Here is a 72,089-nt window from a genome sequence, read left to right on the forward strand (position 1 = left end):
GGAACATCCTATTAGCTGACGTGGCACTGATGTGGCACTAATGTGGCGATTAAAATATTATTAAAAAAATATTATTTGTCATTTTTATATGCCACGTCAGCATTTTAATTTTTTTATAAAAAGCCATGTCAGAAAATTTAAACCAAAAAAAAATAAATAAATAAAAAACAAAACTTAAAATTATTTTCTTAATAAGAAAATAAGAACTTGTTCTTCATGTTCTTCCTAAATCCAAGAAATAAACCCAACACCCAAACCAATATATGACAAACCCCGAATCTAAATCCAGCAACCAAATTGTTTTAAAAAAAAAATCCAGCAACCAAATCTAATCTCTATCAAATCCAGAAAAACAAGAAACATATCAAAGAAACCAACAGTGCATGTCGAAGAGAACAAGAGCAAACCCAGAATCAAACTTCACCTTCTCACAATCAAACCCAGAACAAGAGCAAGAATACCCAGCAAACTTCATGTTCTCACAATCAAACCCACCACCACCATCAATTAAGAGCAAGTCAAACCCAACCAAACAAACCCATCTCTTAGCAACCAAACACAGCAACAAGTAACAAAAAACTCAAAGAAATATTCTATGGTTTTTGGGTTTGGAGTAGATCTGAGTTTTTGGGTTTGGAGCAGATCCAACGGCATCATTTCTGCCTCCTCAAATCCAACGAAATCGTTTTACACCACCAACCTTAAATCCACCAAAATGATGCTCAAACCCTACTGTTTCTACCTCCTCAGCCACTCCGTCAAACGACGTTTTCTTGACAAACGACTACCTCGTCATCGTCATTGTCCTCATTAATCGAAGAAAGAGTTTGGCCTCGTCGCATCGTTCTCTCTCATGCAGGTCGAGTTCATTTTTTCCGACAAAATCCATTGTTCCCATCGTTTTTACCGCATCAAGAGAGAAGTACAATCTGCTCGTTGTTGGTATGCTTGTGAGCTTCGATGCGTAGTGGAGAAGAAGGTTGAGTGAGCTTTGACGATGGACCTACAGTGGTGAGTGAGAGATTCTATCCATGGACGGTGAAGAGAGAGAGAGAGAATTTGAGATTAATCTTTGATGAGATTATCTCAAAGCGAGAATTTGATCTATTTGGATATTTGGTGGAGGACCATCGAGGTTAGTCTTTTTGAGATTATCTCAAAGAAAAAAAAAAGATAATCTCAAAAGATAAAGCTGCTATAGTTTTTGAAGCTGTTGAGGTTAAAGAAAAACAAAAACAAAAATAATTAAAAAGATAAGGATTTTTTATTCTTTTAAGAAATGATTTTAGTTTAAATTAGATTTAAGGTTTAAAAAAAAATTAATTTACTTTTTGTTAAATGATTTTGTTTTTAATTTATTTTCTTTTTTGGTTTAAATTGTCTGACATGGCTTTTTATAAAAAAATTAAAATGCTGACGTGGCATATAAAATTGTCAAATAATATTTTTTTAATAATATTTTAATCACCACATCAGTGCCACATCGACTAATAGGGTGTTCTGTCTGCCACCTCAGCTTTTCTCGTTAGTTGGTTGACGGTAAGGACTTAAATGTCACGCGTTAATTGGTTTAGGGACTAAAAGTGGTAAAAATAAAATTTAGGGACCAAAATGGAAAAAGTGCAAAATATAGGGACTAAAAGTGCATTTACGTTTTTTGTTTTTTTTTTTTTAGAAACAAACTAACTATTAAACACACACACACACACACACACACACTTAATTACACTTTCTCACTAAACTTAAATACATTACTTAACCCAAAGTACCACTACAAAAGGGCCTAAGTCCACACTAATTAATTGTATCATTAAATTGTCTCATTTGTTGATGAGGTTGAGACCAACTCCCCTCCTTTTTAGATGTGCCCAACAACACATTGAATCCCCTATTGCAAGCCACAACAATTAAGAGGTCCCCCAAAAAGACTTAAGTAACCACTACAACTTTTCCCTCTTTAAAGTTTCTGGATTACCATAGTGTAGACACCTCATTTCGTTCCAACCTATATCCAAGCCCCTCGGTCTTAATGATGAGAAATCAAAATCGCTACAAAAATGATTAGCACCGTGTTTGGAGCCCAGTGACTTAATAGAGCCCAAAATGTGATCCAAGAAACCAAGTCTGAAGCCCAAAATCTATTTTAAGCCTAAACCCCATTTTTAAGTCCAATTTCTAGAAGGCTTACAAAAAGTCTGTACACAAATTTTGTAAGCTAATTTTTTAAAAGGCCTACAAAGAGTGCATACATGTGTGTATGAACATGTATGCACTTAATTTAATGTGTACACAATCTTTTGGTCAAAAGCCTAAAAAATGGCCTTTTTCCTTTTTGGTGGGATTTTTGGTCAATCGATCTGGTCTGTTGATTGATTAAAATGTCCCATCATAAAAAAAAAAAAAAAAAAAAAACCCTAACCTCCACAAAACCCTAGCCTTCACTAAGCCTATAAATGCCCCCACTTTCCACCACCAAAGGGATCCCAACTTTCATAGTAGCGGAAGCTCTGTCAAAATGACTCCAAAATACTTAGTGAGTTTCTAAAAGTGTGAGGAAAATTTTTAAGAGTACTTGATTGAGTTTTCTATCATTTGGTTATTGTAAAACTAATCTTTTTCTCATGATATCTCAATCACACTAATTATTTTTGTGATCCTATAGCCATCTTTTCCACTAGTCTTAGGTTTCTTCATCAAAACCTCAAAAGAACCTTTATCCAAGTTGTTAATTCACACACAAAGCTGTAGTAGTCGATTTCAACCGATGAATTGGTCAACCAATATCACTGTAAGGTGCTAAAAGGGTAAGATATGAGTCTTTCCCATGACTCATATTCTCCCCCTTGATTTTCTTTATTTATTTCATTGTTGTTCTTTTCTCTTTATTTGTTTTATTATTATTATTTTAGGTTGATATATTATTTTGTTGTTTTTATCAATATGATGCATGATGTGTTTGATGATACTATGATAACAAACCATTTACATGTGCTTCATTGTTATTTTCTATGTACAATCTGCATCTAGAATTGGGTTAAAGCCCTAGGTGCGTATGCTAGCATAATGACGTGAACGCATCCATTATGCTGCGTACACACTTCTAGGGCAAAACTCATTCTTCGTTCTTCATTTTATTTTTGTTTATTTATTTGTTTTATTTTACTAATGTTATTTTTATTTATTTTTCATGTAGTTTAATCTGTTATTTGAATGTATATATCTTTTTTGTTTGTTTTTTTGCAATATATTCAAAATACCAAAAATATCTATTTTTTTTAATTAGCTTTCTTTCCTTTTTAATGATTAGGGTTAGTTAAGGGTCCTAAAATCTGAAAGGTTAATCATGGAAGGTAATTTGGCATTGATGTATTATTTCCTAAAAGATAATGGTCTTAAATGCATGAAAGACTAAAAGATTTCCCATAAAAGATGATAGTTAATTAGATTTAAATGTTCATATTTAAATCTGATACTCTTTTGTAAGGACAATCTTAAAAGTCTAATTCAAGATTAAAATCTTTCCAAGTTGAGGTAATCAAGCTTTAATGATAAAAGATGGCTAATTTGAATTTAAATCTAAAAGTCAATTAAGGAAAAGACAAGTGATTAATGAGGTATTAATTGACAAATATTAATGGTTGACAATCAAGAGATTTTGGAGATGGTTGAATTTAAATTCAAAGGTTACTTAGGAAAGAGCAAAGCAATCAATGACTTATTTATTTGGTGATCCTTCCTAAAAGACTTTAATATTTGCATTCAAACTAATTTGATATCTAAGGCCATAAATTTTAACTAATTGAAGCACATTTGAAGATCAAAAACACTTTTAATAATTGATGTTGGGTTTATTAAAGGAAAGATATTCAAGACTTAATGAAGACTTGATGCAGATTGGTTAAGGAAGAATAAAATATTTTAATATTTTATATTGTTTTTTCTTTCCTAGTGGAATTAGGATTTATTTGCTTTTACAAGTTCAATTAAATTCCTTTTTCTAGTTGAATTAGGATTTTAATTTTTTTCTTTTTCTAGTTAAATTGTTTTCCCTTTCTTAAGTAGAAGTAGGTTTATTATTTATTTTCCTAAAAGGAGTAGGAGAAATTTTATTCCTATAAATACTTTTTATAGAGAGGTTGATTAATGTTATGTGATGATTAATAAAAATTTGTTAGAGAGGTTTTCTCTATTATTTTGCCTACTAGCCTAGTTGTGAGAGACCGCAAAAGTGTCTCTCAAAAAAGAAATTTTTGGGTGCTTTGAAAGACACTTCTCTTTTTGGGTAAGTGGTGTGGAGTCGCCACTTTTTTTTTTTTTTACAAAAAAATAAGAAAAAAAACTAAATACAAAATACAAGACTGAATTGTTCCATTCTCATTGATTGAATAAAAAAGAATACATGTTTGATAAATTGAGTATTACATGGTTTTAGGTTCTAGTTACAAACTACCAAATAATTACATGGCTTTTTGTCCTAGTTACAATCTACCCAAAATAAAAAAAAACAAAGATAAAGCCTAGGTCTACCTATCCAAAGACACTAAATTCGGAGGTTAGGTTACAGAATGGGAAGGTGTTAAGCACCCATTCCGTCCAGACAGAGTCTGGTCTTCTAGACTCTTGTGACCAATATACCCTTTATGCATGATAGGGATGATATGTTGCATACATGACAAGCTAAATCACATAAGTTTATTTATGAATGCAACCTCTTCTTTATTAAAAATTCAGATTTGTGTTGGGATAAAAATTGATTTTGTTTTAGAAAAATCAGATCTGTTTTTTTATGTGTAGAAAAAACAGTTTTTGGAGAGAAAAATTCAGATTTGTGTTTATTAAATAAATCAAATTCTTTTGGTTTAAAAAAAATATCAGATCTACTTTTTTAGAACTAAAAAAAATTGGTTTTTCGGTGAAAGAAAAAAAATTAGATTTGTCTTATAATAATAAAAAATCAGATTTGTATATTGAAAAAAAAATAGATTTGTTTTTATATGTGTAAAGAAAAACAAGAAAAAGATTTTTTGAGAAGAGGACTATTCATGAAATAAATCTATGCCACATGCACTAAACAAAACAAACATAACTATTCATGATCCCTTTTTTTTATTTCAAAATCTGTTATGCTAAAAAATCAGATTTACATCTAAAGAAAACGTAGATAAGTTTTTTTAAATAAGAAATATTCAGATTTGTATCTAAGGAAGATACAAATCGGTTTTTAATTGAGAAAAATTCAGATCTACATTTAAGGAAGATGCAAATCAATTTTTGATTTGAGAAAAATTCAGATTTGCATCTAAGGAAGATGCAAATCAGTTTTTTGATTAAGAAAAGATATGATAACAAGCAGATTTTTGAAAAAAAAAAAAAAAAAAGATCTCAACAATAAAAGCATCATAAACATGTTCTAATAAAGAGAATATTGACAACATATGAGATGAACATTGGAAAATCAAACTAAACACATATTTATTCATGCACCACAAAATTAAAAGAAATAAAAGAAGAAGTAAAGAAAAGCTACCTCTTGCATGGATGTACTCTTTTTTCTCAAGAGATTATTTTAGGGTTCAAAGAAATTTATGCAATTGTCTTTGAAACCTAAAAATCCTTGCTTACAAAAAAGAAATTCTTAAGACTAAAGCCTTTAGAATCTCTTTAATGTAAGAGAGAGAATATCAGAAAGGGGAGTTAGAAAAATATGAGAAATTTGGGAGCGTGAAAAAGTGTCTTGAATTTTGAGAGGCAGTCTCTATTTATAGAGGCTGGAAGACTAAAAAAAATAGCTTAGATGATTAGAATACGAATCAAGACGTGTCCTTCCACTAAAAAGTTGAAAAGGATGTGTTTTAACATCACCCGAAGACCGTCAGGCCAAACCCCTAATGTGTGCCATTCGCCACTTTGAAAGTGCTGATCGGCACTCCAAAAGTGCCATCCGAATCGCGCTTTCGTGTTTAGGTGCGTTTTGGACTCTTTTTTTAGGTTTTTTTGAGCTGGGACTTGCACTTAGACGTGTTTTTTAATCCATATTCTAAATTTTTAACTCTTTTTTGGATAATTTTAAATCTTGATAAAGTTTAGATTATCCACAATTTTATTGTTATCCAACTATCCCCTTTATTCCCATGCAAGTAATCCTATTTTAGACACTAACTATCAACCAATCACAAAATTATTTAATTAATTTTAATTGTTCAGCCAATCAAAATTAATTTAAATTAATCATGCGTGGTCGACTCTACCTAGACACAATGCATGCTGATCGTGCAAACTTGATAATGCGATATCTTTCGATCCGACGGTCCAATTTGGAAACCGAGCATACAGTCGTGACCGTTAGAACCTCAAGATCATTTTTATGATATGCAATGAAAAAAATTAATGCATGTAATGCAATCATGATTTTTGGGTACATGGATGGTCATTCCAGTCATTCTCTACGATTAAATCATGGGTGCAAAATCGAGTGTCTACACTAGTGTTTTTGTGAAACTTAGGTTTCATGCAAGAGTTGTAATAATTGTGTGTTACAGATTTCACTTCTACACATTCGTTGCATCAAGACTATTCTAATTAAGTGTCACTCCTTCATAAGACTTAAGCTACGTTTGGATTGGGCTGATTGCGTCTGCGTCTGCGTCTGCGTCTGCGTCTGCGTCTGCGTCTGCGTCTGCGTTTTGTTTGTTTGTTTTTTTTGTTTTTTATTTTTCACGCGTTTTTCAGATTGCAGCTACTGTTCATGTACTGTTCAATGAACAGTAGCCGCAAACTTTGACTTTTCAAACTTTTTTGGACCAATCAGTGCACATCGTGTACTGTTCACGGACCCACAAATTTCACTTTTCAGCAACTTTTTTATTACAAATGGGTCCCACGGTACTATTTACACATTTAAAAATTATTTCGCTACAGTGTTTTTCAGTTTTCAGTTTTCAGTTGTATCCAAACGGACCCTTAATCATTAATTCTCATTAAACATCAACCTTTTGTTTGTTTCCATAAGTGCACACAGTTGGATGATGATATGTCTATATGTTTGGAGGCTTGAGTGATTATGTAGTTGGACGTCCATATGCTCGTGTGCTTTGATGATGGTGCTTGAATGCTGAGGTGATTGGGTTGTAAAAGGTACACGTTTAGATGCTCATATCCTCACATGTTTTGTATGCCCACATGTCTACATGCTCTCATGCTCACATGGTTGTATGCTCCCATATTCATGGTTAGATGTCATATGCTCATACCTTTTGTTGACCTTCACATGTTTGATTGCTTCCACATGTCTACTATGCTTTCCATATTTGTTCACATGACCCATAGACAAACTCTAGGGCTTTAATGCATGCGCGCGTTCACATAGGCTCATTAGATAAACATCATTTATCCACTATCCAGTAACAATATATGAAGATCAATTATGACTGGGTAGGCATAGGGTGCCTAACCTCTTCCCATGCTGTACCTTAACTCTGTAACTTGTTTGGTAGAAAGAACTTCATGGAGTTATTTTTTGGTTCTTGGACCCATAACCAGGTGGTGACTTCTTTTGCTTCTTTTTAAGAGGCACCTCATACTCCCAGGCTCACGTCGATTTAAGTCTAAGACACTTCTAGGGGGATTGAGTACCATTCACCCCGCCTTCGTGAAAAGGAATCGGCATGCTAATATGTCATCTAAAAGAGGGTATGGATCACAAAACTTACACATAGAAACTAGTAAAATGCCACCATCCAATTGATTCTTTACCCTCAACTAAAGCATCCATATGCCATAACTAGGGATGAAAATTTTTCCCAAACCCTACCTTGACCCGCCCCAAATAGGTTTTCCTTGCCCTGCAAAGGTGGGGGGGGGGGGGGGGGATGGGGGGGGGATGGGGCAAGATTTTTCGTTGCACTTCGGGGTGGGTAGAGAAGAGTTTAGACTTCTTAGCCTCGACCCATCCCTTTCCTACTTTGCTCTATTAGTGTTAAAAACTTCTTTTGTATTATTAAGTATTTAAATGCATGAATATTAAGACATTTTATTTTATTGTGATATTTCTTGTTAAACACTTTGGATAATATTATTCAATCCTTACAAAAATCAGTTTGATTTGATGTGATAAATTTAATTGTAATTTCAAGTATATTTATAGTAATGAAACATATTTTTATATTAAAAAAAAATTGTAATAGGTGTGGAGCAGGGTGTGTCAGATTAACATGAAGTAAAGTTTTGTTGGATAAGGTGGGGCCCCATGAAGCCCAAAGGGGTGAGAATGGGTCAAGGAAGTTTGCCCAACCATGCGAGCCAAGGTCGAGGCAGGGTATGGCAAAACCATCCAAGACAAGGGTGAAGATCACATCTTTTGGGTTTGCCTCGCCCTATTGCCATCACTTGCCATAAAAAATATTTTTGTACATATACCACTGTATCACTTTTCCAAAAAAGAGTTAGACCTCCACTTTTACTCTTGAAACCACAACACCATTTTTGTAACTGATCATGAACTATCATTATCCAATCCTTGTTTGACTTAGTCTTCATCATGAAGACTATTATAGGATCTTTTGCCTTAATCATCTAGTTCAAGGCATTAACTGTTCAAGGATTCCCAAGCCCTTGATAGTTCCAACTTAAGATACTCATTGAACTTGTTGGGGCTGCAAAGTAACCTCCGCCAATCCTATGTGTGTGGCCAAGACTACACTCAGCCATTTTGTTTCCTTATAAATCTTCAGTTTCTTTCCAGTCTCAAAATCGATGCTATCCCACTTAGTTGAAGAAACTTCTTTACATTTTGGACCCTCATACTTCACCCTTTCTGCAGGGCCATTTAAAACCAAAAGCTTGGTAAGTGTACGAGCCTAAGTTTCGTTCCTTGTTTCACCTTGGGCTAGGCTAGCCAAATCATCAGAGCTTTAGGGCAAAGTTACTCCAGCTAAGTCCACTTGGTCCGCATGTATATTGCCTTTTTAAACTTTACCTTTCCCATTACGTTTCAAAGATCTCTATCTCTTGTAGGTGTAGAGCTAAGCCAGCTCAAATTAAACAAAGTCTCACTTGGAACAAATTAGTGAGATCCCTCGCAATCGGGTTTCCATGCATGACAATGTTCCAATTAATATTTTCCTTATCCTAATCTATTTCCAAAACTAGAATTAAAGCCTTTTCTCCAGTTCAGGACTTACCATTTTGAATCACTACCCCAGCTAGCGAGGCTAATTTTAAATTTGAAATGGCAAAATCCATGAAAATATCATCCGCCAATCTCCTTAAGCATTGCCACAAATTCCACTGAAGATTGTTTCAACTTTAAAACTCTTGAGGAATGTGCAACATCCATATTCTTGTCAGAGGCCCCATGGTTATCTGCCTTCATGAGTTCTCCTAATGCCACAGCTAATGGTGGAGTTCCATTTGGGACTCCACTGATTCCCTCACCACCTACCTTACCATAATGAAGGGACAAAACATTCCTTGAAACAGTCCCCTTGGTAAAAAGGGAGTTTCGAGGAATAGGTGGGCTGTTACTTCTTCCCCCCTCATTAAAACCTTGAATCGACACGATAGCCCTACATGAAGCATTAAACTGAGATGCTTGTAACCATGGTCCAAAATGTTGTTGTTCCACTATGAGTACCCTTTCTTTGTATCCATAGCTCACAATCCTTATCATCATAGGAAACCCTCTAGCACTAATAGTAGATATAAGGTAAATGCTTGTACATGAAGGAGACCTAACCATTAGAGTCCTTGTCAAGAGAGACATCTTACCATGCATAGAGGTTTAGTAATATTTACCGACACCTTTATATGCATAAAGGTGCCATGATGCATCTCCTACTCATCCTCCAACCTTTTTATCGCATCTAAAGTCTCCTCGATGCTTTTAGCCACATACACCGACAAACACCAAATAGGAAAATTATGTAATTGAACCCAAAATTTAACAAAACGAAACTCCATATTAGATAAGGAAACCGATCTATCATACCTTTTGAACAGGACTAAATGATGATCAAAAGACCATGGTTCGCCCATCAAAACCTTCTCCACATCATGTTATAAATCAAAAACAAATAACATGCTCGCCATTTCCCTTACTTGAAAGCCAGTGTCAGAAAGTCCATGCTACATCCTCAATATTCAAAGCTCATTTGGTAAAAAATTTCACTGTTAGAACAAACTCATTAGGGGGTTTGTTCTAGAACAAATCTATATTTTTAGCTTCCTTCTCAGACAGTGACATCTTGCCACAATTCCTAGTGAGATCCTCCATACTATAACACCACTTTTTCCCTAAAACCTCGAAGAAAAGGCCACAAAATGAAGGATAACATACTACTACAACAAAGGGAGATAGGAAATCCTATTCGCTGAGCAGAGAACTTCATAAAGCTCATTTTATTTTTGGGTTCCAATTAAGGTTCTCTTTTAAATTATGTTGCACTACAAAACATGCAGGTCTTAGGCCACGTTTTTTTAGGCCACATTTGTAAAAACGCGGCTACAAACAGGATAAAGCCTCGTTTTCTAAAAACACGGCTTAAAGTGGGCAAAAGAAGCTGCGTTTTAAACATGCGGCTATAGACATAGTCTATAGCCGCGCTTTTAGTGTTTATGGCCGCATTTTCGGGGGTGGAGCTATTGCCGCGTTTAAAAAATGCGGCTATAGGAGCTTCCTATTTCAATTTTTTTTTTGAAATATATATATATATATATATTTTTTTTTTTAACTATGGTCGCATTTATAAAATGTGGCTCTAGCTTGCCTAAAGCTACGTTTTATAGACGCAGCTTTAAATTTGGTTTGAAGCCACGCATTTAAAACGCGGCTTTAAATTTGGTTTGAAGCCACGCATTTAAAACGCGGCTTTAAATTTGGTCTGAAGCCTCGTGTTTAAAACACGGATTTAGTTTGGGATGTGGCTGCATTTCTTAAACACGGCGTAAAATTTTTTCCTATAGTCGTAGGTTAAAAATGCATCTTCAATCTTTGTATAAATAGGAAACTAAAAACATTTTCAACCTTAGCCTCTCCCATTGCACATCAACCTCCATCTCTCAAGCCTGATCTCAACCCTCACCCTCCAAGCCTCCATCTCTCAAGCCCGATCTCTACCTTCTAATCGTCCACCTTTAATCACTCCTCCTCACCTGTCTCTCGCTTCAAAAGACATTACTGTGGATTCCAAAATGGCCCCGATCTGATACACCCATTCCCGTTGCACTCTTCTTCAACACCACCATCCAACCCCCCCCCCAAAACCAATGGAGCCAGACGTGAGCATCGAGACCTCCTCAGTGATCCGAATCGCTGTCCTAACGATTGGCATGGTCCCTCTAGGTCTATTGTGGGTCTCTCTCCTCAGTGGGTCTATTTGGTAGTTAAATTTTATTTATTGTTTTTTATGAAAAAAGCAAACTCTTTTTTGGTGTCGTTCAATTCCATTTTGTCTATAAAGCTTTCATCTTTCATTTGCACACATCAAAAACTCAATCAATGTTTGAGAAAATTTTTACAACTCATATTCAGGTGATCTGATACTCTTTCTTTTTCGTTTTTGTTTATTCTGGCTAATTTTACAACATGGCTATAGCATATCACTGCCACCACCACCACAAATCACAGTCTGACACGAAGCTGTTTAGGCTTTGTCCGTTTTGGCAGTAGGGCAATACGTCGTCGTCTTCATCTTCTACATAGAATCTTACTCATAGTAACATTGGGAGTCTGAGCGGCCGACACGTGGAGGGGCCGTCCAATCCAAAGCTGCCACCCAAAACGGTGTCATCCGTTGCTCGATCGCTACTCCCACCTCGCCGAAGGCTCCGCCTTGACCCTTCCAGCAACCTCTACTTCCTAAATGAGCCAAGTAAACAGGTTAAGAGCACGATCAGATTGAAGAACACTAGTAGGTCCCATGTGGCTTTTAAGGTATTGGTTTCTTTTTATTTTGGCTCATCTATTTTTTAATGTTGTTTCGTGTGATTCACTACATTGGTGTTGATAGTTTGTAGCATTTTAGATTTTATCTACTTTAAATACTGATTGACCGAATTTTGGAGAGGTATTATAATCATATAATGTGTCGGTCGACCTGATTCGTCTTTTGCAAATCCTTAGCGGATTTCAAAATCTTTTTTCTTAATTAAACTAAATTTTTGAAAAAAAAAAAGATTTTTTTTTCTTCTGGGTTTTGATTACGGTGTAGGTATAAATCTATAGGGTGTGGATTGGTAATAGAATTTGACTGTGTGGGTTGGTTTGACTAGAATTGAATGAGTTATATAATTTGCGGGTTTTTGTGGATTTGATCGTAAATTCAGAGTTTTGAATTTTTGGGGTCTCAGGCATTCAAGAAAGTTTCAAGACACAAGTGTTCTATAAGGTAGCTTCATGTGTTTCATTGTCATCATTTTTGTTTAGCTTGTCCATTTTCATATTCTGTGTACCAATGCAGGCTCAACTGCTTTTGTCTTAGTGTAACTAAGAAAGTGTGCCACCAAAAACGTGGCACACTTTCAACCTAGAAGTAGCCAACAAAAACTGTTGATTGTGGCTCACATTGTACAAAGCTCACATGGTCATTACAGCTTAGGAATAGATGAATTACAGCCTAGGAATAGATGAATTTGCATCATCTTCACATATTTATCTTTGTGTTAGCTGTTGTGCATATGACAAAGGTTAGTTTCCCCTATTCTTATAATTTTCTGTCTATTGTTTCCTTTTTTTAATTATAACCAAGAATTTTTATTCTTTAACCTTGGATTCAATTTTTTCCTATAATATGTTTTAATGGTGTAGATACGTTAATAGAAACATTGGGAGGATTCTGTCTTTAGAAGGTAATGCCCAATTTCTCATTAAAAGTTTAAGTCTACCACTATACCCTTCAACCTATTTCAACCTATTTGCCAAAATCTGAATTATGCATTTGTACACTATGTTGTAGCAAAATATATGCCTAACATCTGCCATGTAGGATGGATTAGATACCAATCAAGAAACTTGAATTAAGAAACTTGGCATGTCAAATTTTATAGTCATCACCACAAATTTTATCTCAAGTGCACTGTGAGTTAATTGCCCTCCTCTCTTGCATTTTATCTTTGCAAGAGATATTACTATGTATGTACTTCCAGAGTTTTTACAGTAAATGTGAGACTAATGCAAGATTAAAACTGTATAATAAGGGCTTGGTTTGTGGTAATTGTACTAGTATAATGGATTTTCCACATAATAGTCTCTTATGTAGAAAACAGAGCTAAAGCTCGCTTAACTTAAACTTAGGTGTGGAGGTCCTTCTTAAGCCATTTGGCCTAGGGAAAAAAAAAGAAAAAAAGAGCTATAGCCATGTTTTTAAACGCGGCTAAAAATATGTCCTATAGCCACATTAAAAAAACGCGGCTATAGTTGTCACCTATAGCCACGTTTTAAACGCGGCTATAGCTTTCACCTATAGCCACGTTTTAAACACGGCTATAGCTTTCACCTATAGCCACATTTTAAATGTGGCCATTGGTCCAATCCTATAGCCATGTTTTAAACGTGGCCATTGGTCCGATCCTATAGCCACGTTTTAAACACGGCTATAGCTTTCACTTATAGCCACATTTTAAACGCAACCATTGGTCCTGGCCTATAGCCACGGGGTTTAGGCCACTTTTGAAACTGCGGCCTAAAAAAACGCGACTATAGGCCAAATCGTCCTATAGTCATGTTTTTATGAGCTATAGCCGTGTTTTTAAAACGTGGCTATAGATTTTTTTTTTATTTTATTTATTTATTTATTTATTTTTTTTGTAGTGTTGTCGCTAGAAGTGTAACACTATATTATTTAAATAGAAACATATCAATATGTTCCACCAAATTATGAAAGAAAAAGAAGAAGAACCACCAAATCTTTATCGGATTTGAGTTAAAACAACCATATTGTTCCATACTCTAAATGGTTCTTTTAAAGGTTTATCAGTCAGATCATGTGGATTGGTTTTTGGAGGAGACTTGCCACTTGACTCGCCAGAGTTGATTGTTAAAGCTTGAGACCCGCAGCCGATCGCCTCTTTGCTTAGATTGAGCCGGTTCTCGTTCGAGGGCTTCAAGTCAGACAGTTCCTGTTGGTTGTCAGCTGGGTTTGGAGAACCCTACTCTCAAGAAGTGCCTTGTTTTAATAAGTCCCATTCATAGCTACTATACACAAAAGGTAGACATTGATCATACTCCGTTAAGCTGCATTATTGTTCTTTTACCATCTTGCAGGCCCATCCACCATGCCACTATGGTATACTTGATGTGGAAGAATGGTCCATTCTTGAGCAAGGAGGATCCTACAATCAAATATCAAAATAGCAATAGCCGGTGCCAACACTCCGCATGTTGTTATTAACCAATTAATTAATCACAAGCTCTGAATCAATATCTAGATTTATATATTTAAAATCCAATTCCCAAGCCAAATTCAAACCATGCCTTACTTCCCATATTTCTTTAATATTATTTGTAGTAGTGCCTATATGGATTGAATACCCTTTTGTCCATTGCCTCTTACAATACCCCCCTCCTCCTGCAAGGCTGCGATACCATGATTACCTATAGTCCTATCATTAGAATTAATCGTGACAAAAGGATAATTAGGAGGCTTCTAGGTAATCATTTTTGTTATTCATATAGGTTTTTATTTTTATTATTAACTGTAGTATAGGGTTTTTCTTAATTGGGTGTACTAAGTGAAAATCTTATATCGCAAGATGTACAGATTTATGAAGGAGTTGGTTAAGGGATCCAGTTGGGGGTTCATATATATATATATATATATATATATATATTCGTTCATTCCTGGACAACTTGCAGATTCCAAATGCTAAAACCATATTCCATGGAAGATTCAAATCCAAAATAGGTTTAGAGTTAGTTAGATTATGGTGTAACCAATCTGTTAATGGATTTTCTCCAGTCTCTTGTAGCATGGGATTATCAAAGAGTTTTGCATGGGTATATGATGAATATACTATGTTATATCACAATCACTTGGACTTAAAATTTCGAATCTCTTTTTTAGAACTTATGATAAGCTTTAGTGACTCGGAGTCTCATACAATTACCATGTTAATTTTAATACCATTTGTTACAATTGAAAAAAAAAAGAAAAAGAAAAAAAAGCACTAACACATCTACATCTACACTAAAAGGACCGTTCAAGTTATATTTAAATGTCCTCATGGTTACTTATATATCCCAAATCTACTTACTACAAGCTTGATATGAGCTAGACTCAACACATATTCATACAATCCAATTTAATCTGATTCACACAATCTAAGGTATCATAAAGATAGGCAAGATCTTAGAATCAATAAAATAATTATGGGCTATTAGTGATAGCTATAGCATAATAATTACCTAATTGTTATAACCCATATCACTTATATGTCATAAACAACAATAAAAGAAAATGTTTGGGATCAGGGCCGGCCTAGGATAATTTGAGGCGTAGGATTATAACATGAATAACCCATTTGTTCGAGACCATATCCAAGGAAGCAACAATGTTAAGAGTGACGTTATAGTTTAGTGTGCTCATGGGACTGGAGAGAAACAAAGTTGATATACCCAAGTTCTCAAAGGCGACACCTTATATTAAAGTCTCGAAGTGCCCCTCATAGTGTTTGACTTGTACTCTTTAAATTTTGATGACAAGTTGTAGACCCAATTAAGATTACATTGTCATGAAATTTGTCAATCTAAAACCTTATAAGGATTCATTTTACATGTGTGTCACATGCTGTGTTTGTTATCACCGCAAATAATCACATTAATTTATAGGTAAAATGTTAGCAAAAATTGTACTAATACACCTAACATCATCGCATCACTTTAAAAATAAATGAAAAAATCTATAAACACAAATTATATACCACAATTCTTATCACGACAGACAATTGCAATTGTGAAAGTAATGAGTGTTTTGTGAATAAGAAAGTCTATAGAAAAAAAGGATGGATTCGTATAAAAGTAATAGTTTATCAATTATAATTTCACATATTATCAAATTGTGATAAAATATGTGATCCTAAAAAAATGTAATTAAAAATATCATTTGACTTTGACTAGTGTGGATGGTTTGTAGTTTGTACTCTCTTTTTTTGAAAGGGGTTTGTACTGTCTTCAGAGTCAAGAGACTCAGAAAGAGACTTCAGTTTCACACCTCCGACCTCAACAACCATTTTGAGCATAATTTGATTCCCCCATCAAATCAAACGACTGTTTGGTAAATGCCATTTATTGGTATAGTTTCTTCTTTTTAGTTGTTGCTAAGATATAGACTTTTTTTATAATTAGTTAGCCACTCGCCACCTTTTTTATGGCAAAGTTGGGGTTCGATGTGTCCTGAGTCTCCTAACCTCATATAAAATATTTTTCACGTGGAGGAGTTTATTTTATATATATTATTTGGAAAAAGTTAATAAATACTTTAAAAGTATTAGTTTAAGATATATTTTTAGAAACTTTTTATGAAAAAAAATAAAAAATTATTTTTATTTTTATGACTTTTTATATTTTTCATAAAAGTAATATCAAAATTTTTTCAAAAATAATTTATTAATAATTATTCTAAAAACATCTGGACCCACGATAATCGTGTTTTTTTTTTTTTTTTGGTAATCTAAAGAAATATTAAAAATATTTAAACGTTTTTAGCAAGGTTCGAACCTCGGCCAAGTATAGTCACACGCGTGTCTTACCACTAGACTAGTGGTACAAATAATCGATAATCGTTATTCATGCATATGCTGAAGTAGGAAGCAGCAATAAACTATAAACTTAACTGAGTGCATGCCCAAGTATCAGAATTCATAATACCGGCCTACCCCACTTGTAATCAGTTCCACTTTGAATATGTGGGGAAGCATCAATGTGCTTCTGACTTGTCAGTGTGTGATTGGATCACTTTCTTGGCTTAAATTTCTTTTCACCTTCCATGTCCAATAATTTCAAAAGAAAGAATGTCTGTCATTTCTATAGTTTTGTGATTGGAAAGCCTTTCTTGGTCTCTAGCAAGTTTGGTTAATTAAATTGAATTTCTTGATCTTTAACAAGTTTGGTGAGTGGGAAACGAAAATTCGAGCGAACCACCCCATATTTCTGTTTGGTTTGTCTCTTATATGGTACATGACAAAGTTTAGTTATAAATTTGGTTGAATTTACTACTATAAGCTTACAATTTTTTCTAAAAAAATTAATATGATTACATATTTTGAAATTGAATTACATATTCTTTATGTTCTTAACATACATATTAAATTTCTTGTCAATCAAATTTTATTTACTATTCAATTCATAAACATATTTGTAATTCATAATTTTAGAATACAAAAATTTTTAATTTAAACATTTGATTAATAACATAATTATTGATCTTACAAAAATTTCATGAACGTGAGGGATATAAGAAAATTAAAAATGTAATATAATGGTGGATTTGTTATAATTCACTTTCAATAAAAAGATATTGAGTGAAGTTGTAACCTTAAATTACAACCAAGTTTTTGGAAAATGAGTTATGAACAACATTTTCTAAAAAAATGGAAATTAAATGAATAATTAAAAAAAAAGATTTTCTAGAAAACTATTTCACTTTTTTATGTTTAGTAACAACTTTAAAATGAGTTGAAAAATTATATTTTGACTTCTTTTATTTAGCTTGGCATGAGATAGAGTTGTTTTCTATATATTATTATTTTTTTTTAGAAAAAAAGAAAGTCTATCTCATGCTAAGCTAAATAAAGGAAATCAAGAGATAATTTTCCTTAATTAATTCACTTTTTTTCTTTTGATACTACCAAATATAGAAAAACATTGAAAACTATCTTTACTTAAAGTGTTCCATCGAAACAAATGGATAATTCTACAAATTCACACCCATATATCATACAAATAGAATTATTCAATATTTTTCCAATTATAGTCCCATTTCTCATATTTGATTGGAGATCTATCAATTTGTTCTTTTTATTATTATTATTTACAAAGACATTGCCTATTGAATCTAAAATACTGCAATATATACATTTTCAGATTAAGGAGGTATGCTAATTATTAAAAAAAAAAGATTTTGTTAATAGGTACCTTAAGCACTGGAGAAGAAGGTTTTAAAGGAACCCTACCTACATTGAAAAATTGCATAAGTAAATAAAAATATAATTAATTGAGTTGAAAGTGACTTAACTTTAAATCAAAAAAATTTACTGCCTTGTGAAATTCTACCTTGGACACCAATTATAGTGAATACAATACTCTATCCCAATTTTTGTGTTCTATTTATACTTCATCAATCACAAATTTTCATGTATTCATTTGACTTTTTTTCACATCAAATTATGTAAAAATATCATAAAAGCTAAAAAAATTTCAATCAATCTCAAAAAATAGCCACATTAACTTATGCCTATTGTGCAAAATGCATTTTTGTTATGGTCCTTGTGCAAATATACACAAGTATTGTTGTTGTACATTTCATTTTTTTTTTCTTTTTTGCGTCTTGAAAATAAAGGAAGAGAGTGGATGATATGTACTACAAAGTTGTGGTGTGTGAAAAGATTGAAACAATTAAAAGAATAAACAAAAATTAGTATTTTAATGAGACAGAGTTTAGAATAGATAATCTTTTTTTTTTTTGAAAGAGAGTTTCAACTTATGGCGTTCGCTCCTGATGATAGCTCTTTATCATCAGACCAAGACACCAATCAGTTTTTGGTGTAGGCGGGGATTGAACCCTAAATCTCTTATACAACCATTAGAGACTTTACCAGTTGAGCTAACTAGAACCTACTTTAGAATAGATAATCCGATGTAGGTGTTTTGATAAGTAGTTTGATTAAAAAAAAAAAGTAAGTTTTTATGCTAAAATAGACTTTTTTTTTTTTTCTTTATGAGCTGATTTTTATTTTATTTTGAGAAGTACCCTATTATGTTTTTGTTTTTATTTTTATTTTATATAGAGTTTCAACTTATAACGTTCGCTTCTGATGATTGAATCTTAGATTTTTTATTCAACCATTAGAAACTTTACCAATTAAACTAATTAGAACTAATTAGAACTCACTACATGAACTGATTTGAATTCTTAAAATAACTTAAAGTTAAAATGAAAAAAAAAAAATCATATATATACACACACTAAGGACCTAAATTTTTGTATATATAGACCTAAAATCATATATATCTAAAAAATTTGTATTCCACTATGGCCAATAATATACTACATGCAAGGGAGCAGAAAAAAAGTAACGTGTCCCCTTACTCCTTGTCTATAGGCTACTGGAGAAATTTTCTCAGACACACATGTCAGTAAGGAGAAAACACATGTGACAGGATGCATATTTCTGGGGGCAGTTTGAGTCCATTGCTTCCGATGCACTAAACCTGTTGGGATTGTAATATGTGTCGAAAAATGAACATGTGTCACAATCCCAATGGCTTTAATGTCACTGCATACTGGACAGTTTGGACTTAATCCAGATCCCATATTTCCTCCCTTTCACATGAAGATGGGACCTACTTTCATGCGTGAAGGAAGAAACATACATATATATATATATATATATATATGATATATCACCTCGTCTGTAAGATTATGTGTTAGTGAGATAAATGTTCTAATTTATTTATTTAACTCTTTGCTGAAATTTTTGTATTGAAATTATGCCGAAGTATAAAATGTGGGCTTTAAAAACCTATACATTAAATAAATAAATAAATAAAAAAACACCGTCCCAAGACTTGCCTGTGTGTGATTGGATCACTATCTTGGTTTGAATTTCTCTTTCTTTTCACTTTCCAAGTTCCAATAATAGTTAATAGTTCTATCCAAAAAGTCCATTAATAGTAAAAGAAAGAAAAATGCCTTTCATTTACTGGGTCAATTAAATTTCTTGGTCTTTTTTTAAAAGTTTGGTTAGTGGGAAACGAAATTTCAGTGAACTATCCCATATTCCTCTCCGTCTCTTTTACTATAAATGCCCACTTTGCTATATAAATGTTTCTCTCGTTCCACATCTTGTATTGTGACTCTGAAGTATATATAGAGATATAGATTATAGAACAGTACTACCGCTGTTCGTTTTTTGGAGGAGAAAGAAATGGAGAAAGTGATCAATAGACAGAAAGTTCTGCTCCAACATTTACAACCCATTTCTAATTCTTCATCTTCTCCTGAAACAACACATGAATCTGCTGATCTCTCTGTAAGTTTATTTCTATTCTATTCACAACCAGCTTCTCTTCTGTTTGTTTCATTTGTTTTTGAAGGCTGTGATTAATTAAATAACGCTTCTGTTGTGTATGTGGGTCTTAACTCTTAATCTTTTTTAGTTTGGTTATGTAAAGGGTGCATTTATACAAGCTGTTGTGAAACTCAGTTTTGCGTTTAAAATGAATGTTTTTATAAAAAAATTATGGCCTGTACGTTGTATTTTTTGAAAATACATATGGGTTAAAAAGTGTATAAAAATATATATAATATTGTTTAAATATTGAAAACTGTTATTTAAACAACAGTAACATTCGCGCCTTGCACAAAATAGTGTTTTAGGCTCCCAAATTGCTTTACCAAACAGACTCTAATTGTACTTTGTTTTTAACTTTTGATTCATGATTCTATACAAAGTTATATTGTGTGTGTGTGTGTTTTAGTCCTATTTCTATTTGTCTTTTTTTCATTCTTTCTCTCTTTTATTTTAAGGCCTCAATTTGTGCGGCTGGGGACAGTGCTGCATATCAGCGAAAAGCTGCTTTTGGAGATGATGTTGTGATTGTGGCGTAAGTAGTTACTTTAATGGAACAGATTATGCTAAAATTTACGGAAAAATATACTCTCACACTGCTTCACATCAACTATTTCACACACATGTATCCACAATTGATACATGAATGTCCACATTATAAAAATGACCACATGATGACTTCTTGTTATATTTTTCTCTATTATTTTTTTTTTTTTTTTTTTTTTTTTTGGATTTATAAACCATTTCAAATAATAGGGCATACCGTACTCCGCTTTGCAAAGCAAAACGTGGAGGTTTCAAGGATACTCTTCCTGACGATCTACTTGCCACAGTTTTGAAGGTTTGCTGCTTTTTACTAAATTGCAATAGAAATTACTTTCTTTGTAGCTTTGGCAAAAACTGAAGAACATGCTGCTTTTACATAACATAAAAATACCTGGTATAAGTTTGTGTTGATGTCTCTTACGTTTTCACCTTTTAATATGCAATCTAGGCAGTGATAGATAAAACAAACCTGAACCCAAGTGAAGTGGGGGATATAGTTGTTGGTACAGTTTTGGCACCTGGCTCAGACAGAGCAATTGAGTGCAGGATGGGGGCATTCTATGCTGGTTTTCCAGGTAAGGTTTTCAAATTATTTTTCTCTTCAATGCACAGGTTGTAAGTTTAATTTATCTGGGTGATGTAATGTGTGACACTGAAATGTATATTTGCTTGTTCAAATTCAATGTTATGGGACCTGAAGTCAGTCACCAGAATTACAATGTCATAATGAAAATTTTAAAATATATTGTAAGATCAATATTTGAAATCCTAAATTGAGTCTTTTTGTTATCTAGAAAAATGAATGTAAATGTCAGTGTCCAAGGGCTCCGCTTTAGAATTTATTTTGCCTATTTGTGAGTACTTATGTATAATTAATCTGTTTCATCCAGAAACGGTGCCCCTCAGAACTGTTAATCGGCAATGCTCATCTGGCCTCCAGGCAGTCTCTGATGTAGCTGCTTACATTAAAGCAGGATTTTATGACATAGGTATGATTGCATCTGGAGTATGTGTGGCTGTCTTAGTACGACTTCCATTGTTGGCCCTAACTTTCTTTTATTTTCAAAACAGGCATTGGGGCTGGAGTTGAGAGCATGTCAGTTGATACGGTTAACAAGCTTCGCCATATTAACCCAAAAGTATACTCTAACTCTCTTTTTTAAAAATATGTTTGAACCAAGAAATAGTTTCTTCAATTTAATTCTGAAGTACTAACAGGTAGATATCTTTAAACAAGCCAAAGATTGTCTTCTTCCTATGGGTATTACTTCTGAAAATGTTGCAGAAAATTATGGAGTAACACGGCAAGAGCAAGACCTTGCTGCTGTGAGTTCCTAAATTCCATCAATATTTATTAGCCGTTGATGCACTCATCATACTCATTACACAGAATATTTGTAATTCCTTTTATATGTGTGAATAGGTTGAATCTCATAGGCGTGCTGCTGCTGCTTCTGCATCTGGTAAATTCAAAGATGAAATTATCCCTGTCTCTACCAAGGTAAATGCGGAAAATCTATCTTCATGGGTAATTTCAATATTAAATGTTTGTTACTGATGGTTCTTCTGTAAAGATTGTAAATCCAAAAACAGGAGAGGAGATGCCTGTTACAATTTCTGTGGATGATGGTATCCGGCCAAACACAAACATGGCAGACTTGGCAAAGCTGAAGCCTGCATTCAAAAAGAATGGGACCACAACTGCAGGTATCATATGATTCTGTGCTTCTAAACTTTGGTAGTCAGTGTTTTTATATGATTTCTTGCATTGAGAATGTGAATTTTTCTTCATGTCTGTTTTAGGGAATTCTAGCCAGTTGACTGATGGTGCTGGAGCTGTCCTTCTTATGAAGAGAAGTTTGGCAATGCAGAAGGGACTTCCTATTCTTGGTGTTTTCAGGTACATGATTTTCTTCAGAAATTAATAATCTGGATCTAGATAAATAATACATATTTGACGCAACTTGACAATTTTGGCTTTATTATAAACCATGAATTTAGAGATTAGGTCAGTTGAGTTAAATCACAAAAATTAATTTTCCTTCCTAAAACAACTGGAAATAATTTTCCCTGGGACTGTTGAAATTTTCTGTCTGTTGTGAGTGTTTTTTATTTTTATCTTTCCTTTAAAAAAAGTTAAATGACAAATGGAAAAAGACGGAGAGCTTTAAGGAAACAACTTATCCTTTGTTGACTTTTGGACCCATGATGACATGCTGAAGAATCTGGCAAGAAGAAAATTCTATATCAATTAGCAATAACCTTTAGCTTTTAATTGTTGACAAGATGATTCTGTGAAGGAATTTTTAATGTCATATAGGTTTGAAGCACAGTTTTTATGTGGTTTCCTATTACTTCTAGTTAATAGCAACTCGCTAAATGAGCAAATTAAAATAATTTAGAAAGATTAGTTTTTAATTGAAACCTTTTCAAATCTAAGAGTATAATTTGAAACTACTACTATGGTGGAACTAGTAATTTACCCAGTTATTTATTACTTGTCAACGAAATTTAATGTCTTCTGAATGCTCATAAAAGCTTTGCATATGTGAATATTTTGATTTATAGAACTTGAACAAAAATTGTGGTATAATGGATTTTTCTATGAGTAAAGCTTGAAGAATTCCTGCCTTGGATTTGAAGAACTGACGACATAACACATTAAAAATTTTAATGACAAAACTGGCATGTCTGAGTAAAATAATGAGAGTCTTGAGCAAAAATTTTACAGTCTAGGTTGTGAAATTGTTTTCTGGAAACGTTTTTGTCAAAGTAGAAAAATAAAAAGCTTTCTCTACATGTGATCTCATTTCCACTTAAATGTGTCTTCCATAGAATGATAATTTGCTTTGAGCTTTATTGGCTAATTTCTTGATTTCCAAAGTGCTTCCTTTCCTGATTTTGCAATGACCAACTAGCAAAACCAATGAGAATTACAACATACATGTATATTTATTTGGAACTAATAATGCAATTTAATGCTCTGGTTGAAAAAGTAATTAAGGTCCAGAGAACAGAAAGAAAAGAGAAGAAATGCAACTATTGTAGTTATAATAGTAAGTGAATGTGCAAAGTACAATTAATCACAAGACTTGGATTTAGGAAGGGGCAAGTTCTACTTAAAATTGTTAGGTCGATATGCAAAATTTTATTCTGAAAGTATTATTGTATGCATATATATATATATTGAATGTAACATTATTAACATATATATGATTCTAAAAATAATTCTAGATAGGAGTGGAATGAGAAATCCTTATTCTACGATTGATTGTAATTTTCTTTGCAGAATAAGGATGATTCATTCTGCTTTTGTTTCAGGAGTTATGTTGCTGTTGGTGTGGATCCTGCTGTCATGGGCATAGGCCCAGCTGCTGCAATTCCAGCTGCAGTGAAGTCTGCTGGTCTTGAGCTTGAGGATATTGATTTGTTTGAAATAAATGAGGTAATGAGTTTTTATGATGCCTGTAATTCTTTTTTAATTCTCATGGAGTTTTATCTTTTTAAGCTGAGCAATTTTTTCTGTCTTGTTTAGGCATTTGCATCTCAGTACGTATATTGCTATAAGAAATTGGGACTTGATCCTGAGAAAATCAACGTTAATGGAGGTGCAATGGCTCTTGGGCATCCTTTGGGTGCTACAGGTACGAACAATTTCATAAAATACCAAAAACTGTCATCTTTTAATTGAATAATCACCCTATATAGTAAGATTGTTTGCCACTTGCCACTAGAACTCAAGTTTTCAAAATAATAATAATCTATAGTTATATTAGAACGGAGACCTCTTTAAGATCTGGTCCTATGTTGTCAGATTTGAAAGGTTGCTTTTAATTCACAATGATTATCTTTTCTTTTTTCTTATTTACCTACTCCTTTTTAATATTTCCTATTTTACTTACAAATCTCTCATTTATTTTCTTCTCACTAATGTTTGACCTTTGGCTATTTTCTTCCCTCACCTTTTAAGTGTCTCCTCCACTTCTCTTATATCCTAAATTTTATTATTTCCCTTTTTATTCCCTCCACAACTCCTCAATCCTTCTTTAGTTTCTTATTTCTACGGCCCTGACCTAATCCTTCATTTATTTTCCCATTCATTACTTTAACAGTCTTGTTTTTTGTTTTTCCCCTTCACAAATCCCTCAAATCTTTTCTTTATTTTCTTCTCTTAACGATTTTGATATTGTTTTCGGATATTTTTTTTTTCTTTAGATATAGTTCAATTGTTGGAAATGGGACATGGATTTAATTGCTTCTTTATAATATTTGAAAAAGGAATAAAATTCCTATAACAAAATATTTAATGTCTACCTTTTAAAGAAGCATTACACCCAGACACACACATTATACACCTAAATAGTTAATTGAGACTTTCCTTGCATGTGAGTTTTAGTTAGCTCAAAGTCTTTTGCCCTCAAATGAGGGATTTCAGTTTTAATCTCACCTACAGAAAAGGAACATGTTGGTGTCTTGGCTTGGTGCTAAAGAGCAATCATTATGGAACTGATATCATTGGTTTCAAATCCTATCATATCTAAAACAAAAAACAAAAAACCTATGTAAGCATGTACATATTTAAAGAGCAGAACATATGTAGAGAAATGCTGTGATGTGCTCTTAATTTTTGGTAGCTTAGTATGCATTATGGTTTAATAAGTCACCAAAGCTGCCTGATCTGCTTTGTGCTAGGTGCCCGCTGTGTTAGTACTCTATTGAATGAGATGAAGCGTCGTGGCAAGGACTGTCGCTTTGGTGTGATCTCCATGTGCATAGGTCTTCCTCTCTCTCTCTCTCTCCCCCCCCCCCCCCCCCCCTTCCCCGAGAATGTATATGAACTATTGAGATTTGGACTAGTTTATATTGGTATAAATTAAACGTTTCCACCCTAAACTATCACCCTGATTGAACTAAACCCCTAAACTATTAAAATGCACGATTGACCCCCCCCAGTTTTTAAAAATATGTTACACTTAACTCTTGTTGCCTATTTTGCTGTTAAGTTTAACAAAATTTAGCATTGAAAGACCAATTTATTCCTCAACCGTTTCTTTGTTTTGGAGAGAAGGGTAAATTGGTCTTCCAATGCTGAAATTCGTTATACTTTTAATACCAAAACAGACGGTAAAGGAGACATTGTAACAGAGTTGTAATGTAGGGGCTGTTAATCATGTGTTTCGATAGTTCAATGGGTCAAATGTAATCGGGGTGATAGTTTAGGGTGGAAAATTGCAATTTACCCTTTATGTGATGGAATTGTGGAAAAACCTGGGTAGGACTCAGTCAACCTAGTTGAAGTCACAAATAGGCCTGGGTAAACCTAGTTGAAGTCAAATTCTCCTTCTCTCTTTGCTTTCTGGACCTTGAGTATGGTTGTCACAAGGTCCCACAAGCACTAAGGCTTCAAGAAAGGGCAATGAAGTCACAGGTTAGTTCATTTTGTGCAAGTGGGCGTATGATAAGGAAAGCTTTTCCAAATGTTCCAGTAAATCAGACCAACAGCAGAGGGCCTCATTTGGCTGGTTGTGGTCAGAGAATAGAACTTTATTGTACAAGAGCCAGACAAAAACTCCTGCAAAAAATTCAGCATAATTTAGGTAAAATTGTGAAGGCATGTGAACTAATCACATGGTGGACCCTAGTCCATTTCTTAGGTTAGCATATAAGGAGCCGATGTGATAATTATTAGTTGTTGGGGGTTTTATGATGTACGAAGACTTAGCTGTTTGTTTATGCTTATATAAAGAGTGATGCTAGTAATACTAAGTCTTACATACTATCACGTCACCGATCACAAAAAAATAATTTAAACGTTCATATATTATGTTGTTTAGGTGAAACAAATTATATTCTTTTTACATTGTAAGTCTTTCTTAGCTTCCTTGAAGCAACTACTAATACAGGTGTATGTGTTCTTGGTGCAGGCTCTGGCATGGGGGCTGCAGCTGTTTTTGAAAGGGGAGATTCTGCGGATGAGCTACGTAATGCTAGAACAGACTTCAAAAGTGGCAATCTTCTATCAAGGGATGCTCAATAGATGCTCTTTTGGCATCTTTCTATTGTTTCAGGCATGCCTTGTTAGAGGTCAAAAAGCACAACCACCTCACTGGACTGCTGCAGATCCGGAAGTAATAAATTTGTCCCACATTGTTAAAATGAGTTTACCAAAAATAAAGTTTCACTTTAATAATTTGTAGGAAGTTTGATTATTTAGACCGGATGGAATCATGGATGCTTTTTATGGGAATAAGGGATTTAAGAGAGAACATAAAATAAATAGTAAATAAATTTGTTCATCAAGTTTTGCAGCAGCAAATGACAATGTTATCTAACCATGGATACAGGCTTCTATTGAATGAATCACTATTGTATGCTTACTGTGAGTCTCTTTTCTGTTGGATGCTACTTGTTAGCAGTTGAGAATTGCAGTTCTTTTTTCTAATAAAGGGAGTCAAGCCCCAGTAGTCGGGATATTGTTACACGCCTAAACGTAAAAACAATACAGATTGAAGTTCGTAGTAAAATAACTTTTTCCAAATGAGGATAGAAGTAAGAGTCAATCAAGTGGTGCTTGAGTCTTGAATAGCTTTAATCTCCCTTTTTTTTCTTGAGAGAAGGTTAGAAATTTTTTTCATAAACATAAAAGTGATTGTACATCATTTAATAAAACAGCAACGAAACAAGAGATAGGTCCTCTTACTATCCAGATATTAACAAAGCATTTTTATGGTCCTTAACTTCCAAGAATTCTCATTATCTTATGAGCATTTTATGGGGATGGAAATAATTAGGGCTCTCTAGTTGGTTGGATCACTTGACCAAACTGATCAGACCCGACCCGACAAGCGACAGGTAGCTTCGAGTGAATTTCCCTGTTATTAGTGGGTTACTTGTGTTAAAACCCAAAAATATTGAATCAAGTGTTGATTGGTATAATTTGCAACTAGAAGAATCCGACTCAATCTCTTACTCTTCATCCGTTAGTACCACCGTTGCAACACTTGTTCGTCTCTATCACCAAATCGCCTACGTTGCCGACTCATTGTCATGATAGATTGGTGGGCTGAGTTTTATGTCTCTCTCTCTCTCTCTCTCTCTCTCTCTCAAAGTCATAGATATGGGGGTTGTGGTCTTGTTCATGCTATTAGGATTGTGGTTGTGTGTTGTTTAGGTTTTTGTTCTTTGAGTTTGATCTCTTTGTTTCTAGTTTGATCTCAGTGGGTTTGATCTTTCGGTTTATGAGTTTAATTTCTTTGGGTTCGATCTCTCTATTTTTGGATTTAATTTCTACCATCCACTCAAGCTCGATCCGACTCGACCAATGGTTATTGGAGGTTGGTAGTGGGGCTCTCCTACCACTCATCATGAGTGGATTGGTTCCGAGTTGAGTCCAAAACCAATCTGTGGACAGCCCTATAAATAATAAAAGGGTTTTGTGTTGGAGTTGAAGGTTTTTGAATCTTGAGAGGGATTAGAAATGTATAGTAGGTGGTGAGATGTATTCCCTTTTTATGTCCTGAATTTTCTCCAAAAAATGAGTTCTAATGATTTTTTTTTTTTTTTTTTTTCACTTATATAGATAAAGAACAAAGAAAGGCCACAACCCATCTCAATCTTCTAGAGGAAAGACCCAAGGAGAAATAGAAGAGATGGAAATGGGCCCATCCTAATTACAAAAATCAACCCATCCAAAAAATGGGCTCCCTTAATCTAGTGTGCAAGTTTAAGGCTAGCAAGATGTCAGTCAAGGCTTCTATTTACCAGCATTTTGCTAGAAACATTCAGTGTCATACCCATTAAGGAGTATTGACCACTTGGTTAGCCAGACTTAAATATAGTAATTGGATCAGCTTTCAAAATAAATTGACTAAAACTTTCCCTAGATTGCTTTCAGTTTTGAAGGCCAAGCATTGGGGCTAAAGATATCTTTTGTGGCAAGTGCCTGCATTCACATTGTAGAAGCAGTCTTTGAATTAAGGCCTGTTTGGTTGAATTGTTTAAACAACAATTTTCATTAATTAAACAACACAATACATATTTTCACAACACTTTTTCACCCACACGTATTTTCACAATACTTAAACAATGTTACTATAACAACATTACCAAATAAGCCCTAAATGTTCAAAAAGAAGTGTTGTAAACAAAGGTTGACACCCGGAAAGAAAAATGTTCATAAAGCTTCCTTAAGAAGGTATTGGCATCTTTTGCCTTCAATGGTAGGCTAGTTTTATTTTGGGGAGGTGGGGGGTGATGATAGGTTGCACTATTTAAAAATACCTTTTTGTTTGCAACCACCCAACCATTTATTCCATTGAATTGAGTCCCTTCAAATCAGTTAGAGAAGGTAGCAAAATGTCTTAAAGAACGAGCAAGGATATTTCATCTACGTGGTTTAGGTGGTAACAGCATGCACAGTTGACACACGCAAAGATATGACCGTGAAATCTCCTAATTTCATGCGTGCAGGAAATGTTTAGAATCTCCAAAAAACTTGGGGCTTCAATACATTAACATTTATCCAAAATGCCTCTCCAGCTACGTTTTTTGACATGACAGTTTTGGGTATTTCATCAAACTGCATATTTTCATTTTCATATTGGGCTCCCCCTTATTCTATTTTATGTCCTCTTGGTTACAGCTTCCCAAATTGGTAATACAATCAGTATCTGACGCAATAGTAGAGCCGCACATTAAATATGATTAGCAAAACAAACTATTAGGACAAACACAATCCATCATAATCCATAATCATTGACAAACCCACCACCATTATCTAACAACCATGCTATCAAGTGAATAACAAAGTGGTGGAAAAAAGAGCATCTTAGTGGTCCGAATTCTCATTAAAACAGAGTTATCTGACCCAACCACAGTAGAAGAGGAGGAAATTAATAACAGAGTTGAGGTCAACTGCACTCATTCTGGATCAGGCGAACCACCAGGGACCAGCTGCATTCCAACAAAAGAATTATAACAGCGATTTAGATAATTGAAACTCTATATATATATATATATATATAAATATTGCATTTTCACATTATGGCTCCATTTAAATTTTATTAAAATAGGAGCAGCTAACTAAGGCTTGCAGGAAAAAAGTTTAAAAAGCATACGATTTATGCTTTAAGATGAAATGTTTGGGATGCTGAAATCATTGTTTGTATCAATGATAGAGGAAATAATTCTACAAACTTGAATTCAAAAATAAAATACTCTTTAAGTATAATGAATAAAAAAAACCCATCATATCTCACTTACAATAGCAATGTTGTTTCCATTTAGTAAAATCTGATCAAGCTTTGTTATCCGTCTCCCTTCAGCAGTGATCTCACTGCAACACATATATAGAGCCATAAAGTGATTAATATAACCTCTGTAGTTGTCCACTAACAAATAAAATATAAATTTTAATTTCAAACAGGAAAAGAAACTCACACTGAAGCTAAACATGTTGGGTCAACAGTATTTTTAAGAGAATAACCCTAATACAATCAATCTCCACAGTATTTTTAAGCTAAACATGTTGAATTATGAGCTCCCATTTTTCATCCAAAGATCAAGTACCCCAGGTTAAGAATCCCACCTCAAAGTCTGCTTCCCTTTCATCCACACAAAAAGTACAGTCTGTGGTTGACCTAATACAATCAACCTCCACCAAAATTTTAATATTTCAGACTCAATCTACACCACCTTAGATTTATTTGATAGCATTTGGGCGATTACCTTCAATAACAACTTTTTGATCAAGGGAGCTCATATTTCAATCATGTTATCCTCTGATGTCTAAACACCAAAGGATTGGACAAAGTGGAAAATGAAGCATCAATAATCCCCTACCGTATCAAACTTCACAAAGAGTAGCTAACTAAATTGAAAGACATCATGTGAAGGGTGTCGCTAAACTCAATGACAGGTATATAATACAGTTTATTTTCATGCCACAGTCCACACACACACCAAAACAAAACAAAACAAAACAAAAAAACAGATAAAATATATTAAGGTCCAGAGACCCCATACCACATGCACTCTCTTCTGTGGAATCTAAAGATACCCTAAAAATTTATGCTTCTTTTCTACTACATAAAACTTCTTAAAAAAATCAACAAGTAAACTTTCATATGAAAATCATAAGACAGGATTTCTTGCAATTGCAAACCACCTACTATAGCATGATCCTGCAAAAAATCAGAAAAGGACAACCTGCACAGGGGCTAGACTGAAAATTGCCATGTGGAAGAAATACTTTAATGATTATAAGACAGGATCAAGATGAAGTAAGATCTTTTTTTTTTTTTTTTCTTTTTTTGCCTGGCTTTTGACATATTACGCACACAAGATAAGACAGTTACAAAACTTCCAATTTGGAGGCAAATTTTACAGTCTTTATTTATATAAGCAAAAATATCAGGTGAAAACCTTAAAATTTGGAGGAGCAGTGGAAGAGAAGAAGGAGAAAAGGTAAAATCTCAAATAATTGAAGAAAACAAATGCCTTCCAAACAGGATTTTCTAAAAAGGGCACAACAAAACAGTGAATACGGCTTAACACAGAATTCTATATTAATCTATGAGATTGACTATGGAATTCTGTACATTTACCATAAAGTGAGTATCCTTCCACTCCTTTTCTTGCTAGGATTTGAAATCATGTATAGTGGAAAGGAGCATTTGCCTACTGACATAATAGATAGGGAGGCTAAAACCAAAGATCTATAGTTGTTTGCAAACTCTCCAAGAAGACAGGTAAATTATCACCTCCATTATCTTGTTATTTTTTAAAACGATAAGTCACACACACCTAGCGGCTCTTGAACCCACGACCTCACCCTCCACCCCATCATTATAGAAGGAAGAATACCGACCATTTTAGATACTTATAATATATCATACAATCGTCAATGAGCACTAGCTAAAATCAAACCTCCTTTGGGTACAAACTTGGTTAAACTTCACTCAATATCTTTTTTTTTTATTGGATATGAATTTTGAAAAATCCATAATTGGATTACATTTTCTTCTTATATCTTCTTCAATACTTGCAAAATTTCTAGAACATCAAATATTAATAATTACGTACAAAAAATTAAGTATAAAAAATAAGTTTATGAATCATACAAGTAAATAACATCGGATTGGTACAACATTGGACATGTGTGTTAAGAAATTAGAGAAGGGCATACTATTCAGTGACGTCTTCGAGGACCATGTTGACATAGACATCGAAGCCCCTAAGAGTACCAACGAGCTCCTTGTCTCCCTTCATTATCACCCATATCTTAGACCCTATGCACCTGTCAATGAGCTCTGAACACAAAAAGGAAAAATAAAAGTTTTCATTTTCTATTGGTTTTCTCTTAATAGAAAACACAGAGAGAGAGAGAGAGAGAGAGAGAGAAGAGAGTAGGACCTGATGGTAACAGCTGTGAAGGATTGTTGGCCATGGAGATAGTTGAATATTCAGATAAGGATGCTGCTGGCAATCAAAATTATAATTTAAACCCCAAACCAAAAAAACCCTAATAAATAAATAATATGTAATCTGAGAGAGTAACGAAGAAAAAACACTCAAAGTTACCTGAAATTGGGTTGCTAATGCCGCGGGGCCAAACGCTCTCAACTGAGAAACAAAAGAAAGACAAACTCTCCAGTAAGAGTAGGTGGTGGTAAGGCCTCCCTCTTCTCTTTTTAAATTTATAGGAGCTAAAAATTGAGCTTTTTAACCCCACAAAAAGTTACTTTATTTATTTTATCTATAGATATGCTATAGCAGTAGGTCTATTTTAACTTTTAACATAATAAAATAATATAAATATCACAATAAAATAATATATCTTCTACAATAAAATAATATATTCTACAAAAAAAAAAAATCCACAGCTCCATCCACAACCACCTATACCATCAGCCCACCACCATCACCGGCCACAACCACCACTCTACTTTGGCAACCACAACACAACATAGAAAAAAAAAAAACAAAACCACAACCACGGCGGCTGGGATGGTGTGGGGTGAGGCGATCGGCGGCTGGGAAGGCGTGGGGTGAGGCGATCGGCGGCTGGGAAGGCGTGGGCTGAGGCGATCGGCGACTGGGACGACGTGGGCTAAGGCGATCGGCGGCTCGGAAGGCGTGGGCTGAGGCGATCGGCGACTGGGACGACGTGGGCTAAGGCGATCGGCGGCTGGGAAGGCGTGGGCTGAGGCGATCGGTGGCTGGGACGACGTGGGCTAAGGCGATCGACGGCTGGGAAGGCGTGGGCTGAGGCGATCAGCGGCTGGGACGGCGTGGGCTAAGGCGGCGGTAAACTAATAGATGAGAGATGAGAGCTTGAGATAAACTGAGAGATGAGAGATGAGAGCTTGAGAGCTTCAGATGGGAGCTTGAGATTGACTGAGAGAGAGGATGGTGAGATAAAAAAAAATGAAAAAAATAACCAAAGCAGTATTATTTTAATACAGGGGTGAATAAACAATTAATTTTTTTTTTAAGATGTCTGCTACAGTGCACATCTAAAGATAGATGTGCACTAAAGTAGTTCAACTAAAATTTATACCTATGCCTCCACTGCTGCTGGGCCGTTTTTGGTATAATGGTGGAGCTAAAATAGCATTATAGCTATTTAGTTCCACTGCTACAAATGCTCTTATTTGTGTTTTGTTAATATCACTTGTAACGCCATTGAACAAATGAAAAAGCCTCAAGTTTATATTAATGAAAAATTTCAATATAATCCCAAATAAGAAAGGGCCTTTTTTCCTATAAAAAGAAAAAGAAAAAGAAAAAAAAGATCCTTTTTAGGCGCATCTAGATAAATTATCTTTGTTTAGTGGGTTCTAGTTAGTTTAAGAGATCTTGTAAAGTCTTTTATAGTTGAATAAGAGATATGGAGTCTAAACTCTACTTACACCACAAACTAATTGATGTCTTAGTTTGATGATAAAGAACTATATTATTAGGAGTGGATGCAATAGATTAAAACTCTAAAAAAAAAATTATCTTTGTTTAAACCATCATAATAAATCTTAGAAATTTACATCAAGTGAAAATGTATAATGAAATTGAAATTATAAAACTACTTAAAAAATGCATGTGAAAATATTAATGAAAACTATTGTGGGCGTCAAAAACACTCTAAGCTAACTCAGGCACAAATGTTCTTGATTTACACAACAAATTTCTAAAAAATGGGGAAGAGATACACAGTGGGAAGATCAAGCAGATAATTAGAAATAGAAATAAGCAGAATTAAGCTTTCATATATATAGAAACAATGTTCCCAAAGTATAGAGGAAAGAATCAAAGGAACAAATGTATAAGAAAATACTCTCACTCTCTCTCTAGTTCTTCCTCAGACTTTCTCTCTCTATTTTTTCTGAATCCCCTCTCCTATTACCCTCCTCCTCCTTTTATAGCAATTTCCATCATCCTCTAGCTGTCGAGCTCCCAGCTGGATTTGGAGGATACTTGTCCAATTAGCACGCTGCCCTGCCATTTCTTGATCATGAAGAAGAACTTTTAGGGGCGTTTTCACTACTTAGACCAATCATTCAGCATTTAATGTGGTTGACATTAGGTAAGAGATCTCATTAATGTGGAGGTGACTGTTTCATTGGGTTCTGTATTTTCTTTGTCGTGTCCTTCGGAAAAGATGTAGGAGATGGGTGGTCCTACATGAGGGAGGAAGTTGCTATCTTAGGTACCTTAGTGACCTCGGAAAGAAGGGTTAGAGGGGTTACCTCGGCTATGATTCTTGGGAAGGTTGCTGTCCCGGATCTCCATGGTTGTAAGCCTAGCTGGTTCCTTTCCACCAATAGGCCATTTCATCTATAATCATACCTTGAGCTGAGCATGTTCCTTGAATTTACCTCTTAGGCTTTGGTCTTTGGGTCGAATCAGAGTTCCCCCCCCCCCCCCTCCCAAAACTATTATTAAGAAGTTGATGGATCAATGTAGAAATTAGAAATTTAGTTGATTTAAGTGTAGCATAAGCTCAAAAGCCTTTTTTTTTTTTTTTTTTTTTTTTTAATGAGAATACTTTCATTTCATCCAATTTTGGGGTTGATGCTTTTTCCATTCATAGAAATACCTAGGAGTGTGACGAGATATAGCACAAAAAAATTAACACCCCCACATATGCATAAATCTCATCACACTCCTAAGTATATTTCTATAATTGAAAAATGCATCAACTCCAAATTTGGCTTGTTCTTTTGCTTCCCTTAAGTCTCCACCCCCCACCCCCCCCACCCCTTTTAACTCTTTTCTATTCTCTCTTCTTCTTTTTTTCTTTTTTTCTTTTTTTTTTATAAATAAAAACTTCATCATGTTTATATAGAAAAATTGTAAAATGATGTAACTTTCAATTGTTTGCACTCTCTACTATCAATATAAAATATACAATGATATAGTACGGATTTTCCTCTTCCTAAACACTTTGTTGGTGTTGTGGTATTTGTTTTGCAGTGGCTCCAAAATCATCATCCTCCAAAGCTAAAGCAAAAACATCCTCCAAGAGATGTAAGTTGTCTAACTTTAATCCTAAAATCTTTGTTATTGAAGAAGCTTATCAGGCATACTTGTAAATCTTCAAATCTGCTCCAATAGTTGTAGAGCTTGTGGTAGATGTCAGATCCTTCAATGGCACTTCCATTTTTACTACTCTGAGGGATTGAGGATGGGAACCAATTTTCTCATCTTTCAATGAGTCTCTTATCAAATAAATTATTCGGGAGTTCTATACAAACCTCATAAGTTCCGAAGAATGTGTGAAATGCTTTGTTAGGGGTGTTCGCTTCAAACTCACTACCCGGGATCAAATATCACCAGTATCGCCCTTAGTCCTTGGATTGACACATAGTCGTATGAAAGTTGTCGAACTCTGGGATTAGAAATTGTAGCAAGATTCTTGGGGGCTCATTACCATCTTGGAGTCTCCTCTATGACTACAAGCAGGTTTTCCATTGAAAATAAAGGTCTTCTAAATATTTTGGATGCCAACTTTTATCCAATTGATCACCTCACCAATATCAACAATGGTCATGCTCGCTTTCTTTATGATCTTCTCAAGGGCAACACGATCGACATTTGCTATCACATCTATCACTATGTTCATCAGCAAAGTGTTTGAAAGTCATCTAGAAATGGTCTTCCATTCCCTTCTTCTGTGATGGAGATTTGTGATCATTTCAGTGTTCCTCGACCGGAGTCGTATACTTCCCTATATAGGTTTGGCCCCATAAATTCATCAACCCGTACTCGAATTCATGCACAAATTGAGAAAGGCACCGCCAAAGAAAAGAGTTCCTCTAGAGAAAAAGGAACATATAGTCAACGTCCTTCTCCTGGATCCGGTGGTGTTGATGTAGGCCTTAATGAAGAGATTGAACGTATGGTTGAAGAAGGGGCTCTGCCTCCTTTTGGGGTGTTCGACATTCAAGATATGTTTGAAGAACTCTCTCTCCAAATTGCTTTTGGTTTCTCTCAAATTGACTCTTAGTTCTGAGACGTCTATGCTCGTTTTGATGGTCTAGACCAAGGTTTTGAATTCCGTGTCATTCTGGCCGGAATGACCATAATATTTTGTTCCAGTGTGTAATTCGGTGCAACCCCTCAGTTCCGTCTTGCTTTAAATTCCGGCATATTTTGGCCTAAATCAGTATATCGGCCGAAATACTTGTTCCATATTGAAATTATAACATAGTGAGAGAGTGAAAAATAAGGATTTCACCAAAAACAAAAGAAAAATTAGGAAGAGAGATGGAAGTAACAGATAGGAAAAAATGATATAAAATATTTATAAATATGAACTGACCAAATTGTTCTGCAACAAAAATGCAGAGGATGACATTGAAGGTGGTGTTAGACAAGGAAAGCAAGAACTTGGTACACTTGCTAGCTCTAAAAAACAAAAGAAGGAGAAAGAGGATGGTGGAAAAGAAGAAATTGAAATAACAAAATGTGAACAACAAGCAGTGGAGAAGGAAGGAGAGGCTGAGAGAGTAGAAGAGCATTGGGATGAAAAAAAAAAAAAAATTAATTTGAGTTGACAAGACACGTGTTCTTTGACAGGTAAGGAGAGGGAGGAAAAAAAGGAAAAAGAAAAACGAAATAGAGTTGTAATGTATGTTGCGTTTGGGCTTGGGGGGGTTTTAAGCCCATCTCAATCCAATTTAAATTAGCACAAATTAAGTTGTAGCCAATATAAAATTAATTAATATCATTAAATATTAATATAATATATTTTTTTGAGCCTCAAATACTAATATAATATGTTTCTAAACAAAAACACCTATAATAATAATATTATTATTATAAGTAGTTGGACAAAAACTTTGAGAATTATATATATATAATTAAGTTGTAGCTCAGTATAAAATTAATTAATATCATTAAATACTAATATGTTTCTAAACAAAAACACCTATAATAATATTATTATTATAATAATAAAAATAGTATTTGGACAAAAACTATGAGAATTATATATATATATATATAAAATTAAGTTGTAACCCTATATAAAATTAATTAACATCACTAAATACTAATATGTTTCTAAACAAAAATACCTATAATATTATTATTATAATAATACAAATAGTAGTTGGACAAAAACATTGAAAATTATATAATGTTGATTTCAAAAGAAGAATTTTTGAAATGGCTATTAATCATCGCCCTTCTATTTTGGTTGTGACGGAGACGAGGGTCGGTGGAGACAGAGCCGGAAAAATTATTGAAGGCTTGCCATTTGACAGTTACATTACCACGGATACAATCGGCTACGCCGGGGGACTGTGGATACTCTGGAGAACGGAAGATGTGGATGTTTCTCCCCTTTCAACTACTAAGCAGGAGATTCATACTTTTATTAAGGTGCGTTCTACTAATCTAATCTGGCTTATGTCTGCAATTTATGCTAGTCCTCGATTAGCTGAAAGAAGAATTTTATGGGATAATTTAAAAATTGTGGCTCCCTCCATAAATTACCTTGGCTCATGTTGGGAGACTTTAACGAAGTTCTGTGTGGAGAGGATAAAATTATTGAAGGCTTGCCATTTGACAGTTACATTACCACGGATACAATCGGCTACGCCGGGGGATTGTGGATACTCTGGAGAATGGAAGATGTGGATGTTTCTCCCCTTTCAACTACTAAGCAGGAGATTCATACTTCTATTAAGGTGCGTTCTACTAATCTAATCTGGCTTATGTTTGCAATTTATGCTAGTCCTCGGTTAGCTGAAAGAAGAATTTTATGGGATAATTTAAAAATTGTGGCTCCCTCCATAAATTACCTTGGCTCATGTTGGGAGACTTTAACGAAGTTCTGTGTGGAGAGGATAAGTTTGGGGGAAATCAAGTAAACCTTAATAGAGCTCTAGAGTTCAAGGGGTGCTTAGATGAGTGTAATATGATAGACTTGGGTTTTGCGGGACCTAAATACACGTGGACGAATCGTAGGCCCATCTCAAGCCTTATTTTGGAAAGAATTGATAGGTGCTTTGCCAACCCAATGTGGAGGATCCTTTACCCAGAAGCTGTAGTAACCCATTTACTTAGAATTTTCTTGGATCATTGCTCGGTGCTTATCAAATTATGTAAATCTAGTGCCAATCATCTAAACAAGCCTTTCCGATTCCAAACGATGTGGCTGCTTCATCCGGATTTCCCAAGAGTAGTGCAGCAAGCCTGGGCTGAGGATAGAGCATTACATATAGCAACTTCAGATTTTATAGATAAAGCAAAAAAATGGAATGTGGAAGTTTTTGGGAATCTCTTTGCAAAAAAAAGGAGAGTGTTGGCAAGACTGAACGGTGTGCAGAAAGCCCTTGCTGATAACCCTTGTGATTTTTTGATGGACCTAGAAAATCAGCTTGTGTCAGAGTACTCTCTAATTCTCATGCAAGAAGAGGAGTTTTGGGCTCTTAAGTTCAGACTTAATACAGCCACTTTTGGGGACTGAAACACGTCCTTTTTTCATGTCTCCACAGTTGTGAGACGTCATAGAAATAAAATAAGATGTATCAAGGACACTGTAGGGAATTGGCTTACGGAGGAAAACGAGGTAAAGGAGTATATCAGGAATGGGTTTAAAAGCTTGTATACCACGAAGCTGACGCTTTCAGCTAGGACCTCGGATGTCTCAACTTTCTCTTGCTGTTTTCTTACATCAGAGGATAGAGCAAAGATAGATTGTGAACTCAGTATGGAGGAGATCAAATCTGGACTTTGGGCCCTTAAGCCTTTTAAGGCTCCTGGACTCGATGGCCTTCATGCGGGGTTCTACCAACATTTCTGGTTAGAGGTTAGAAGCTCTGTTTGTGAGGAAATTAAAAGAATTTTTGAACATGGAATGGTGTCGAGTTATCTAAATGAGACACTGATTTCATTGATTCCTAAATGTCAAAATCCAGAATCTTTGAGTAATTACAGGCCCATCAGCTTATGTAACTCAGTTTACAAAGTGGTTTCGAAGATCATTGTGGCATGTATTAGACCTTATCTTAGTAACTTGATCTCGCCTGTGCAGATTGCCTTTGTGCCTGGTCGAAGAGGTACAGATAATGTTCTTATTGCTCAAGAACTTTTCCATGCCTTGGATAAAAAAAAGGGAAGAATAGGCTTTATGGCAATAAAGCTGGATTTAGAAAAAGCTTATGATAGATTGGAATGGAGCTTCATCTATAGAGTTTTGCAAGCTTTTCAGTTTCCCCCAAAAATCCTTAAGATTATTATGAGCTGTATTACATCTCCTAAAACAACCATCTTGGTGAGTGGGGGTGCCTTAGAGCCTTTTGAGCCTACGAGGGGCATTAGACAGGGATACCCTTTCTTTTCGCGGATGATATCATTTTATTTTGCAAGGTTGATCTCGCTGCTTGTGAAGCAATATTAGAAGTGCTTGAGAAACTTTGTGCAGAATCCGGGCAAAAAATGAGCTCAAAAAAGTCCCGTATATATTTTTCTCCAAATGTTAATGAAAGCTTGAAGGAGGAAGTTTGTGATAAATTGGGCATATGGGAGACTCGTGACATTGGGAAGTACCTGGGCTTCCCGATAAGGCATAGAGGGGCTGCGAGGAATCCTTACAAATTTATAGTGGAGAAGGTCATGAGCAAACTGGCGAGGTGGAGGGCTAAATACCTCTCCTTTGCTGGTCGGACGGTGTTGATTAAGTCTGTGATGTTAGCCATCCCAAATTATGTGATGCAAGAGGTGGCTTTACCAGTCCATATATGTGAAAAATTAGATAAAGTTAATTGGGATTTTCTATGGGGCTTCACAAGTGAAAAAAAGAGAATGCACATGGTGGGTTGGAGCAAAATTGTAAGGCCCAAAGAAGAAGGGGGTTTAGGGATACAAGCGGCCAGGGCAAAAAATATAGCTTTGCTTTCAAAATTGAATTGGAGGATGTACCATGAACAAAATGCTCCGTGGGTTGAGGTATTACTTAAAAAGTATTGCTCCTCTTCGAGAATGAGGTCAAGGAACCCGGAAAATCTACCTTCATCACCTAATTGGAAAGCTATCAACTTGGGGTTTCCCATTTTTATGAAAAGGATTTGTTGGGGACTAGGTAATGGCCATGGGGTCAGGGCTTGGTTGGATAATTGGATTAATGGTGATTCCCTCCGAGGCATGATAAAAGGACCCTTAAGGCAAGGAGATCAAGGATTAACAGTGGCGGACTTGTGCCATGGTCACGAATGGAGATGGGATCTCCTTTCCTTTGAGTTGTCGAATTCAATAAAAAATAAAATTAAAGTTGTTCCAGTTCAGTTGTTTGGAAATAGGACTGATTCTATCATGTGGAAGTACTCCAAAGATGGAGATTTTTCCACAAACTCGGCCTACCAGCTAGCTAATGAAGATAGCACAACTGAAAATCAGTTTCAAGGGCAGTGGCTTGGGAAACTTGATGCTCTTCCAAAGATCATAAGCTTTCTTTGGCTATGTATTCATGGTAGTATTCTTGTTAAAAGTGTGTTGGCAGCTAGAGGTATTAATTGTGGTAAGAATTGTCCATTGTGTATTCGGCATGAGGAAACCATTGTTCACCTTCTTTGAGAGTGTGAAGTTGCTCGGGACCTGTGGTATAGATTCGGTGTACCTGCCTCACACATAAACTCTTTCAATGAAGACTTTGAAACTTGGCTTAAAATAAATTGTTTAAGCACAATTAGGCACAATACATCTGTTCCTTGGAGTATTTTGTTTGTTTTTGCGGTTTGGTGTCTATGGAAGAATAGGAATAAAGTAGTGTTTGGAAACACCATTCCGAATCCCAGGTTGGATAAAGAGTGTATTGTTCAAGCAAGGGAGTATTTTTTCTATGTGAGTAAAAGCCGCCAAGCTTCTTCCAGAATTGCTATCCCTGTCAAATGGACTAAGCCATTAGGTGGTTGGCATAAGCTTAACATGGATGGAGCGTCGTGTGGAAACCCAGGTAAGGCCGGTGGTGGAGGAGTTATTAGGGACTGCCATGGAGATTGGGTTAAGGGGTTTTCGAGATCAATTGGGCATACTACTAGTGTCATGGCTGAGTGGTGGGCATTGCATGATGGCCTGAATTTGGCCATTCAATTGGGAATAAGCCAGCTAGAAATAGAACTTGATGCCAAGGTGATTGTGGAAATGCTCCAAAATACAAACTGTCCTAACAGAAATTATACTACTTTACTGTGTGATTGCAGGTGTCTCATGGCCAAGTTCAGGCAGGTTCGGGTGGGACATGTGTTTAGAGAGGCGAATAAATGCGCCGACCTTTTGGCTAAGAGGGGTTGTTCCTTGATGGAGAATTTTGTAGTGTTTGATACCTCTCCCTCTGATGACTTAAATGTATTGCTTGAAGCTGATAGGAATGGTTTGTATTATTATAGGCATGTTGCCAATACTTTAGCCTCTGTGGCCTTTTTGTAGTTGCTTTTCTGTTTAATCAAGTACCTATTTAACCAAAAATTTATATATATATATATATATATATAAATAGAGATAGGTTCAAGTTACACCTGGTGTAACTCTACAAGAGTTACACCTTTTTTAAGCCATAGATTTCCAAAAGATCTAACGGTAAAAAAAAATAGCATTAAATGCTAATTGATTTACACATTATTCACTTAATTAATAGCAGTTTTATTTCTCTCTCCATACTTATTGTTTAAAACATTATATATATATATATATATATTCTTTTTTTGGCATATATTTACAATACTCTTTTACCCTACATCTTCTTCTACCAGACTACCACTACTACTCTCTCTTTCCTTGTACGTGTCTGCCATATCTTTCTTTGTTTTCCTTTTTCTTTCTAAGTCTTTGTTCCTCCTCTCTGTTCTCTTGCGCCACTTTCAGATTGGACCTATTATCTTCCCCACCTTACTTTTTTTTTTATTTTTTTATTATCTCAATGTAGTTTCATCTAGAGCTTCTTTTTTCTTTTTTCCGCTAGGTAATATTTGACACCCATAACTCTTGAAACCCAAAGAAGAAAAAAATGGAAGAGAAAATTTGAAAACAAACTTTGAATTAGAAAAGTAATAGAAAATTAATTGTAATTGTGTTGTTGTTCCTGAGTTTCAGTTTGTAAAGTGGATTAGTTTTAATGGGCAAATAGATCTAACGAAGATTACTGGTTCAGAGAGTGTTGGTGCCCCTCCAAAGCCATAGTTTGTGGTAGTTCTTAACTTTGTGAGACTTATTCTCTCATTCAAGAAGAATAAAAGAGATTAAAATTACAATCAAATTGATGATATGGTAGTAATTATCTGATGTTTATAATTGCTGCTCCTGGTGTTAATGTTTTTTCTTGAACATTTTATGAAAATGGACGAGGAAAGTGATAGAGGAAAAATGAATTACAGTGAAATAAAGAGAGAGAAAAAGAGAGACAAGAAGTAATTAATTAGGAGAGAGTTAATAAGGATGCTATTAATTAGGTAAGTATTTAATGATGAGTTGAAAGAATTGTGTTTTCTTTTTAACCGTTAGATCTTTTGGAAATCTATGGCTTAAAAAAGGTGTAACTCTTGTAGAGTTACACCAGGTGTAACTTGAACCCATCTCATATAAATATATATATGTAATAATCTAATGTGGGTAAGACATGAATATATACCCAAAATAACAATCAAATACTAGAAGATATCCCTACATCATCATTGGCTAAAAACAAAAAAACAAATGATGCATGCTATCATGCTTTGTTTTTTGATGAAGCTAATGCCATATGTAAAGAAAGAAAAAATGAATGTAACCGACACAGACAGCGCACCTTGCCCTACAAGGCTACAATCAAGGCGGCGGTAAAAAGCAGTTTTTATTATTTATTTTCATAATTTACCCCAAGTCAAATTGCAATGCAACTCTCTTTCTTTCTTTTTGTCTCTTGTCGCTGGCTGACGTACAAATTTCTCCTATAAATAAGTAATAAATAAATTTCAACCGTTTTCTATTTACTTTATTCATTCATAAATTCTCACAAATGCCAATTCCTTCACGCAATCAAAAAAAGAAAAAAAAAAAAATCTTATGATCTAAACCATTCCGGAGTCAGACCCAACGATTCAATAATTTCGTAATTCCTCATCTCATCTCATCTCATCTTTTTAATTAATTTACTATTATTCTGCTTTCATCCTTTATTTCTTTTGTTGGATCGGCAGATCTTCATCTTCTTCTTGTGTTGGAATTTGATGTGCACAATTTGGGGTTTTCTTAGGTTCTGGACACATTAATTTTCATCAAATAAAAAAAAAATTAAAAATTACTTGGGTTCTTAATTATAATAAGCCTAACCTATTTGAAAATTGATTTGTTGATTTTGCTTTGGTTATTGGTAAAATCCAATGATTGATTGGGCTTTAAAGGCTTATGAATCGTCTGTTGGATTATAACTGCAAATTGATTATTGATTTTGATGGTTATCTTATGAGCAATATATTTAGTCTATATTGTAATTTCTTAATTTTATGCGCATTTAGAATCTCCAAAATCCAACAGCAATGACATGATGGGTTTTTGTTTTTGTTTTTGTTCTATAAAAAAAAAAGAGGGTAAAATACAGTGACTACCATTTAGATTTGGGCTAATGCCAAGCATGGACAAAATTCTTAAGAGAAGTGAGGACTGGCGACCATACAACAATTTCATGTCGATAATGTTTACCTGCTTATGTGTTGTCTATAATTGATATTACCAATTAAAGTATCACAAGTTTTTTCAGAATTAGATTTGTTGGGTTTAGAACCGGTCTTGAACCGAACTGCATTTCCTTGATCCCGTTTGTTTTCAATGGAATTTGTTATCTCTCGTTATTCGATTTGAAGTATACACTGCAATTGCACTTTACAATCATGTGATACGTATTTAGATTCAGATGCTGAGTATGTGAGTATCACTTTTTGTTTGTTGTATAAATAAATGCAGGATTTTAAGATTTACTGATGATCTGGTGGCTTGTGAAGCCGTTGTAAAGCAATTATTCAAGGCTGTATTCCTTCAACTTCTGTAGTACTTTTGCACTGCTTCATTATTTATAACATAATCAGAAGCATTGCATAGTGCTTGCCTTGTTATTTAGTGTATAAAGTGAAGTAAAGATCTGTATTTTTCAACTGGTAAAACACGTAGAGATTCAGAAGACTCAAGTAGGAAAAATATATAGAGCAACAGCTCCTCTTGGTGAGTATATATTTAGTTGATTTTTTTTTTTTTTTTTTTTTGATCGTGTAAGTTTTAGCCTCTCCTAATTCATTAATTGCTTTCACATTTCAAAAAAATATTTATTTTGTTATTTGTTGCCTTATTTTTTTTTACATCCTATTATTATATGGTTTAGTAGTGTTTATTGCTCTCACAATATATCTTTTCATTTGCCTTTTGCTCATGTTTGTAGCTTCTGTAATTATCTATTCATTAGTCAGAGTTGTGTTCATCTTGATCCATCGACAATGAAATTTGGGGACTTAAAATTTCCAATGGGGGGATTTATCACTTTGATGGTGAGTGATCTTTGTATTAGTTAGATTTTGGTTTGGAATCAAAGGAAGTACTGGGTGGATTTGGATAGTAGCCATGGAGTTCTTTCTCATTGGGCTGGCTGGTTCTGTGTTCTAAAAGTTTCGTACAGTGGTAAAAATATCTTCTATGCATCATACTCATCTAGATGTAATTACTTTGAGGTTGTTTAGTTTCAGTAAGGCCTACTCATTTTGGCTCTTGTGCACATTGAACCTTATTGGGGCTAATTTTCTGGTAAGATGCTGGATGGAATTACTTTGAGGTTGTTTTTTTTTTTTTGCAAAAGACCTACTTATGTTCTGGTAAGATGCTAGTCATTTTCTTGGTTTAGTTTGGAGAGGTGGACTCAAAATGTGATTTTGTGAATCTTCACTGTAAATTTAACGAGTAGACGAAAAGAATTTGATAGATAATAAAAGATTACTTGAGAAGGGTTCAAGACTATAAGCAGTGTTTTATGATGGATATAATTGGATGCAAAAGTCTCAAGGATACCATCCAAAATGGATGAAAAATGTTCTTTACTTGGTACTAACATGAAGTCTTGTAACATAAAATATATATATGCACATTAAACATTTAGCCCCTTGTATATGGTTCCAAACCTGCACATTGGGTTGACAGAGGACATAAATTCTTGGCTTGTGAAATGTAATGACTAGCAGCACTAGCATCCTTAAGGTTCATGGATGTTGTGAAGATATAAAATTAATTCAAGGGCAGTTTATATACTTTACCAGTAATAAGCATAGAAATTCTCTCTTTGGGCTCAGTGAGGGCCCTAAGGATTTTCCTTTTGGTTCAACTAGACCCTGTGGAGGCTGAACTCTCTTTTTAACTGGGTGGTTTGATTATATCTAAATGAGGCTGAACTTATTATGAATAATTCATATATAGGTGTTGTACAGGGATTTAATTGGTCCACTTTATTTGCTAGGTATACTAGAAGAAAGGGGATATTGATCTTAATCTTATATAATTAGAGTTGCTTGCCGTGATCTCTAGATCAAATGACCTGTCCTTTCCCATAAAAACTAGATGGAGGATGAGGTTGTAGGTTCATAACCCATTGAGTGCACTTGTATTTAAGTAATCATAATAATTAAATGAAGAGTAAAAAAAATCAGAAATCCCATTCTCTCTCTCTCTCGGGTCACTGTTTGTTATCTTAAATTGCATGAATGTGTTAGGATAATAGCCTAGCCCTCCCAGAATAGCAATATTAGATACCCAGAAAAGAAAACATATTTTAGAAGTTAGAGGTTTGTGGCATGCAATGAAGGATAAGAAAAACACACTTAAGAAGTTAGAAGTAGGATAAGATGACTATTTTTTTTGCTAGATGTTTGTGCCATGCAATGTAGGATAATCAGATGTACTAATGAAAAGGTTTAATTTTATGAAAGTTTAATCATACTATAAGTTTAAGAGGGCTCCTAAAAGAATTGGTGAAAGGATCTGCGTGACTTTGTTTGAGTTCTGTTCAGTTGTAGATCTCTTTTTTTTTTTTTTAGTTTACTGATTATTTTTGTGAAAAAGGCTATTTGAAGGCATGAGTGTTATTTTCATAGAGAGAGTATATTGAAATTTGTGTGCCTTTTGGTGGATTACCAGAAAAGTGTGTTTTTTCAGGTGGACTGCTTATCTAATTAAAGATCCAGTTGGGTAATAATCTGGTCAGAATCTGTTTTAGTCATATGGACAAAAGAATTATTCCATGGCCATAAAACTTTTTTGGAAGTCTGAAAGGAAAATAAGTATTGAGCAGTAATTAGGAGATATGTCACCCTCTCAAAAACAGAGTACTTTGTTGGGATGTGGATGATGATTTTTTTAGTCATTCAGGTTTAGTGCTCATAGCCTGCTAGTGTTATTTTGTCTGACATGAATGCCTTTTAATTTCATTTTAAACTTGTTAGAATCACTCTTTGCGTGCACGTATGTTTTGATAAGTAGAATCACTCTATTGTGTTAATGTGTCACTTACAATTTTTGCTCTCAATAATGCCATATTGTTAGTACTTTTGTTTTTTTAACATTGTGCTTGATTGTACTGGTGTTCTAATAAGTTAAATGTGTCTTGAGTAATTTACAACAGTGCAAACAAGATGGCTGGGGTAAAACGAAGACATTTTGGTTCAGATATCCGTTCTCTTCACAAAGAGTTGGATGAGGTTTCATGCCCTATCTGCATGGACCATCCACATAATGCTGTTCTCCTCCTGTGCAGCTCACATGACAAGGGTTGCAGATCTTATATTTGTGATACAAGTTACAGGCATTCAAATTGCCTGGACCGCTTTAAAAAATTAAGGGCCAACACTAGGACTTTACCCACTTCTTTACATGTAAATCCATACAATTCTAGTAATGCTTCTGGTATGAACTTGGCTTTGAGTACTGACTTAAATCAGGCTAGTGAAAATCACAATCTAAATGAAAGAAACACTGTAATATCTGTTGGCTTGCCTGGAGCACCGGGAGAAGATGGTCTTCAGGATCAAAGTAGACATTTAGAAATGCAAGAAGGCTTATTGGAAACACTTGATTCTGAATCCTTTCAGGAAAGGGTTGAGGTTGAAGAGTTAGATGTGGAGAATTCATCAGAATCAGAATTGAGCTTGAAATGCCCTTTGTGCCGAGGAGACATACTTGGGTGGGAGGTTGTGGAAGAGGCCAGGAATTATCTTAACCTGAAGAAGCGAAGTTGCTCTAGGGAATCATGCTCGTTCTTTGGTAACTACCAGGAATTGCGACGGCATGCAAGAAGGGTTCACCCCACAACCCGACCATCTGACATAGATCCATCTAGAGAACGAGCGTGGCGAAGCCTTGAGCACCAGAGAGAATATGGTGATATAGTCAGTGCTATTCGTTCAGCTATGCCTGGAGCTGTTGTGGTTGGGGACTATGTTATTGAAAATGGAGATAGACTAGCAGGTGAAAGGGAAAGTGGTGCAGGTGAAGTTAATGGGCCATGGTGGACTACTTTGTTTTTGTTTCAGATGATTGGCTCGATGGATGGTGTTGGGGAATCACGGGCCCGGTCAAGGGCTTGGATGAGACATCGACGGCCAGCAGGAGCTTTATCTGAACGGCGGTTTCTTTGGGGGGAGAATCTGTTGGGTCTGCAGGATGATAATGACGATGACGATGACGATGACTTGCGAATATTAAGTGATGTGGGTGAAGATGGATCTCCAGTTCCTAGAAGACGTCGGCGTTTGACCCGGTCAAGGTCAAATGGAGATCAACCTTGAAGGGTCATTATGTCTGGTAAATTTCCATTTAACTGATATTTACTGGAATTATTTTCAGATTGCCTATGGCTGACCCAACTGGTGTGTTCACCACTATTGTTCCAGTAATGTGCAGAAACTGCCTTTGAACAACAGGATCCTTCCTGTTGATTAAGAACACTGTGATTTGAGAAACTTGTAAGCTTGTTCCTGGTCAAGAGTTTTTAAAGTTTGTTTGGGGATGGAGTAAATGTGAGAATGGAAAAGAGTGTCAGATTCTATTGTTGAAGGCTGGCTCTGACACGAGTTACACTCAGCTCTCAGAAATGTGAATTATTTCAAGTGGAAGTGGAGTTTGAAGAATTGTGATTGTTTTGGAGATTGTATTGTGTATTAAGTTTGGTCATGGAGTGATCTCCATTTGAACTATTTTCTGTCGTTTGATTCCTTTTACCTTTTCCAAATGTAATCTTGGTTATATTTAGTTAAATTAAATGGTACGTTATTTAATAGAATTTTTAGTTTTATGCAAGAACTCTTCCTTTCCTTTTAATTAGGTTTGATTTTTTTCTTTATTTTAAAATTTTTTTTTTTTTTTATAACAATGATGAAATTATTTTGATTAGTCCTTAACATTTAAATTTTTTGGATTTACCATTCCGAAGTTACTACCTGTTTGGCCACCAAGTTCAAACAACAATTTTCACATTTTAAACAACATTACACATATTTTCACACACTTTTTTACCATACATATTTCAAAAAACTCCAAATAACAATTTTCAAACTATTCTACCAAACACCTCCAAATGTTATGGTCATAGCCCGAGTGCCGTTGGTGGCCCTTTTCTCTTTTGGTGGATATGGGCCATCTGGCAACCCAGGCATCGGTTATATATATATATATATATATATATATATATATCTGGGCAGTTTAGAATGTCTTGTATCCCTTCTGATAGATTTATCTGGGCCCTGGGGCTGTCCCGTTGGTGTGTATGTGTTGGAAGATTTGATTTAATTAGGTGATTCAATAATTTGATATATGAGTCAATAAGCCAATCCCCAAATGCATGGGTCTTAAAGGCAGAGAAGCACAAGAGCAATGCTTGGGCCGGAGAATAGCCCAGACCTCTTGGGTTGAGAAAAATGCCAAGTAATGGGGCTAGAATGGCCCTTGATGAGATGAAAGAACCAATGGGCCCAAGGATGGTCTTTTCAATGGGGGTGGCCATAGTAGAATATATATCGTTTATGATCATAACAATAATTCTTACTAGTTTCTAATAGACTGTGTTTTGTTAATGAAGATATGCTAGTGCTTTTCTTTCCTCATTTATGGGAGATTTTATTCCTATATTTGCTTTCTCATAATTTAGGAGCATTGTAAGTTTCAAAAAAAAAAAAAAAAAGGGTGCATTGTACATTACTTTGAATAATTTTTGAAAATTCAGACAAGTATTGTAAAATTTGAAGAATGTCCCGAAGCATGTTCATAAATTTAGAAATGTCTAATATGTGCTCACAATCTTTAACAGTAGATCTTGGAAAATGTAAGACTATTATCTACAAAGATCAAATTTGATAATCGTGGTCCATTACGATAAATTACAATCTTCTATAGATGCCTCAACATTAATGTATGCCTTCCTGATTAAAGTAATAAGCTCTTTTGCACATAATAGAAACAAATAGGAGGATAATGGATCCCTTGACAAAAATTCTCTTAGAAAAAGTACTATGACCTCTTGGTAACCCCCATTTATTATAATAGAGAAAATAACATAAGTAATACAATTCATAATTGATGACACCCACTCTAAGTGAAAACTCATTCTTAACATGAACATTGATGCCACAATAATTTTCCATCCTCCAATAACCAATTCAAATCTTTCTTGTACTTTAGAGATTTCTTATATCTGTTAGTCCCTTTCTTGTCTAGCTTCCAAATTAAAACACACACCTAGAGGTCAGGGATTTTTTTTTAATATTTATTATTTTTTGTTATGCTTGATTTATTAGAAAAACTTCCAAACACATTAGGCCAGGATCAACTTACAACATACAAGTTAAAACACACTGACCTCTTATCTTACATACCATTTTAACAACATACACTTAACATACTAAATCAGTACATAAACATTACATACTCATAAACTAAAAGCAATAACAAACACTACATACATATGGGTTTGAAAGAACACAAAACATATTAACACAATAGTCTAGATCAACTTACAACGTACAAGTTGAAACACACTGAGCTCTTATCTTACATACCATTTTAACAACAGACACTAAATATATTAAATCAATACATAAGCATTACATACCCATAAACTAAAAGCAAAAACAAATACTACATAAACATGGGTTTGAAAAAACACAAAACATATTATGGCATGGGTTTGAAAAAACACAAAACATATTATGGTTTGTTATGGATTCACCATTGTAGCATTGGTTGTTTGTGTACCAGGTTGTGAAACCTACTATATAGGATTCAACATTGTACCCATTATCAAGGTTTTGAAACCCGGACCGTTTATTGAACCGTAAAAGGGAGAGGTTCAAGGGTTTTGAGGTCGAACCGAGGTCGAACCGGGGTCGAACCGTGATGACGTCATAATTAATTTAATAATTATTTTTTATATATGAAAATATTAAATTAACTAAAATAATCCAATTAAATATAAATATATATATTTCAAATATATATTTCCATATCATAACTTTTACAAGACAAATAAGAAATATCAAATCCTAAGCAAATTTAAATATAATATCTATTTATTTATTTATATAATGATTAGTTAAACTTGTAATAATAATAATAATTATTATTATTATATAAGAATTAGAAAGACACTCAAATAAAATAAAATAAATTATTTAAATTATTTAATAATTAATTTTAAATTGAAATAATTATTATATACTTAACTGTTAATATTAATTAAAATTAGAGCAATAATAGAACCATAATATTTTATACAAATTTTGCCACAATTTGCCACGTGACAAGATATGAGTGGTAGAGATATAAACCCATAATTTTTTTTTTCATTACTCACTTTGTCATGTGTCAAATTATAGAAAAAAATTGTGTAAAATATTGTGATACTACATTACTATTAAAGAAATGATATGTCCACAATATTTTCACAACATTTTTACAACAAATTTTAAGTGACAGATTATTACTGGTTGTTATTATTAGGGCAAAAAAGTAATCTTAATGTTAAGTTCAAATTTAAACCAATAACAACTAACCACTTATAATTTGTTGTAATATTATTATAAAATTGTTGTGAACTTAACACCTCTCTTACTCTCAAAAATACTTAAAATATTTAATGCACCTATCAAATATCAATACATGTTACATCACGTTGGGCAGCTGAAAAAAATATCTAAATCTAATGGCTGAAAATGTTTTGCTTTTATTAAAAAATTAAAACCCTTCATCATTTCCAAGTTAGCCACGTGAGCTACAGGGACTTAGGAATTCAAAAGCAATAAAAAAAGTAACAAAAGTCTAGAAAGAAAGAGAAACACATACTCAGTGAAAAAGAGTAAAGTACAGAGCCCCATCAACGGAAAAAAGAAAGAGAAGAAGAAAAAAAAAAAAAAAAAAAGAAGAAAGAATAAGAAGCAGCAGCAGCAAAGACGAAGATACGTATTACTGTAATTTGTGTTTTTGTTTTTTTGATCTGATGTAGTTTGTGTTTATTGTTTATTTGCTGAGCAAGTGTGGAGTTTGTTTTGGCATAGACCCTGCTTCGTTGTGTTCTTCTCTCTTTTTTTTTTTTTTTTTTGAGGAACTTGTCTTCTTCTTCTTCTCTGGTTCTTTTTTTTTTTTTTTTTCTTACAAATCCCTTTGTTCAAGTCCGATCTTTGTTCTTCTTCGTGTTCTTTCATTTCTTTTAGATCTAATCATAACTTCATACCGGTGTATTGGCCAAAATTCACCAGAAAAGCTGAAACAAAACGAAACCGTTCGAACCTCAAAAACCGGTCACGGTTCTCAGAACCGTACGGTCCGACCACGGTTGACACGGGTCCCTGCTTTTTTCCCATAGAACGGTTCTTGAAGCTTAAAAAACCGCAAAACTGAGAGGGTCACGGTTTTTCCGGTCGGACCGTACGGTCCGGTCCGGGTTTCAAAACCATGCCCATTATGTATGTAAGTCAAGTCTCCTACTTGTACTAGTAGTCTAGGGTTTAGCCTCCTCTATATACACATTCATTATAACACAGACTTTGTATTACACTCTTATACAATAAAGATGTAGCCCTTAAGGGTTTCTAGGTTTCCTCCATGGATGTAAACCAACAAGGTTAAACTACCCATATTCTCATGTTTCTATTCTATGCTACCTCTTCTGCATTTACTCTAGCATATACAACATAATATACACATTAAAATTTGATCTAAATAATTATCTATTACAACAAATATAATGTTGTAATAATTTGATCTAAATTATTTTTGTTAATTATTTGCAATCTATTATAATAAAATTTGTGAAGTAATAACCTATTACTACAAGATATTCGAAATAGTTAATTTTTTATTGCAAAAAAAAAAATATTATTGTATCAAAATTTTCATTAAAACGTTGGCTTGAGAACTGAGAAGTAGACTCTACAACTTGAAACATGGAGCACAATGTGAAGAACAGTGCCAAAAAAACCAAATATGAAACTTGTGCCATGCTATGAGTTTTGAGTGGAAGAAGGTTTAGAGGAAAGAAATCGAAGAAGAAGAAGAAATCCAAGGACCATAGGTGTTAACACAATCAAAGAAGAAGAATACTTTAGGAGTGAAGAAGGTGTTTAAATTTTTTATGGTTTTGCTTTTGAGTGTATATAGAGGTTGGTCAAAGCATTCATGTTACCGACACTTATACACTTATTTAGGGTTACCGGCATTTACACTCTCATTGCAATAACTTGATATGAATTATTTTACAATCTATTGCAATAACAAATATCAAGATAACATTGCAATAACCTGATATAAATTATTTTACAATTTATTGTAATGACAAATATTAAGATATTATTGCAATAACTTAATATTAATTATTTTACAATCTATTATAATGACAAACATAAAATAATTATCTATTACAACGAATATAACATTGTAATAATTTGATCTAAATTATTTTTGTTAATTATTTGCAATCTATTGCAATAAAATTTGTGAAGTAATAACCTATTGTAATACTAAATTGTAAGGAATAACATTCCCAAAAATCTGGATGCCAGGAGTAATGTAGATTTTCCGTACCAAACGCCACATAAGTGTAAACTCAAAGGGTTGAATTAGTCTAAAACATCTTATACTGAGCCATAACTAAGAAGCAATTTTCCAATCCATATCAAATACTTTTTCAATTACTAGAGCTTGAATATGGAGGCACATCAATCTTGAGCTTCAATTCGTCAAGATCCATGGAGGTCGGTGAGGATGGCACAAATCTTGCTTCGTAAATTTTGTCCTTTCCACAATCGGTTACTTCTAAAGTCATGTATATACAGCTTATCTTTTCAGAAGAAATCACCAGTTGTTTCGCATTTTGCACTTTTTTTAACTCTATGAGTACATTCTACACAATATAGCATAGCATAATTAGATAAAATATAATAGAAACAAATATAAATCCTACCACTAAAATTTTACATAGAGAACTAAAAAACAGAATGTATATAGAAAACAAAGATAAAGTTAAGTACAAATTTATGATGATGGAGTTATCGATATGGGAAAATGATAGAGTTATTATGTTGTTTAGTTAGTAAATTGATTTAACATGATTAAAGCTGGACCTTCATAAACAAATGAACTATTTTCCTTTTTATATAAAAACATATTTCTTTGTAATTTAGTAAAAAATTAGTAATAGATAATTTTCAAGAATTAAAAAAGTAGTTATTCTGTGTCATGTATATACAGCTTATCTTTCCAGAAGAAATCACCAGTTGTTTCACATTTAGCACAGTTTTTAATTCCATCAGTACATTCTACACAGTATAGCATAGCATAATTAGATAAAATATAATAGAAACAAATATAAATCCTACCACCAAAATTTTACATAGAGAACTAAAAGACAGAATGTATATAGAAAAGCAGGGCCGGCTCAACAACTTTTGGGGCCTTAGGCGAAAATTTTGAATGGGGCATTTTTATAATTAAATATTAATAAAATAATATATATATATATATATATTGATTTTTTTAATATTTAAAATCTATTTTTCTTGCTTTTTGAGATGCAAAATTACTAATTAAGTTTTTGTATGTAAGTTACTCTAACATTTCTTTTTCAATTGATAATATAGCTAATCCACTTAATTTTTCTTGTTACATAGTAGAACCTGGTTATTACAATTTTTCTAAAGACGTGACCACTTTAAAGTTTAAACCTGCACAAATAAAAATTAATTTAATACATGGTTTAATAAATTAGTGTCATTATAATACAAATGAGTTGATATGATATACATCAAATTATTAATTGGTATAATAATTTATAATTAATTTGATTGGTATAATAATTTATAATAATAGATAAAGTGTCAGATAAAAAAAAAAAAATTTGGGAAGCCGACTAGCTTGTACAGCTATACTTCACTACCCCTAAGTCCTACCATCCTATGCCTATGGCTAAGTTTTAAAGAAAAAACGTGTCCTACACTCCTACTCCTATCAATTATTTTACAATCTATTGCAATGACAAACATAAAATAATTATCTATTACAATGAATATAACGTTGTAATAATTTGATCTAAATTGTTTTTGTTAATTATTTACAATCTATTGCAATAAAATTTTTGAAGTAATAACCTATTACTACAAGATATTCGAAACAATAAATTTTTCTTTTGCAACAAAATATATATTATTGTATCAAATTTTTCATTAAAACATTGGCTAGAGAAGTAGACTCTACAACTTGAAACATGGAGCACAATGTGACGAACAGTGCCAAAAAAACCAAAGATGAAACTTGTGCCATGCTATGAGTTTTGGGTAGATGAAGGTTTAGAGGAAAGAAATCGAAGAAGAAGAAGAAATCTGAGGATAGTAGGTGTTAACACAGTCGAAGAAGAAGAATACTTCAGGAACAAAGGAGGTGTTTAAATTTTTTATGGTTCTACTTCTGAGTGTATATAGAGTTTGGTCAGAGCATTCACGTTATCGGTACTTACACACTTATTTAGGGCTACTGGCACTTACACTCTCATTGCAATAACTTGATATGTATTATTTTACAATTTATTGCAATGACAAATATTAAGAAATTATTAGAATAACCTGATATAAATTATTTTTACAATCTATTGTGATGACAAATATTAAGATATTATTGCAATAACCTAATATTAATTATTTTACAATTCATTACAATAACAAACATAAAATAATTATTTATTACAACGAATATAATGTTGTAATAATTTGATTTAAATTATTTTTGTTAATTATTTGCAATCTATTGCAATAAAATTTGTGAAGAAATAACCTATTACTACAAGATATTTGAAACAATAAATTTTTTATTGCAACAAAATATATATTATTGTCAAAAATTTTCATTAAAATATTTGAAGTTTATTGCAATGGAATTTTTTGTTGCACAAATCTATTACCTCAAATTTTATTAAACTCTTAATATATAGAGATGAACAATAAATAGAGGAAGAGAATTTAAGGAAATAAATACTGTGGATGAGTCAATTTGTGGGTATTCTTTTTGGGTTGGCTTTTATGTAGCTTTTGCATGTTAATAAGAGTGTTCCAAACAAGGATATGTGGGGTTTATGACAGTAACTAGGAGTACATCAAGGATACACTAACATTTGTCTATATATTTAATGGGTTGTGTTACGGTGCCCGTTAACAACAATATTTTTGTATTTTTTCTGACAAAATTTTTTGTCTTCATTTACCTTTATTTCAAATTTTTAACTTTTTAAGTATCATATGGGGTTCTTTTTGACTTTTTTGGACCAGTTTGTTTTGTCTTTTTTCACCTTAACAAGCACCGAATCGGTGCTTGTTAACAAATCCCTGTATTTAATAGTCAAACTGGGTGTATCAAAAAAATAGTCAAACTGGGTAGGGGGGTAACCAATTGTAATATTTTAGACCTACATCCACAACAAAAATTTCATTGTTTGTGACCGAGTTCTCTTTTAGTGGATTTAGGCCATTTCTTAGGCTTTATTATGTCCCGTCCACCCTTGGGCCGACTGGTTCTTTCATCTCTTTAAGGGCTATTCTAGCCCCATTAGAGCATTCACAGCAGTTGTGCTATATAGGTATAATGCTAAAATTTAGCTCTATAAACATAAAACCTTGTTGCAGCAGTGGAGTTAAATCTAAAAATTTTAGCTCCACTGCTATAGTGCACATCTAAAAATAGATGTGCACTGTTCATGAAAGCAAAATATATATATATATATATATTTTATTCATCCCACTGATTAAAAAATCATTTCTTTCTCTCTCTCACTCCGTGCCTCTGTCTCTCTCCCAAATCACTCAGCTCTCATTCACTCTCCCAAATCACTCTCAGTCCGTGCCTCTCTTTCTCTCCCAAATCACTCCTCCTCTCCCAAATCACCCATCATCAAGCTCTCATCCTCTCGACCTAGCCGTCCCAAGGCCCCAAATCACTCACCGTCGCTCCTCTCTCACCGTCACGCTCTCTCTCTTGTCTCTCACTCCTCTGTTGACTGGGTTTGATTGTGAGATCGGATTGACGGGGTTTGATTGTTTCATGGTTGTGCTCCGGTGGGTTTTTGTGGTTGTACTCCGGTGGATTTCGTGGTTGTGCTTCGATGGGTTTTTGTGGTTGTGCTCCGGTGAGTTTCGTGGTTGTGAGATCGGATTTGTGGGCTGGTGGGGCGACGGTGTTGTGGTTTGTGGTGGGGCGACGGCCGTTGTGGATTCGTGGTGGTCATAGCGTGGGTTTGTGGAAGTGGGGCTGGGATTATGGAGGTGTGGTTGTGGGTTTGGGATTGTGGAGGTGGGCTGTGCTGTGGGTTTGCTTCAGACGAAAGAGAAGAAGAGTCCAGAGAGAAAGAGAAGAACAAATAGAGAAATGAATAATAAAAATTTTTAGATATATTATTTTGGGTAGTAGGATATATTATTTTATTGTAGTGGTTATATTATTTTATTGTGATGTTTATATTATTTTATTGTGTTGAAAGTTAAAATAGATTCAGTGCTGCAACATGTGTAAGTAAAATAGATAAAGTAATTTTTAATGGAGCTAAATTGCTAAAAATTTAGCTCCACTGATGTGGATGCTCTTACTTGCCCTCTCTTTGTTTTTTGGTTGTTGTTTTGTTCATAATCATGACATTGCTTTCTCGAGCACTTTATTACTCCCTATTGGCAAACCATGATGTATACAGAAGGGTTCGTGACGTATGCAATTTATAATTCATCATCTATACGTAATTTTTTTCCTTTATAAATCATATTTTAATTGGACATTCTAACTTGGACTCAACTGATAAGATTCTAGTGTTTAAAGTAGATCTATGTTTTCTACATTTTTCTTGTTACAATAACCTATAAATCTTGTACCTCTAACAATTTTAATACTTTTTCAAAAAAAAAAAAAAAAAAAAAAGATACTTTTTTGGATGTGGAAGTCTCTACTGCTGAAATCCTAACTTGTTCTCATGCGCTTACGGCCAACCTACAAAATCCATTATAACTTCAGAACACACTAGTGATGACAAAATAAATAATTAGCCCTAGAATGTTTTAGAATATAAGAAGTTTTGTTGTATACCAATTCAGCCATATTTTTGGAACAATTTTTTTTTTTTTTTTAGAAACAAATACACACATTTTACACATATTATTGCAATAACCTAATATCAATCATTTTACAATCTATTGCAATAACAAACATAAAATAATTATCTATTACAACGAATATAACGTTGTAATAATTTGATCTAAATTATTTTTGTAAGGACACAATTTGTAACGACCCATAATAATGTTGGGTTCGCACGTAAAAAGGCCCAAACAATATCATTTATAGAGCGTGAGTTTGAAAGGCTAGGCCTTGGTCACCAGACGGTGGTTAGTCGTGGTGGTCATACATAATTAAATCGTGTTCGCTCTAGGAGTCTTTCTCCTGGAGGCGGGCTAGGAGGCTCTGGTTTTTGGCCATTTTTCCCAGCCCCCTCTTTGGTGCATTAACCTTCACATTATATAGCCCTTCTTGGTTGATCTTAACCCTCCACTTGTTGGTCAGGCAGGTGCCTACTTCTGTACCCGTCCCATCAGCTGTCCCTCCTTGCTTTCTGTTAGTTGCGATGATCGAAGTCACCCTGTCCAGGCGTCTTTTCTCATTAACATGGTCAGGACGCTGGCGGGTGCATTTAATGCGGAGGGGACGTATTTACCCTGAACCAGTTTTGCACCATACCCCCACGTGGGTCCCATTCTACTCGCATCTCCTTCAGGGGGCTTTTTGGGGACGGCCTTCATCGAGACGTTGCTCTTCCCCTTGAAGTCTTGGAGTGCCGAGGACAAGGTCGTCCTCGACTGTTCCCCTCGACACTTCGGCCTTTCCCCATTCGTCCTCGGCAAATACCCTCCTCGGCACGGGCCCTGAGCCCCAATAGAGCGTGGGCCGGATCATAAGTTCCCTAGCCCCACAATAGCCCCTCAAAATCCTGCTATCCGACTCCTCGAACGGATAGGAGGGTTTTGATGACATCAGATATCTGTCAATGCTTGTCAATCCTTGTCACCTATCGGTTCTCGAGACTTTTCGTTTGCCCGAGACACGTTCCTGGAGCCCTTGGATGGTGAAACGTGGCCTCATTAAATACGGGCGGCTCTGTGTTTCCCACGTTCTACGGCATGATGAAGATCAAACGGTGGTGATTCATTGGTCTTTATGGGCGGGAAAATTTGTGCAGTTACCCTAGGAAGTATAAATGATTTTTTGGAACGGATCTGCTTCTTCAATTTTGCACTTAAGAGTTCTAGCGCATATACCCTGGGTTCATCTGAACTTGATTTTTAAGTAGTTGGTTTCCCCACAGGTTTGAGTTCGAGGACCATGCAATACCTTGGTTCTGTCCAAAACTTGATATTTAAGTAGTTGGTTTCCCCATAGGTTTGAGTCCGAGGACCATGCAATATCTTGGTTCTGTCCAAAACTTGATATTTAAGTAGTTGGTTTCCCCATAGGTTTGAGTCCGAGGACCATGCAATACCTTGGTTCTGTCAAAAATTTGATTTTGATAAGTAGTTGGTTTCCCCATAGGTTTGTGTCCGAGGACCATGCAATACCTTGGTTCTATCCAAAACTTGATTTTGATAAGTAGTTGGTTTCCCCATAGGTTTGAGTCCGAGGACCATGCAATACCTTGGTTCTGTCCAAAACTTGATTTTGATAAGTAGTTGGTTTCCCCATAGGTTTGAGTCCGAGGACCATGCAATACCTTGGTTCTGTCCAAAACTTGATTTTTAAGTAGTTTGTTTCCTCATAGGTTTGAGTCCGAGGACCATGCAATACTTTGGTTCTGTCCAAAACTTGATTTTTAAGTAGTTTGTTTCCTCATAGGTTTGAGTCCGAGGACCATGCAATACCTTGGTTCTGTCCAAAACTCGATTTTTTAAGAAATTGGTTTTCCCATAGGTTTGAGTCCGAGGACCATGCAATATCTTGGTTCTGTCCAAAACTTGATTTTTAAGTAGTTGGTTTCCCCATAGGTTTGAGTCTGAGGACCATGCAATACCTTGATTCTGTCCAAAACTCGATTTTTAAGTAGTTGGTTTCCCCATAGGTTTGAGTCCGAGGACCATGCAATACCTTGGTTCTGTCCAAAACTCGATTTTTAAGTAGATGGGGGGAGTTAACCCCTCGGCTATGGCGTGGGACCTTGGTTTAGGGGGATTAGCTCCTCGGCCAAGCCCCTAGAACCATTCGTGCTGCTGACGCTACGAAGCGCAGCCCCTAGTGAAGAAACGTAGCCCCTAGTGAAGAAACGTAGCTCCTAGTGGAACTTTACGCTAGAACACTATATCCGGCTGTTGGAAATGATGTGGGGGATTGTCTCAACCCACTACTTGTGCCAAGACACAAGTCTTTCCCACAGACGGCGCCAATTGTAAGGACACAATTTGTAACGACCCATAATAATGTTGGGTTCGCACGTAAAAAGGCCCAAACAATATCATTTATAGAGCGTGGGTTTGAAAGGCTAGATCTTGGTCACCAGACGGTGGTTAGTCGTGGTGGTCATACATAATTAAATCGTGTTCGCTCTAGGAGTCTTTCTCTTGGAGGTGGGCTGGGAGGCTCTGGTTTTTGGCCATTTTTCCCAGCCCTCTCTTTGGTGCATTAACCTTCACATTATATAGCCCTTCTTGGTTGATCTTAGCCCTCCACTTGTTGGTCAGGCAGGTGCCTACTTCTGTACTTGTCCCATCAGCTGTCCCTCCTTACTTTCTGTTAGTTGCTATGATCGAAGTCACCCTGTCCAGGCGCCTTTTCTCATTAACATGGTCAGGACGCTGGCGGGTGCATTTAATGCGGAGGGGACGTATTTACCCTGAACCAGTTTTGCACCGTACCCCCACGTGGGTCCCATTCTACTTGCATCTCCTTCAGGGGGCTTTTTGGGGGCGGCCTTCATCGAGACGTTGCTCTTCCCCTTGAAGTCTTGGAGTGCCGAGGACGACTGAAGTCTTGGAGTGCCGAGGACAGGGTCGTCCTCGGCTGTTCCCCTCGACACTTCGGCCTTTTCCCATTCGTCCTCGGCAAATACCCTCCTCGGCATGGGCCCCGAGCCCCAATAGAGCGTGGGCCGGATCATAAGTTCCCTGACCCCACAATTTTTGTCAATTATTTGCAATTTATTGCAATAAAATTTGTGAAGTAATAACTTATTACTACAAGATATTTGAAACAGTAAATTTTTTATTGCAACAAAATATATATTATTGTATCAAATTTTTCATTAAAATATTTGGAGTTTATTGCAATGGAATTTTTTGTTGCACAAATTTATTACCTCAAATTTTATTACATCAACTATTGCAATGACATAGTTGTTATTAAAACAAATTTTTTTTTTTTTTGTTGTAATAAACATTTTTTCTTGTAGTGAAACCATCAGTGAATCTCCATTACAGTCATCATACATAACTTGGCGAGTACTACTAGCCCATTTGAGAAGCTCATAGTTAGAGCTACAGATTTTCCACATAATTTAGCTGTAGATAATATAAGCTTTTTGTTATTTTGTAAAAGAATTCAACATCACAATTTTTTTAACCACTAACATCCAACCATGTAAAATAGTTGTTGTAAAAAGTTGTAGTCCTAGAAAATATTGAAAGAATTTATTTTCTTTTAACTTAAAATACTACCACTTTTTAACAAAAATAAAACACAATGCAATTATTTCCTTCAATAATTTAAGAATACAATTTTTTCTTTACCACTCATAACTAATCACGTAAAAAAACATTTTATGACAAAGTGTGTTTAACAAAATATGGTGTAGAATATTTTTGTTTCTCTCTCATATACCTTAAAGAGACTTCTTCATGTGCATGGTTCGGGTACTTGTCTTGTGGTGGGGCATTGGGCACTCTCCTAAGTCCCAAGTCTTTGAATCTCCTATTTATAGATGGTCTATTTTACCGCATCACGCACCAACTCCAAGCTGTCACAATTCCTCATTCTCTTCTTGTGCTTTGTCTCTTTTCTTTTTTGTTTTTTGGTAATCAGGCCTTAAACATTAAACAAAACTAAGGGTGCGTTTGAATTGACTTCAAACTAATTCCGGAAATGATTTTCCGGAAAATTCGGTGTTTGGCTGTCACAGAAAACGTTATTTTCCGAAAAATCATTTCCGGTTGACCACGAATTTTCCGTTTGACCACGGAAAATGATTTCTGCCTTTATTTTCACTTCATTTCACTTCCGGAAAAAGAGAGAGAGAGAGAGAGAGAGAAGAGAGAGCCCAGATCAGAGAGAGAGAGGGACGATCGCGCCGACGAGCGGCGCGATCGACGATCGCACCGCGCTGACGAGCGGCGCGGTGCACGATCGCGATCGTCTCTCGTCGATCGACAAGCGCGATCGACGAGCGCGTTCGTCGATCGCGATCGTCGACGATCGCGATCATTCGTCGATCTCGCCTTCGCGATCGATCGCGCCGGCGAGATCGCCTTCGCGCCAGCGGGTTTTCTGGATGTGTTCTGGGTTGTGTTTTCTGATTTGTGTTTTCCTTTCTTCTTTTCCAAACACTAGAAAATATTTTCCGGAAAATTTTTTGAAATGCAACCAAACACACAGAAATATTTTCCTTTTCCAGAAATTAGCATTTCCGGAAAATATGTATTTTCCGGAAAACATTTTACGGCAACCAAACACAGCCTAACCAACAGATACACTAGAGTAGAAACACTCATACAACGTTCCAGCCGCATCAAGACTAGCCAACAAAGCCACATCAGCTGGGGGGAATTGAAAAACAACAAAATCATTTGGACTAACAGCACCTCTTCTAGCAAGCGTGTCGACGCATTTATTAGCTTCCCTGAAGCAGTGTTGAATTCTAACCCACGGAATCCTCTTCAAACCTTCCTTGCAGTCAGCAATAATAACTTCATTACCATTTGAACTCCTCTCATCTTTCATAAGCAGATCCACCACAAGCTTAGCATCAAGTTCAATTATAACATTCTCCAAGTTTAAATCAATGCATAGATTAATTCCATCATGAAGAGCCCATAACTTTACGGCCACACTGGTGGTATACCCGATTGCTCTAGCATAACCACTCCCCTATTCTCCCTTTGAGTCCTGGATAAGTCCTCCTCCGCCTGCTTTGCCCGGATTTCCCATGGAGGAGCCGTCAGAGTTCAGTTTAAACCAATTGTCTAGAGGGGCATACCACTGAACCTGGATTGTTGTTGAGGAGCGTCTCCCCTTCGTATGGGCACCAAGAAAAGCAAACTCAGCAGCTTCGGCAATAGTTTCAGTCATGAGAGGTTTATGGCTGGGATTATTTCCAAACACTACTTTGTTACGCTGAAGCCACAGACTCCAAACACCAAATGGAAATATAATACCACAGCTAATGCCCGATGTGGAAGCCAGATTCGAAGCACAATTAGTACTAAGCCAATCCTCAATATTCATATTGTAGAATCAGATGCGGTATTCAGGAGGGAGAAGTGAGTCCCAAAAGCTTCAGGCTTGGGGGCAATCTCTTAAAGTGTGAAAAATGGATTCAATTGCATAATTACACAATGGACAAAGGGAAGGAATGTTAATCCCTCTTGCAGATAAGACTTCTCTTATAGGTATACTCCTATGTAAGCATTGCCATAAAGAACACCTAACTTTAGGGAAGGTGTTTGCTTTCCAAACCCAAGTACCAGCAAAAGGAAGATCATGGGGGCAATCATTTGCTATACAAGCCAGCTTATATGCTTCCTTAAGATTAAATTCGCCATTGGGAGAAGAGGCCCAAGCTATTCTGTCAACACTTGCTGCGGTTATCGGGATAGGAGAAGAGGCCCAAGCTATTCTGTCAACACTTGTTACGGTTATTGGGATAGGAGTAGCTTTAAACTTTTGGCTTAAGTGATTAGGAAGAGAAAAGGACACATCTCCTAAATTCCAGAAATTATGTTGAACAATATCTTTCAAAAGAAGATGTTCCTCCCCTCTTTGTAAAGGACCTGTAATCAGACTTCTTAGTGTGCCATCACCCAACCACTTGTCATTCCAAAAGGAGAGCTCACTATTCTTTCCAGCTATCCATATCATGCCCATTTTAAAAACTGATTCACCCTTCTTAATAGCAGCCCATGTGGATGAACAAGGCTGGGGCTTAAGGAGGTTTCGCCTCCTTATACTAGAGTATTTATGAGATAATACCCTAGCCCAAAGAGAGTCTTTCTCCTAGTGGAGTCGCCAATTTAGCTTGGCTAACAATGCTACATTCTTCTCCTTAGCTGACTAAAGGCCCAAACCTCCATATTTTTTCTCCGTAGTAATTTTCTTCCAGCTGATTAAATGCGCTTCTTTTTATTTTCTGTTGACCCCCAAATGAAATTGTGGTACAATCTATCAATGTTTTGAGTTAACTTTACCAAAAAGAGATGCACACTACATGGCATAGTTCGGGATGGTAGAAAGTGTTGCTTGGGTCAACACAACCCTTCCAACAAAGGATAAGAGGTGTGTTTTCTAGCCCGCTAGTCGGTTTTGGACTCTCTCAACAATGGCCCCAAAATCTTGAGTTGTTCAAGTTTGCTTAATAGGAAAGCCGAGGTATTTCCCCAGGTTAGGAGTTGAACGAAACTCTAAGATATTACAAAGCTCTTCTTTAGTGTTTGAACCAACATTGGGGGAGAAAAACACACAGGACTTTTCTGCACTAACCTTCTGCCCAGACAGATCACAGAAAGTGTCAAGAACATCTCTGATAGCTCTACAATTTTTACTATCAGCCTTTTCAAACAGCACTAGATCATCGGCAAAGAATAGATGGGAGAATGTTACACCTCCTCTAGAAGTCGAGATAGGGTCCCATAACTTGGCTTCACATTTTTCCATGATGAAAGCCCCTAAGATTTCCATACATAAAATAAATAGGTAGGGCGAGAGCAGATCCCCTTGCCTTATGCCCCTTGATGGGAGAAAATGGTCCAAAGCACCACCAGTGAAGAGCACAGATATGGAAGAGGATGTAACACAACTCATGATAAGAGAACTCAGGCGGCTCGGAACCCTGAAAAGGGATAGGGTGTCCCTTATGAAGCTCCATTCCATGCAGTTGTAAGCTTTTTCCAAATCAATCTTAATTGCCATACACCCTTCTTTGCCTTTCTTATGGAATGAACAAGTTCTTGCACAATGATGGCGTTGTCCACACTCTTCCTCTTAGGCACAAAAGCAGTTTGAAGAGGGGAGACTAGATAATCCAGAACAGGTTGAATTCGGGCCACAAGAAGTTTTGTTATCACCTTATAAACTGTATTACAGAGGCCAATGGGTCGGAAGTTATTGAGAGATTCCGGGCTGTTGCATTTTGGAATGAGGGTGATCAAGGTTCTATTGAGATATTCAGGGATTATTCCAGAGTTGAGAATCTGAAAGATCTAAGCTTTAACCGAGGGACCCACGACGGGCCAGAACCGTTGGAAGAATCCGACATGAAGTCTGTCTGGCCCCAGAGCTTTATACGGCTTTAGGGACCTTAAGGTAGCAAAGATTTCTTCATCGGTGATCGAGAGCTCAAGCTTGCAAATATCATCATCATTCAGTCTGCTTTTCCAAAAGGGGGGTTGCCATTCCTTCAGAGGGGAATTGCAATGTGAGGTAGTGAATAGGTCCAAGAAGCCTTGCCTAATGAAGTTAGCAATTTCAGTCTCCCCATTTAACCAATTTCCCATCCGGTCCTTCAAACTTGTGATACGGTTCCTTCTTCGCTGAATCAGAGTAGAATTATGAAATAATGCAGTATTTCTATCGCCTTCCACCACCCAAGAGATTCTGGACTTCATACTCCAAAATTCAGCTTCCAAGGTGTTAATTGCTGATAATTCACTAAGGAGTGATTTTTCAAGTTCAATTAGGAAATTGTTTGGATTATTGCCCAATGCAGTTTGGATTCCCTTAAGCCTGGCACATATACGTTTCTTTCTATGGAAGATATTTCCGAAAGTGCTCTCTATTCCAAGTTCTAGCTTTTGTTGTGAATGTAGTAATAGCATTAGAAAGAGTAGATGGGCTTGACCAAGCATCGCTAACCAGACCAGCAAATGAAGGATGGTTGAGCCACATTGGCTGAAACCGAAAAGGGCGGGCGTGGTGAGTCCCATGATCCTGCCTTAAGGAGAGAAGAACAGGGCTATGGTCCGAATGAGATCGTTCTAAATGCATGACACAGGCTTTCGAATAAAGGATATTCCAATCAGCATTTACAAAGACTCTGTCAATTCTTTCTTGCACAAGATGAGGAAGGGGTTGTCGATTGGTCCAAGTGAACCGAGGACCAGAAAAACCCAAATCGATCATACCACAACTACTTAGACAATCTTGGAATTTAAGCGCTCTAGAAATGCAAACAAGTCTGCCCTAAAACTTGTCTTCACCGAGCAAAACTTCATTAAAGTCGCCCGCAATAACCTAGGGCAATGAGTGCAACTCAGCTACCATAAAGAGATTATCCCACAAAAGACGTCTTTCTATGTGTCTGGGGCTGGCATAAATAGCAGACAACAACCAAGAATCATTTGAAGACAGGTCTTTCACTAATGCTTGAATCTCTTGCTTCGTGGATGAAAGTATAGAAATTTCCACTTGGGTTTGATCCCAAAGCAGCCAAAGCCCACCTAAATAGCCTATATTGTTGGCATGGAATGGCCCATCAAAGTAAAGTCTATCTATAATTTCTTTGGCTCTAGAGCCATTCACCTTAGTCTCAGTAATAATCATAATAGCAGGGCTGTGAGTTTGAGTCATATTATGCACAAAAGATTGAAAGGAGGGGTTAAGAGCACCCTGGCAATTCCATACTAAAATATTCATTATATACAGATCAGTCAAAAGCAAAGGGCTCACCTCCACTTTCAATTTGCATTCCATCCGAGTCCACTTCATGATTTCCTTGAGCAGGAGCTTTAGGACTTTCGTCTCGGACCATATTATCCTTTTCCTGAACTAAGCAAGAGCTTGGTATGACCTCACTTCCCTTCTTGGGAGGTCTAAGCTTGGGGTCAATATGCTTCAACTCCGCCGCTGAGACGTTGAGGGTAGCCGTTGCAACAAAGTCAGACATATCTCTGTTAGGAGGAGGTAGTTGATTTGAGATATCCCTCCAAGGTGCTTTCACTGAAGACACCTTCATCTCCTCACTGCCAACACCATCCGTGCTCTCTCCCTGACCCATATCTCTAAGAGAAGAAATACCCACATCAGGCAGAGGTTTAGGTTTGGCTTTCATAGTGCTACCGGTAGAAAAACCATCGGATTACTTAACTGGTGATCTGAATCACTGCCAAGCAAGTCGATATTGCTCTCCGCTATTTGTTTCTGTCGATATTCCTTCACCCCTGAAACACCACGCCCTCTCTGATTGGACCGTGTATTTTGGGATAAAGCTTTAGAGGTTGACTGATGTATAGTGGTCCTAGGCTTATTTTTAGCTTTAGTTGGCTAGTATGATTTGTTGTAGGCGCACTCATCTTTGACAAAAGTTTGGAGTCATGTGGCTTGTCTCTTTCCTCAGAGATTGATGGGTCAGGCTTGAAAAAAATTGGACTTTCGGCTTGGTCTAGGAGACGGGTTTTCAAAAGGTACGCCATACCATAAAGGGGTGGTTTGGCTGGGTCTTTTTTTTTCTTTTTGAAAGACTTTTTTCGTGAAACAAGGACCCATGGCCCATACGCCTCTTTGCTGGGTTCGCTGCATTCTAAAGGCACTGAGATGTGCCCATCAACTTTGTCTTCTTCCTTCCTAGCATCTTTGTTCACCGGCGCCTTGGTCGTGTATGGACAGCTCTGGACTTTTTGCCCAACCCGACTGCATGAAAAGCAAAGAGCATTGATCCCCTCGTTTAACACAAGTTGCTTAATATCTCCAGTCCAAATTAGCTTGATGAGAGGCTTCTCAAAATTTATTTGAACGCATATTCTATCAAACCGACCCCTGGACTCAGTTGTTGTATGCGTATCAACTCTTAAAACTGGACCAATGGCCTGACCGAGTTCCCGCAGTACCGAGGGCTTGTAGTACTCAATAGGTAACTCCAGCAAACGTATCCACACGGCAATGGATGTGACGCTGGCCTTAGATGGTTTAAAGTTAGGCTCCCAGCTTCTAATGGATAGGTAATGACCACCAACAAACCAAGGACCATCCTTTAGTACCCTTTCAATAATCCTTTTTCAGTGAAAAATGTACAAGGAAAAAGCCTTTCTCCATGTCAATGCAATCCATCCTACCACTGGGTTTCTAGAGACTCATAACTCTCGATGAAAGAAAATGATAGCCCATTGTCTTGCCTACAACCTTGATGATAAGAGCGTTAACCCATTGTGCTTACATATTAGCCTTCCTTGATCCAGATAGATTTACAGCTACTATCCCTGCAGCTAGGTCCGAGCACTCTTCGTCGGATCAACCTCTGTTTCCATATTGTTTTCAAAGCTAAAGGCTTCTTCATAGGCACCAGGGATCTCCCCAATGAGTCTCTCCTTATACGAGCTCCTTTTTCCCTTTGAACTCTGTGAGCTACCAGCAGCATTGCTAATAGCTCGGTGGTACTCTTTGACTTTCTTGGTGCTGCGTTGCAGCTCTTCATCCTCCTCTCATGACCTCCCAGTTGCTTGTAGTGAGAGGCTCATGACTTGATTTTGTGCTTTGTCTCTTTGTCTCTTCCTCTTTTATTTTTACATAATGTCATTTGTCATCACATTGATTATTTGTTCAAGACTCAAGAGACCACAATTTTAATTTTGAAGAAGGGAATATAGTTGACAGAATTGATAGTAGATAAGGTGGAGACAATTAAAACCACTTTCTAAAATTGCATGTTTTTCAAAAATTGAAAATAATTCGAGATGGAGGCAACATTGTACTAGTAGCAACCTTTTTTTTCCACCTGTATCATTAGTGTTACATATCAAAAAAATCTACTATCACAAATAAATGCACAATTTTTGCCACAATTCTCTATGTGGCAAATTATGTTTGGTAGAAAAAAATATAATGGGTCTATTTAAAAGTGTTATATAGTCATTCCCAGTCTATCAGGTAAGAAATTGTGGCAAAAATTATGATTTTGTTTGTAATATTAAAAAAAAAACTTGTTACATATTGCAGTGGAATCTTGATATTGTGGATGAGGGTTGTGTCATGTGTGGTACTCTATCATTGAACATTGAGTCAGCTAAAACTCAAGGAGTTAAATTATGTTATGTTGTATCTTAACGTGCTAATGTAGCTTTAATAACACAAAGGATTATAACTTTTACCACATTTATCTTACATGGCAAATTGTAATTGGTTGTTTGTCACTTTTACATGAACTAATAAATATTTTTCCACCACTCATAGTTTACCACGTGACCAATTATAACAGTTGTTGTGATTTTTTTGTGTTCTTAGAATTTTTGTTTAGACTAATTGAAGAGAGTTGACACTTTTTGTTTCACTTGCTTTATCTTTGAGTTAGTGCTCCTTAGGGCATTCGCATCAAAGATGTCAAAAAATATAGCATTAAACCTGGTGTGCTTCGGATGGATCGGCATGGCATTGAATGGATTGGCATGGCGATGGCTACGGAGACAAAAGACCCAATCCAGCCATCATCCATGACCATGAGTGACAACCAACAAGATGAGAGGGAGAAGGAGGTGTTGGGTGAGAGGGTTTAGTTTCAGTTGAGACTTGAGAGGAAGAAGGGGAGGCATTGAGCCTTGGGCGTGGATTACAGAGGAGAAGAAATAAGGGAGGAAACATAAATAAAAAAAATTTAATGGAGAAGAGAGATGTAATGTAATAAATTAATATTATTTTTATATAACTCTTAGCTATAGTGAACCATCAAAGATGGCAGCTCATTGTAGCTAAGCGTTAAAAATTTATAAATATGGCAACCTTGATGTGGGGGGTATTTTTAGTATATTGGTGCTAAACTAACTTTTAGATATTTTACCTACTTTACTGTAAATGCTCTAGCAAATTATAGATTCTACCAAAGTTTATTTGATTCAATCCAAAGTTTTAGAAAGTAATCATAAGTTAATAATTAAATTGGGTTAAAGAATTAGAAAATAACATAAATCGTGTCCATTATTATTAGCAATAAGTGACATCGAAAATTTTCATTAAAATATTCATATACTCTCTTCCCTTTGCATTGTGACGGGCTCAAGTGAAGTGAATGACAGCCTTACATGATAGAGTGTGAAGTTAAGTACAATTTTCGGTTCTTGTAGTAGGTCTCTATTATCAATTCCTCTCAAACCACACTATTTGCCACAACTTATTGAAGTGATTGACTGTAAATGATGGAAAATCACATAAATTCATCACTTTTTCTCAACCAACTATAGTTGATCACATTCAAATTGTATTAAAAGTAGACTTGCTCCTTATTAGTGAAGTAAGTGTGTGTGTGAAGGAAAAGTGGGCCCAGGTTAGGCCCAAACATTGTCCCAAGTTCGAAGCCCATATTTAGGTGTTGCAATTTGGTGTTGAAAATGGTGAAGGGAGAAATCTGTGTTGGCCTCACAATTGATGGACGGCATAGCAATTTCCTCTGCCAAATCCAAAGGCCAATCTTCAACATGTCACTTCCTCCTGAACTAGCACAGTCCAGCCAAGATCTTTGCCACGTGGTAATTAAGGTGACCATGAACCATGGGCTTGGGCAGAGCTTAGTGAAGGAACCAAACCTAGGCCTCAATGCGGATCCGGTCGCGCCATTGAGGACCAATTTTTGTCCTAAAGCTATTTCTGTAACATGTTACATGTCCCGTAAACTCTACAATTGTGCATGTATTCAAAGACCATGCATTTTAGCCAACGCAAAGCAACCTTCGCAATCAACTTTGGGTGTCGGATATGGCCAAATATATATGTATATTTATATATAGATTTCCTAGAAACTTTCTAAGAACAAAAAAATGAATAACATATATACATCAATATATCAAATGTTGTTGCGCAAAGTTCAGGTGGCTCTCTTGGCTCTTAAGCTTTCAATTCATCATCATTTAATTGAAGGTGATTCTAAGACTGCTATTGTGGTTCTCTGACAATCATCCCCCCAAATTTTCTTATTCCTTTTAAGCCTTCAGTTTTGGCTTCCTATAAAAAAAATGTTGGGACTTTTATTTTATACCTAGACATATTAAGCCTTTGTCCCACAACCTTACTTGTTGGGCTGCTCATTGTATGTGAGATGAGCCTATAAACATATTTTATCTTTCCGATTGGGTCTGTTCCCCTTTTCCTCTTGATTTATATATCCTTACTTATATATTGAAAAAAAGTTAATCATGTGACCAACATCATTTAGTTCTCCAAAAATAAAATTGAGTGGACTTTCTATTTTATTTTGTTTTTAATTTCTGCCTAGTAAACATCAATATATTAGTAGAATCCAAAGAAGGCTTAGCCCTACCGCTTTCCATCTTTTTACAGATGGAAAAGACCGTCAATCTTCAATTGGAATCAACATCTTCTGTCTCACTTTGTGCTCTACAAATAAAAACCTATAATGTGTCCAATTATTTAAGTACATCCTAATTTTATGCTCATTCTTATTTTATTATCCAAAATAAATATATAACCCAACACATCCTTTCTGCTAATACCAACCATTGTCTCGTCATTTTGACGACACAACTAGTAGCGGTCCTTTGCCAAAGTCAACACCATCAAAATCGCCATTTAAGGCCATTCATCGCTGGCGTCATAAAGGATCCAAACCCCATCTCAAACCACTAGATTTTCGTTCTAGTTCTAGAGATCCTTTTGGTTTTGATTTTTAAACGTTAGATTTGTTTTTGTTGTTTTATTTTCCATTCTTTTGCTCACTACAACAAAAGTGGACTATGGTGACGAAACCTTTCGTCATAATATGTCCTTATTTTGTCACCAAATACATATGGTGACGAAATGGTGACGAAACAGCATTCGTCACCTAAGCTCCGTCACAGAATGTATTGGTGACGAAACATCCAAATACATATGGTGACGAAATGGTGACGAAACAGCATTCGTCACCTAAGCTCCGTCACAGAATGTATTGGTGACGAAAATGTTTCGTCACCAATAAAAAAATGATAGGTGACGGAATTTTTTCGTCACCAATAAAAAATGATAGGTGACGTAAGCTTTTCGTCACCTAATATTTTCGTCACTAAACCTTATTTTCAGTGACG

General features: G+C 35.4%; 4 protein-coding genes across 7 annotated transcripts; 3 read left to right on the forward strand and 1 right to left on the reverse strand.

Moving 5' to 3' along the window:
• Positions 1-19,786: 19,786 nt before the first annotated feature.
• LOC126698747 (3-ketoacyl CoA thiolase 1, peroxisomal-like) lies at positions 19,787-27,203 on the forward strand. Its single transcript, XM_050396167.1, has 14 exons — positions 19,787-20,241; positions 20,739-20,815; positions 21,037-21,121; positions 21,275-21,401; positions 21,717-21,815; positions 21,898-21,965; positions 22,045-22,152; positions 22,250-22,327; positions 22,401-22,533; positions 22,630-22,726; positions 24,148-24,271; positions 24,362-24,470; positions 25,519-25,602; positions 26,751-27,203. Exons 1-14 carry the CDS (start codon positions 20,137-20,139, stop codon positions 26,861-26,863), a joined length of 1,407 nt encoding a protein of 468 aa, XP_050252124.1. The 5' UTR covers positions 19,787-20,136; the 3' UTR covers positions 26,864-27,203.
• A 2,304-nt stretch (positions 27,204-29,507) lies between these two features.
• On the reverse strand, positions 29,508-32,533 carry LOC126698750 (sm-like protein LSM5). Of its 2 annotated transcripts, none has more exons than XM_050396170.1 (5): positions 32,407-32,533; positions 32,239-32,301; positions 32,012-32,135; positions 30,088-30,160; positions 29,508-29,778 (listed from the first exon to the last, which is right to left on the reverse strand). In XM_050396170.1, the coding sequence occupies exons 2-5, from the start codon at positions 32,270-32,272 to the stop codon at positions 29,746-29,748; spliced, it is 264 nt and encodes an 87-aa protein (XP_050252127.1). In that variant the 5' UTR covers positions 32,273-32,301; positions 32,407-32,533; the 3' UTR covers positions 29,508-29,745. The 2 variants fall into 2 exon arrangements, with proteins under 2 accessions (XP_050252127.1, XP_050252126.1); XM_050396169.1 differs by having other exon boundaries at positions 32,239-32,304; positions 32,407-32,520.
• A 4,958-nt stretch (positions 32,534-37,491) lies between these two features.
• On the forward strand, positions 37,492-38,797 carry LOC126701121 (uncharacterized). Its single transcript, XM_050399255.1, has 3 exons — positions 37,492-37,707; positions 37,866-38,015; positions 38,174-38,797. The coding sequence occupies exons 1-3, from the start codon at positions 37,492-37,494 to the stop codon at positions 38,795-38,797; spliced, it is 990 nt and encodes a 329-aa protein (XP_050255212.1).
• Positions 38,798-43,272: 4,475 nt separating this feature from the next.
• Positions 43,273-48,630, forward strand: LOC126698751 (uncharacterized). Of its 3 annotated transcripts, none has more exons than XM_050396173.1 (4): positions 43,273-43,411; positions 44,263-44,517; positions 46,942-48,132; positions 48,222-48,630. In XM_050396173.1, exon 3 carries the CDS (start codon positions 46,965-46,967, stop codon positions 48,114-48,116), a length of 1,152 nt encoding a protein of 383 aa, XP_050252130.1. In that variant the 5' UTR covers positions 43,273-43,411; positions 44,263-44,517; positions 46,942-46,964; the 3' UTR covers positions 48,117-48,132; positions 48,222-48,630. The 3 variants fall into 3 exon arrangements, with proteins under 3 accessions (XP_050252130.1, XP_050252128.1, XP_050252131.1); XM_050396171.1 differs by having other exon boundaries at positions 43,274-43,411; positions 46,955-48,132; XM_050396174.1 differs by lacking the exon at positions 44,263-44,517 and having other exon boundaries at positions 43,278-43,411; positions 46,955-48,132.
• The last annotated feature ends 23,459 nt before the right edge of the window (positions 48,631-72,089 follow it).

This window comes from Quercus robur, chromosome 9, assembly GCF_932294415.1.
Source record: "Quercus robur chromosome 9, dhQueRobu3.1, whole genome shotgun sequence".
NCBI lineage: Eukaryota > Viridiplantae > Streptophyta > Magnoliopsida > Fagales > Fagaceae > Quercus > Quercus robur.

What these genes read in the sequence shown, in the direction of transcription:
- LOC126698747 (XM_050396167.1), top strand. Translation starts at nt 20,137, where the DNA reads ATGGAGAAAGTGATCAATAGACAGAAAGTTCTGCTCCAACATTTACAA. An exon ending in GATGATGTTGTGATTGTGGC is followed by an intron (nt 20,816 to 21,036) that starts GTAAGTAGTTAC and finishes TTCAAATAATAG; the next exon opens with GGCATACCGTACTCCGCTTT. An exon ending in CCTATTCTTGGTGTTTTCAG is followed by an intron (nt 22,727 to 24,147) that starts GTACATGATTTT and finishes CTTTTGTTTCAG; the next exon opens with GAGTTATGTTGCTGTTGGTG.
- LOC126698750 (XM_050396170.1), bottom strand. Translation starts at nt 32,272, where the DNA reads ATGGCCAACAATCCTTCACAGCTGTTACCATCAG. An exon ending in TTCACAGCTGTTACCATCAG is followed by an intron (nt 32,136 to 32,238) that starts GTCCTACTCTCT and finishes TTTTGTGTTCAG; the next exon opens with AGCTCATTGACAGGTGCATA. An exon ending in ATGGAAACAACATTGCTATT is followed by an intron (nt 29,779 to 30,087) that starts GTAAGTGAGATA and finishes GTTGGAATGCAG; the next exon opens with CTGGTCCCTGGTGGTTCGCC.
- LOC126701121 (XM_050399255.1), top strand. Translation starts at nt 37,492, where the DNA reads ATGGCTATTAATCATCGCCCTTCTATTTTGGTTGTGACGGAGACGAGG. An exon ending in AGATTCATACTTTTATTAAG is followed by an intron (nt 37,708 to 37,865) that starts GTGCGTTCTACT and finishes CTGTGTGGAGAG; the next exon opens with GATAAAATTATTGAAGGCTT. An exon ending in AGATTCATACTTCTATTAAG is followed by an intron (nt 38,016 to 38,173) that starts GTGCGTTCTACT and finishes CTGTGTGGAGAG; the next exon opens with GATAAGTTTGGGGGAAATCA.
- LOC126698751 (XM_050396173.1), top strand. Translation starts at nt 46,965, where the DNA reads ATGGCTGGGGTAAAACGAAGACATTTTGGTTCAGATATCCGTTCTCTT.